This window comes from Pinus tabuliformis, chromosome X (assembly GCF_031772625.1).
Source record: "Pinus tabuliformis cultivar Carrire ecotype Pingquan chromosome X, CPIR1, whole genome shotgun sequence".
NCBI classification, from domain to species: Eukaryota; Viridiplantae; Streptophyta; class Pinopsida; order Pinales; family Pinaceae; genus Pinus; species Pinus tabuliformis.
The window spans coordinates 216,825,254-216,897,342 of record NC_142308.1 but is presented as its reverse complement, the minus strand read 5'-3'; the positions used below and the strand labels follow the sequence as shown (position 1 = coordinate 216,897,342).

Below are 72,089 nucleotides of genomic sequence, written 5' to 3'. Positions count from 1 at the left end.
CATTAGAAGTAATTATCAGTTTTCAGAAATTAGTGCTTGTATCTATTGCACTTGAAAATTCAACACAGGGAAACCCCAAGTCAATGTTTAAGGGGGGATTGTTAGGTAAAACTTGACTCGATGAAAGAGTTAAACTTGGTCAACAATTGTGGTTTTGGGCACATGTTTTTGGTTTCCCATGGTTTTATGTATGTGAATTGCATGTAATGAATCCTTTAAAAGGCTTGGAAATATTCCATTGTAAGTGGGCTAAGAAGGTGAGTAATGAAGGCTCACTTGGCCAGCTTGGTCGGATTTTGGCCAAGGGACTAGATTGGGGTTTTTCTAGGATAAACATTGTGTGTATTTTTATGTTTGTATATGTTTTTGTTGTTAGTAAATTTATCTCACTCAATTAATTTCTCTTGGTAATTTTAACATTGTTTTCTTAACGAGTGCCTGGCTTAAGAAGGTAGCCTCCCTCCTTATCCAAGCATTGTCATTAACTTTATAGTGTAGCCATAGTTTCATTTACAATTTTTTTACTTCAACAATTACTTTATTTCTTATCTTGTTGAAACTCTGATATTTAATATTGTTGCAACTCTCTTATTTATGTAGTGCTACAACTCTCTATTGTAAACATAGTTGCAACCTGTTAGTTAATATTATTATAAATCATGAACTGATTATTAGCGCAATTCATGTGTGATCATAGTTGTAACTCATGATTTAGATTATTTATACAACTCCACATTTATTATTATAATGCTCTATTTTACAGATTCAACTAATTACTTCGTTTTCGGATTGATTTCTACTTTACTTTGTCTTCCATAAATTGCAATTATTAATTCAGTTCATGGTGTAATTCTTTATATCACAATGTGGTTTGAATCTCTTACATCGTATGGTTTATTGCAGTTTGTTAGCCATTGCATTTCATGTGCATTCCCATTATAGAATTCAAGATCATCTAAAAAATTAAACAAGTCACTTTTTAATGCCAGTGAGATTTATTTTTTTCTTATGTGGTGTGTCTAAGTGTATTGGAGTTACAACACCAGTCTTCCTAAGCCCTCTATGTATATTGACATTTACTTTCCTGCAAATTAGATTAGTAATTCTACATATGCTAGGGGTTATAACATTAGTCTTCCTGAGCCCACTAGGTAGAGGAGTGACATTTACTTTCATGCAACTTAGATTATTAATTCTACCTATGCTAGAGGTTACATCATTAGTATTCCTAACCCCACTAGGTAGAAGTGTGCTCTTTACTATCCTGGAAGTGTGGTTTTGATTGCAAATGTGGCGTGATTTTCCTAGTGACTTGTGAAAGCATCTTAATATTTTTCCCCGTGAAATAAATTTAGAGTACAACAACTTGAATAAAAAATCACAGATTGTACTAACATATATGGTGTGCGACAGTTTTGCAAGTTCCATACAAACCTCAAATTAACAATTAAATGTACAACTCTTTAGTTGTCTACTAAGTAATTTGGAGGTAATTGGAAAGCCCATGAATAGCGACATTAGGTATAAATTTATAATATTCACTTTTGAATTATATTAATATAGATCTCTCTTCTTTATGATCTCACCAAATAATATTGTTATTTATTGGTATGTTACTATATTTGAATTATGGTATTGTTAAGGAATTAACTTACTTGGAGTTAGTTAGGGTTAATGCTTCTAAACTCATATTTTTCATTTGCAATGCTTGATTGGATATGAGAAAAGTCTTTCTTGGCTGAGTTATGTGCATATATCAAGGGGAATATAGTTCTAGGGGTTTGTTTGATCAATTGGTGATGAATATCAAGAACAACATTGCTTTGTGAGGTTTTCCCTTGATCTCTTGCATTTTATTTATAAAGCATTTTCCTTAAAAATAAAGACTGTGAATTTACCCTTTTCTTTCTTATTGAGATCCCAACCATCTTAGTGGGGAATTGTATTTGGGTTAGGTTAAAATATCTCTTACATAGATAGATTATGATTGTATTGTTTAAGGTAACTGATTAAGATCTTGTATCATATGTATTATAGTTGGAACGCATTAAGATATTATTCTAACTATTCACATCTGATGCTATATTTGTGTTAAGGTTGCGGGTTGTGTTTCTTATATCTCAAGTTAGTGTAGTGATTGACCTTTGTCTAGATTACGACATGCATTTGTATATGCTTATGGATTGTTTTTTATGCCAGTAAAAAATTTGATTATGTCTCACTATGGTCTAGGAAGGGCCCATAATACAAAAAACAAATACAAATATCAGTTTGAACCATATTTACCTCCACTTCTTTAATGTAATTTTCATTAATGGAACATTTTGTCTCACACTGCGTGATGACTCTACAACACTATATTAATATCTACTAATCCTTGTGGGTATGGTAGAGGATTGTCATTTGGTTATTTTTTAAGGATTCAAATATCATACTTAAGTATAGTAATCTAGGCAACTATTTTAGTCCAAAAAACATACATGTAGATCTGTATGTGAATAGTTAATTGGGGTTATCTTGGGTGGTTGGGAAAAATGGTTGTTATCTTCCCCACACAGGTTCAAATCCAAACTAATGACATGATAAGCTATAATTTGTTGATAAATATTATTGTAATGGCTTTGGCCTCTGAATATTGTTGTATTGGCTTCAAGCCTTCTAAACTCTTAATTAAACATATGTGTAGGCTAACATGGTACCAACAACCTCACTCTAGCCCTCAAGTTGAGAGGTAGGTTGATTTCTTTCCTCGAAAGAAGAAGAAGAAGAAGATATGTACGTGAATACTTTATTAGATATAGGTGGTTTACTATTAATACTTGTAACAGTTTAGTAAATATCACAAATCTAAACATATGCTAATTTTTGAGTGAAAATGATTAGTTGGTGAATATATATTTTTAGAAAAGACCAAAAACTAACCAATAGGTGAAAACTCACCACTAAATAAAATACCCGATGATCATTTACTTCCAAACCAAGCTTACTTACTAGGTCCTCTACTATGAAGTTGGCTTGTGAACCAAAGTCAAATAGAGCTTCCACCTTTGTTTTCTTGGATTAAATATTGACATGGAAGAGCTTACTCATCTTCTTCTCTTACCTATGATGGAGAGTGCTTATGTTCACTTCCCTTTGTATTATGGCATAAACAATATTTTCATCTATAGCGTTACTTTGTATTTATTTCCCTAAACCCATTCCTAGAATGTTCTTCTGTGTAGAGTATTCTTTCTTACAACTCTTTAGATTCAAATTAAGATGTATATTTCATCATTTTTTTATGTGCCCATTATATTGCATTGGTTACAATGGTTGTTTGGATTATTGCATTCATGCATAGTTGTAAAAGTCTTCTTCCATTTCCTCTTATTCTCCTTGGAAGAGCCCTACTAATCTAACTACTTTTAAACACTTAGTTGTGTGTTCTTCTTGTCCATATCTACATAGTGTGCTTGAACAAAACCTTCCTTAATGGAATTAAGCTCAAAGACCATCACTCATCCCCCTAAATGACTAGTGTGAAGACCACCTAGGTACTTGATGATTATGGTTTTCCACGAGAGATACCTAATTGAATGGCTTGTTTTCTAAACTTGGTACTATACTCTTGTACACTTTTCCCTTAACAAAGAATAATAAGGTTCTTGAAGACCTCCTACTTAGTCACTAGTTGGTCACTTTGTAACCTAAGTGTCTTTTGATATCCCACCAAATTTGAGCATGACCTTCTAGTTTTAGTTGTGATATTGTTATCTTTATCTCTTCTCCTACTTTATGCAGATTGAAATATAATTTCAATGTTATATCCAATGATTAAACTTAATAGCATCAACCTCACCTTTGTAGCGTTTGATGTACACTTTGGCTTCCACTTTGAACATAGGATGGGAAGATATGTTGTTGGAGCTTCACCTTTCCTTCTCTAGTTCTTTGTTTGGCACTTCTTTCTCTTCGTTCTTTTAATTAGAGTTAACATTCTCATTGTATTTGGCATGCTCTAAGACAACTTTGAACTTGTTATCTATGGCCACCATCAATACTACCTTACCCTTAGAAATATTGAAGACTTGCACTTCTAGTCCTGCAAGTATCTCCTTTGAGACATTCTTTCATATATTATTGTATGCATCCATCTGTTACAAATATATCAGAGCTATTCCATAGAAAACCAATGAAAACAATTTGATATCAATGCTATTTATAACCCTCTATGATATTCCATGATACAACACACCACAAGATATCTTAAAATGCCACTATAAATATAGTGAGGTTGTCCTCTAATATGCAATGATTACTCATGATAAACTTATAATACTAGAAACATATTACTTTTAATGTGGAAAATATCTAAGAAGAGAAAATACAAACTACAATAGTGAAAAGAACACACCATTAATTCATTAAACATAATATGTACCCTAGAGAACTATGAGGGGGAACACTTTGAACAAAAAAAATAAAAGTTTTTGCCTTCCTCTCTCATTCACATATTTGTAATGCAAAATAAAAAGAAAGATAAGCACTCATGATGGAATATATTAGTGTCATGGCATGAACTATGTTGTGACAATATCACCTTTTTTCTTTGTTTTGCTTTATTATCCCACTTCTTTCAATTGCTTGTCTTTGGAACATAAAATCATTACAATAGGAATGAGACCTTGTTCTTGGGCCTTGCAACTCAAGTTTTTAACATGTCTTGATAGCCATTAGGGTTAGAGTTAGGGTTTTTACACTCCTAAATTACTAAGTAGGCTTAGGGTTTGTGACCCTCTAGGCTATCCTTAGAAGACCCTACATGAATTATCCCATGTGTGAGATATGGAAGTTGATGTGCTTCCACTAGGCACTGTGGTGGATAAAGATATGGTCAACTTCCGAATGGCATAACTTTCTCATATGAACTTTATTTTTTAGCACTTGATACACCATTGAAAATATCTCAATGACAAGAAAGACTAGACATATTTGTTGTGCTCTGTTAGTGAGATTTTGGCCTAAAATATGTTGTTTAAGTCATTAAAAGTTGAATTTGTAGATTTTACCCTTGCCTAGTAGGATTCAAAGATGAAATCCATAAGAAGACACATCCTCAACTTAGGATACAAAGATAATTTCGAATTGAAAATAAAATGGAAACTAGCTAACCCTTAATAATGAGAAAAAAACATCTTGTGGAGGTTATAATGTCGATAAAAAATGTGAAATAAAGAAGAAGGTGAATGAATGGTTAATAATGTCATTTCTGGACTCATCACACATAATATTGTTGCACAAGTTGTAACTTTGATTCAATTCTATTCAAAAACCCCCTAGTTGATAACCGAGTCATATGGTACAAGTTTGATGGCCTTAAAGTTTGATAAAAAATTGACAATGAAAAATTTGGTAATAAAATTTGACATTAAGTTTGAATGGCAACATTTGACACCTCTAGCTAAGGTTTTGAATGGCAACATCAAAATATTAATAATTCCATTATGAAAGAGCACTTAACACTGTCATTAGGAAATTATAAGAGCTTAATAATCATAAATAAGAACCAAATAACAAAATGGATTATGTTATGAGGATTTCAAGAACATTAATTAACCTCAAAAGGGCCAACATGTTTTTAATAATCTTTTGATGGAGTTAGGAAAATTAATATGAGGCATTAGAGATTTTTACCATGAGAACAATCTTTCTTCCTATAGCAACAAGAAGTATCTTTAAGTAGGATGTTGATTAGATCAAACTACTTGTTGACATCTCAAATTATGAGATTCAATAATTTTGTCCCATGTTTTCATATCACCATAACTTCTTAACTTCATAGAACATTTGTAGCACCTTCCCAACTAGACGTGGGAGAAGATTTCAATTGATCAATGAAAAATCAAAATTTCCACATCTAATGTTTTTTTTTTTTTTTTTAACAGAATCGGTTACTTTTATATTGTAAAAACTCAGAAGCATAATTCTAGTACATAGATATCGGAGGTTTGGGCGAAGAGGATCAAAACCGGGTGCGCAGACCCATTTTCCTCGTTTCTGCCTCTATGATGACTGAAATTGAAGAGAAAACGGCTATATTGCCTTACAAAAGCGCCTCCTAACCAACAGAATTTACAGACCATAGATTTTTTTAAGGGAATTTTTGAGTGGCCGAATCATCCGGCATGGGATCTCTCCTTGCACTGGCTTTGGTGGAGGCTTCGGCTTGATAGCTCTGGGAAAGGGCTCTGATCTGTTCGATGGCTTCCTCCATATGGCTGCACCTTCCTTTCAGATTTTCAATCTCTTCCTTCTGCTTCTCCAATTTCTTTCTCTTCGACCTGCTGTCAGCTTCATAGTCGTCTTTCAGGTCATTAAAATGCTTGACGAATCTGTTAATCATGATTGTGTGGGTTCTGCACATGGTGCACTCATTGTTGAAAATCCTGTCTATTGGATTGATTGCTGGCTCCTGAGCGTTCGGCTGGTCTTGATCCGCCATGTAACTGGACTGATTGAGAGAATCTGAAGTGTAGGGAGAAAGGTGGAGATCGGGGAGAATGGGAATATCGGGAAGGGGAGCAGTATTACAGTGAATGTGGCTCAGAGATGGGAGGATCGAAGAGCGCTGGGGGAAGGGGTGGATGTATAGCGATGTAATACAAAGGCCTCTGCAACGATCAAAGAACAAGAAGTCAGCTTTAAATAAAACGACAGAGCGAAAACCAGCATTTACCAGGAGCGAGGGGCGAAGCTCTGGATCCCGATGAGAGTTGGAGACATCAGATTGTTGCCAACGCTTGATGAGATCACAGCGGAGATGCCTTGCATAGCCACGGACTGAAGAGTTACTGAGGATCACACTGCAATTTATAGATATAGAGGTGACCCTCAGATGCTTGATCCAGTTCTGTGAATATCTGTTCTTGGGAGAGGAGAGATCCTCTGTAATGATTTTACTGCGGTCGAGGAGCATGCCTACGGGATGGGCACGATCACGTTTCCTGAGAATGACTGCGCTGATCAGAGAGTGATTCATGATGAGACAGTACCTGCCTGTATGAACCGGATCCTGAGGGCGGCTTATTCTCCTTTGGTACCAGGGTGGGCAGTCGAGAAGATTTGAGGGTGAGGAGGGAGATTTGGGGAAGGACCAGATAAAGTGGAGATGATGCCTGAGGTGACCGATGTCCTGAGATGGGGGGGAGAAAGCCTGCTTAGGGTATATCTTTTTCATAAACCTTATCATTCTCCCTGACCTGGCCTGTGTGTCTGCCTGTAGCTTTATTAGCTTGCTCATCTGCCTCCATGTTGTTTCCTCTTAGAATGTGCTTGAAGGTTACTTCGCTGAAACACCTGATGTTTTCCATTATCCGGTCTTTGATTCTATTTAGAGCTATTTGCTTGAAATCTTTCCCTGAGTTCATGGCCGCTATTATGATAGCAGAATCGCCCATGACAAGAAGGTTTTGGAGGCCGAGTTTCCTAGCGATAGAGGTCCCCAGTAGGAGGCTATATGCCTCTGCCTTATTATTTGACATGGTGCCTAATCCCCATTCATAAGTGACTATGGTTTTCCCCTGAGAGTCTCTGATAATTCCACCAGCTCCAGCTTGGCCCGGATTATTTTTTGATGCTCCATCAAAGTGGAGGGTGGATCTCTTTTGTTTTTGTATCCAATTTTTGACTTCATCCTTGGTCCCTCTCAATTTCCAGTCCAGATGTCCTATTCCTGTGTTAGCATTTTTTTGGGCTCTTGTTTCATAATTGAATCTGCTCATCCACTCTTTTATACTGTCATCTGTTAATTCCGAATCTGCCTGGGGTATGCCATTTGCTTCAATGGTCTCTGAAATGAGTGCAATCGTTTTGGCCAGGATGCTAGAGATACTTGGCTTCTTGTTGTTGAATATGCACTTGTTTCTGGCGATCCAAATCTGCCAGCAGAGATTTGAGGGAATACTGTTCCACATCCTTTTAGCTAGGTTCTTGCTTTTGTTGGAATGAGGGAAACTTTTTCCCCAGCCTTTCTGAAGGAGAGTGATCTGGTTAGGGAGATCACCTATATTTAGGGGGCTGGTGATGAGTTTCCAACAAGACTTTGCAAAGGGGCATTCTGTAAAGAGATGGTTGCTGCTTTCCTCAGCCTCCTTGCACATGCAACACATTGAGGGGCCTTGTATGCCCTTCTTCCTGAGGTTTTCCGCAGTAAGAATTTTGCCATGAAGAAGGGTCCAGTTGAAAAGTTTTACCTTTGGCAGGCATTCAGTTCTCCAAGCTGCTTTATGGAGTGGCCAGTTGTTGATTGCTGATGAATTTTGGAGTGCTTTGTAGCCTTCTTTAACCGTATAGCTGCCTCCATTGGGGTCCCAAACAAACTTGTCATCTGACATTCTGTTTGTTGGAGCTGAGCCTATGAGAGAAAACTTAAGGTCGACCCAGAGGTTCTTGAGATCATTGGGGAGAGAGAAAGATTTCCAGCCTGTCCAGCAGTTCTGTTCCCAAATAGAGATATCATAAAGAGTTTTGAGATTTGCCTCTGTCATCCACTGTTGCAGGGGCCTGAATTTAGGGAACATTTCCCTAGTCTCCGTGCCCATTATTCTATCCTCCCATATGCTGATATGTCTGCCATTGCCCGGAGCTCTTGAAATACAGGATTTGAATTGGGGGAGAGTTTTTTTAATTAGTTTCCATACAGGTGTGCACTGTCTATCGATGATGGCTTCTGAGAGGATATTGCTGTTGACCCCGTTCAGATATTTCCTCTTGATGACCTCTGTCCACCAGGTCCCTTTCTCATTGAGAATTCTCCACGTCAATTTGAAGCCCATAGCCATATTTGCTAATCTTGGTATTCTAATTCCGAGCCCTCCTTTTTCTAAGGGAAGAATGACCTTGTCCCATTTTACCAGGCTGAACTTTTTTGTGTCTTGCTTTCCCCCCTTCCACAAAAAGCTTCTAATAATCAACTCCATGTGCTTATGGATGCTTGCCGGGGCGAGAGTAGTGGCAAATTGATAGATAGGGAGGGCTGAAAGGATGGCCTTGATAAGGATTGTTCTGCCCGCCAAGTTAAGCCAATACACCCCCCAGCTCTGAAGCTTCCCTCTCAATTTCTCAATTAGCTTGGCCCAAATCTCGGTTTTGATTGAATCCTTGGCTAATGGTAGCCCCAAGTACATAAAGTGGGACCAGTTCGATTGGGCAGGGATTTCCATGATCATAGAGATTCTTTGGGTTATGTATCTTGGGACATTCCAGGTGTAGACCATGCACTTGTTGTTGTTTAATTTACCTCCAGAGGCTTGGAGAAAGAGGTCCAAAGTTTTCTTGAACCTCCTGGCCATAAGGCTTGAGGCACCTCCGATTAACAGAGTATCATCAGCAAAAAGGGAGTGATTGATCCCCTTGGTTCCTCGGACAATATCTACTCCTGTTATTTCCTTTAACTTGCGCTTATTCTCCAGGTGCAAGCTTAGCGTTTCAGCCATGATAATATAGAGGAAGGGTGATAGCGGGCATCCTTGCCTCAGGCCTCTTGAACTTTTGAAGGCATTGCATGGCCTACCATTAATAAGGGGAGCTGTCCAGTTGAAGGAAATGCATTCCATGACCCTGCTGATGAAGTGCTCAGAGATACCAAATTTCTTTAGGACTGCCTGTAGGAATGAATGGTTAACCCGGTCAAAGGCGTTCGCCATGTCGAGCTTGATGATCATGCCCCTTTCATTTCTAGCTATGCTGCTGTGGATTGCCTCCTGTATGAGAATGACATTATCCGTTATATGCCTCCTAGGGACAAAGCCTCCTTGGTTCTCGGAGATGAGGGAAGGGAGGATTTTTTTTAGCCTGTTTGCCAGGATCTTAGTGATGATTTTGTAGGAGACATTACACAACGATATAGGTCTGAATCTATCAAATGTTTGGGGGTTGGGATCTTTAGGGATAAGAGCTAGGTGGGAGGATTTAATACTGCTGCCCATTTTGCATTTTGTGAAGAAGTTTTTTGCCATTCTGATGTAGTCCTTCTTGATGATTTCCCAATGGGTTCTGTAAAAGCCCACTGTGAAACCATCAGGGCCTGGAGCCTTGTCTAAGGGCATGCTGTGAATTGACCATTCAATCTCCTCCGTCGTGATCTCTTTGTCCAAATCTGCATTTTGGGCTTCTGAGATCTTGTTCTCAATTATATTGAGGAAATCCGGGTTTTCCAAGTATTGAGGATCAGCTGTGAGAAGAGTTTGAAAATGTCGGGACGCTGCTTCCTTGATTTCCCCTTGTTCTGTTAGCTCTCTTCCCTCCACTGTTATTCTTTCAATGTTGTTCCCTGCTCGCCTTAGTTTGAGGCTGTTATGAAAAAACGAGGTATTTTTGTCTCCTGATTTGAGCCAAAGGCATCTTGATTTCTGCCTTTGCTCTTCCTCTTCCTTTCGATTCTGTTTGTATAGCTCCTTATACAGTTCATTTTCTTTCATTTGATCTTCTTCTGTGTCTTGGCCTCCTTCCTTTTCTTGATTCCACTGCGCTATTTTCGTTTGGAGATCGATTTTTTTTTTCCCTTCCTCTATTGCGTATTTTCTTGCCCATTGCTTGATGGCTGTTCGGAGGAGCTTGAGCTTGGTTTCCCAGATGTAATGAGGGGAGCCCGAGATTTCAATTGCCCAGTGATCCTTTATCAAGTTTCTGAAGTCATCGCTGCTGTCCCAAGCTCTGTTATACTTAAAGGGAAGCGGGCCCATGTCTTTCCCTTTATCCAGATGCAATGCCACTGGTTTATGGTCTGATATATAGCCTTGAATAATTGTGCTTTGAATCCTTGAGAAGTTAGCCACGATTCTCTCCTGTGCCAAGATACGGTCCAGCCTCTCTTTTATATTATTTTTGCCTGTTCTCTTATTTGTCCAAGTGAAACGCCCATTTTGAGGTGGGATGTCAACTAGACTGTGAGCTTGGATGATTTCTTCTAATGCATCTCTTGAGGGATCTGCCAGGAAATTCCCTCCTATCTTCTCTTCCGCATTCCTTATTAAATTCAAATCTCCTCCCAGGAAGATGTTCCTTCCATGGGCAGTCATTAGATCTGAGGTAAGTGACTCCCAGCAGGAGGCTTTTTCTCTAAAGTGGGGGGGAGCATAGACATTATATATTGTGTATTCTTCTGTCATGGTTATGTTTTGCATATCTAGTCTTATCCACCATCTATTCTGCCTGCTGTCTTTGAGTTTCCATCTGTTTTTGTCCCAAATTGTCCCTATTCCTCCTGAGGCCCCTGCTGCGCTCAGTGCTATTCCTTCATAACTTCTGCTTCTTTTCATGCTGTTTTGAAATTCCTGTTCAGTGATTTTGGTCTCCTGGAGTAGGAGAAAGTCTGGATGTTCTGTTTTAATGAGATCTCGGACTGCATTAGCTTTTAGGGAGGAGCCCATCCCCCTACAATTCCAAGAGACCAAAATCATCATTTACTTTGTTTGTTGTGGGTCCCGCTTTTCTCCTTCATCTTCTCTCCACTTCCCTTGGTCTTGTCTAGATATGTATCCATTGGCTGTTGGGTCCCTGTGGCCATTTCTTTTGCAGCATTCTCATCCCTTATCTCTTTGTTTGATTTCCTTCCAACTTTTCTGGGGGGGTCCGAGGTGGTGTTGTTTTCCTTCGACTTGTTCCTAGTTAGGATTCTTTCCACTGTTGGGGGAGGGGAGGTCTGGAGGGGAGAGGAGGGGGTTGCCCTGGGGCCTTTCGGGGAAGGAGGAGGGGATGGGGGTTCCTCTGCAGACAGAGATTCGAAAGGATTGGAGGAAGAAGGGAAGGAAGGGCCAGATCCAGAGGGTTGAGATGAGGGGATGGGGGTTTCAGAGGAGGGCTTTGAAGATGCCCCTGGAGGGGGGTTTGATTTTTTCTTCTTGACTATTTCCCATGCTTCTTCAGGAGCTTCATCATTGTTATTAGAGTCTATTGATTTAGATTTACTACATCTATTAGCAAAATGCCCATATTCGTGACATACCTTGCACTTGAAAGGCAGTTGCTCGTAGTCCACTTGCTGTATGTGCGTCCACTGGTCGACTTTAAGTTTGATTGCCTCCGGTAACCCTTTCCCCAGATCAACTTCTACACATATCCGTGCACATGCGTGCATGTTCTCCTTTGGTTCCGATCTGTCAATATACTTCCCTACAGCGTTCCCAATGGCTTTCACCGATTCATCTCCCCAGCAGTGGAGAGGCAGATGGGGAAGGCGGACCCAAACAGGGACAGCGTTGGGAACATCCATCTCAGGATCAAAGTCAGGGGTCCATCGGTTAAGATAAAGGCCTCTGGTATCCATAAAGTAGGGACCATTTCTGAAGATGAGATTACGATCCTCCACTGATTCGAAGAGGAAGGTGAAGAACCCCCTCCCACAGAACCTTATTGCTATCTTTCCTTGGACCATCGCGTTCCAGTTCCTTTCTACCCAACGTTGGACCGTGCGGGGAGAAGGCCATAATCCCGTGAACTGGCCTACCAAGCCACGTTCAGCCAGGGCCACAGCAGCTCTCCTCGGAAGGGCAGGAGGGAGCGATACTTCCGGGATTTCATCGAGTTTTTTGATAAACTTTGAAGCTGAAGGGCGGATTCTCTCCGAGGTGTTCTCTGGGATGAGCGAAGCAAAAGATTTCTCCAGATCTTCCTGTTCCTGAATGGGTGGATCCATTGCCGGCTAGGTCAGCTGCGCAGAGGGCGCTCCAGCGGAAGACCAGAGGGAAGGGAGGGCAGAAGGCCCAGAGAAAAGAAAGGGCAGGAAGCCCCAGGCGTGAGGGGGATCAGCAGAGGGAGGATGCAGCCTAGCAGCAGCGCTGCCAGGCGCGGGCGCGCTCAGAGGGGTCAGATCAGAAGCGCAGCAGGGCGCGGGATGCAGAGCGCGCAGCCAGCCATCCTCTTTTTAGCCTATACATCTAATGTTAGCAATATGAAGATTCACAATAAATACATTTTTGAGCCTACTCCATACAAAGTAAAGTTGGAAAATAATTGATTGTTAATGTGAACTCTTCAACAACACAATCAACATCTTCAATGTGGTGTCCAACACTTATAAGGAACCAACTTTTTCATTAAGGCCAATTACTTAGCACATGCCCCCCCAACACACATATATGTATCATCTCTACAATGATGCTATGTCCACACACACATCATCTCTACAATCATTTTGGGAGCCATTTACTAGTTGTCCCATACAGTTTAGTAAATGTTTATGTTGTTGTGTATATTGTTAGATGGTTATCTTAATTTACATCATACTAATAAGAAAGCTATAGAAACAAGGAATGAATCACTATTATAACATGATGCTTTATAATTCAGCTAGGTTTAAATTTTATATTTTTTTTAAAACATTATGTCTATGTGAGACCCACAACCATGCTAAAGATCATTTGTAGGATAATAATATAATGTCTCACTAGATTATTTAAACATGTACATGTAATCTAAAATGAGATAAATCTTAGTATCTAAAATTACATAAAAACATTGAGAACCAAAATTATGTCATTAGACATATAACAATGCCAAATAATGCCAATAATTAAGGGGTGTAGTTCAAGCATACATTACCATTATCCTTAGGGGTGGGTCTCTATTATCATTAGTCAACTTTAAACTTAGAATGGTTAGTCCCCAACTCTCTTTGTCTCGTTCAAGTGGGTCAACTCTAAATTTAGAAGGTTAACTCTCAATTCTTTTTACTTGGTTCAAGTTTGTAAACAATTTCTTTGTATAGTCAGTCACATGGATGACCCATAGGAATATGTCATTTTAAGAGGCTGTTTAAACATGCCATGATTTAAATCTTTTATTGGCATATTTTTTGACAAATTTTGTCTAAAATTTGGCTAAAAGTTTAGAAAATTTGTTTGAATTGTAAATATCAATTGTCTAGATTACAAAAACTAGGTGCCAAAGAGTTTAAAGTTGGTGTAATAGGGGGTTTTTAGAGTGATGGATCCATTTATATATTTAAAATTGCAATTTTAGCAATGAAAATTTGCATTTTGTTCAAAAATTATATAATCAAATATTTGTAATAATTGTCAAAAAAAAGTTTAAATCATATAACATTTAAACTTATCTATCATTTTATTATGTAGTTAAAGAGAACTCGCAATAACACTACTCACATTTTTCATAAACAATTCCACAAACTCTAAGACAATGTCTTCTTTTAACTCCCATGACTATTTTGATAAGTTGATTAGGTTAGAATGTTCATAAATAATTCCCTAATCTATATTATATGGAGCATACCCTAATACTAAAGGAAATAGTACAAATACCTCACATCCAACATGACATTATACATTAAATTTTTTATTTATATTTACAAATTGACATTAAAAAATAAATTTTTTTATCATATCAATATCTTATTTTATAATATAAATATATATCTTCAACATAATATCTTCCTCTATTAATTTTTAATAAATTTTATCTTTTTTGTAAGTTTGGTAGGACTACATCTTTAGCATGTCCAATTTCTCATCCTGATCGTAGGATAGCATAAGATTTGAACCCAAAGCTTCTGGTTCGATGAGACTTCATGTCCACGGTCCAAACTCTACCTCCATAATAATTTATGAACAATGAAAATGACTTTCTAAAATATAAATGTAAAGACTTCTGAACAATACCATAAAAGATGTTTAAAGTATTCAAACTTATTGAAACTTCCCTGCCCCCAGATTGAGGAATCATGCAATAAAAATGCGCCTTTTGGCCAATGTCTTTCAAATGTCATAGAGTTAAAAGTGTGAAGTACACACTAGCCATCCATAGTCTTTATTTTTCTTTGAGGCCGTATCCATGTTGTTCCAAAATATCGTTTGGATTGGTAGCTGACCACATTTGATATTGAGTATTGATTAGGGTACTAAATTCAAGTTTTAATATCAAAAGTATTTTAATAATATTGAAGATTTTTAATATTATAATTAAATATTGTTTATTTTAGTTTTTTTAAATGCAATTAAATATGGATTATATAAAATTTGATCTTTAAATAATAAACCAAATTTGAAAATTTAACTTTTTAAAAGTGGTGGGATTTGAGCTCTTCACCTTAACCTGCACTAGAATGACGAATACACTACATTATTCTTCTAAGCCACTCAACCTTCTTTGAACTTAGAAGGGGATCGCTGGGATGAGGATCGTTAGGATTTTCGCAGGCATCACATCTCCCATGGTTGTCGTCAAGCTTCAGCTGGTCTGCGAGGCTCTTAACGATCATGTTCCTAGAGAGCCGCTGTTTCGGCATCAATTCAGTCATGGCAGTGGTTGCGTTGATTTCTCTTTGAAGCGTTTTTGGCCTCGTTCAAGATCTCTGATACCCAAGGTCCTTTTTAATGTGGGAAGGTAGGCAAGTTGTCTACGGATCACAAAGGAATAACAGCCTTAGCTTTTTTGTGCGGACTTGAGCGTGTTTTGGATTTGCCTCGTGAAGCGGTGAAGGTAGATATCCACTCAACTGATTTGGCTTTTGATGAACGAAGCTACTCTAGTCGTAGATATGCTCTATATTCCACATATGTGGTAGAGAAACACTATAAAACCACAGATCCGGAGGAATTTTTTCATTATCTCCACTAAAACTCTGAAGAATATATTTCTCGCCATCTTGGATCTACGACTATATGTTTGGGGTTGCGCACATCTGGCTTTTGACAGGGATGGAGGATTCGTAGAGTTTTCTATTCATGCTTTTGAATATCTAGATCCAGATCGTTGCATATCGCAGAAGTATTATGGACCTGGCTGAAGGAATATATCCTAGATCTGGACTATTCCCACTATTTTTTTTGGAGGCGTGTTCTTTAGAATACAATTTTGGATCTGGAGGAGTTTCTTCAATTTTTTTTGAAAAACCTATATAGGATTTTTTTTTTCTCGTAGGGGTTCAGACCTTGGATTTAATGAAAGATCTAAAAAAGGTCCAATATAATTTGGCTACACTGGAACGTAATTCCACTATTATCATAAATGTGAGGTTGTGGGGGTGGAGCTCTAGAAATGAGTAACCTAATTGGACCAGCTTTGTCTGCTGGAAATCTTAACGGTCCAACCTCGTGGACCTCGTTCAAGGATGTCTCGAAGGGGAAATTTGCCATACGAGATGGACATAACCCAAATTTATCAACTCTAGGTCCTTACATTGTTGAATAGATGGAAAAAGTATTAGATATGTCACTAAATTTTCTAGAGGTATGTGGTCCTTTCACAACCTTCCAAGCCAAATGGATTCAATGGTTTATGGCCTAAGTCAGATAATCTACATCAGTGTCTTTACCAATTGGATCAATAAGTGTCATATTTACTTGCGCTCAAAAGGGCTTTTGTGGTACAATTCGATAATCACAAAGATATGGAATTTGCTTTAAACGAGGGACCATGGTTTTGGGGTAAGGTGCGCATATTGGTAACTCCATGGTTTCCAGATTTTGATGATATAACAATTGTGGTTATGGAGATGTTAGTATGGGTGAGACTACACAATCTCCCTCTCCCTTTTTGGCACCACCACGTGTTAGAAGGTATTGGAAACACATTGGGGAGATTTATGAAGATGGATCAAGAAAGAATTGAAAAATGTATTTTTACTTTTGCCAGGATCTGTGTAGAGATAGATCTTAGTTGTTGAGGAACCATTAGGCTATCAAATTAGGGTTGATTTCTCTTTCATGATAATTACTTGTGAGTGTTTGTTGGCTTATTATTATTATTATGTTATGTTCTTCTTCATCAAGCAATTACCAAAATGTACATGAAGATCACAAAGAAACAAAGAACACAAGATGTAGGCTCTCCAAGCTAGGGCCAAAACCCCACAAGGGGGAAAACCCAGAAAATTTCCTCTTCTTATAGAATCAAATCAAAGTGAGATATCCAAGACCCAACATCAAGACCAAGGCTTCCACAAATGTTGAATTAGATTAAAGTGAGATATCCAAGACCCAACATCAAGACCAAGACTTCACAAATGCCTCAATTCAGCCCTCCATCAAATTTTCTTCTTGCTAGTCAAAGTCCACAAAATCAACATTGGTCAAACATTTGAATTCTAGCAAATCCCTGAATTTTTTGTCTCCCTAAAATACCAGCCTTATAATTTCGGGGCTGTAACACCACAAAAGCTACCTTAGAAACTCGCATGTGTGGACAAAAAAATTAGGGGAAAAAACAGATTTTTTCTCTTTCTCTCCTTTTACTTTGTTGAAATATTTCTTTTGCGCAAAAGTCGAAATGGATGATGGATGATAAAATGAGTTCAAAGTCTCTTGCATATATAGCTGTCCAAATGGATGAATGGGTGCTTCTTCTAAGCTGACATGTCTTGGAGGGCCGACTTGGTCTTGTGGGGACAAATTGACTCTTTTGACTCAATAAAAAAATTCTTTCTTACAAAGTGTCCAAATGGACTTTAACTCAATTACATTTTCTTCTTGACTCAATGACCTTAAGATCATGAAGAACCTGATTTGACTAGGAAATAGTAACAATTTTTCTTTTTCTTCTTTTTGCTTTTTCATGAAATACATAATGATACAAGTATAATGATAATTATGAAAATTGAAGCTAGTTACATTTTTCAACACTCCCTCTTAACTAGGGAGGTATTCATAATTACACAACAGGATACAAGGATACTCTCAAATTGAAATATTCTCATAAGAAGAGTTTGGATTGATAAGCATCATAATCATAACCAACATTGTTAATTACAAAATAGCAAGGCCTTGACTGACAAGCTCTAACTCTCCACTAGATTAGAGCACAATGTTGGGAGGCATACATTTGGACACCACCACAATCGCCTCTCAAGGCACATACCCCATCCAGATGTTCACTAGGTATGTCCTTACAAGACTATTCTTATCTTGGATTCCCAATCCTCAAAGAATATCGATCCTCCTCAAGACTACTCTTATCTTGGATACCCTGCATTATCTTCAAAATGTATCAGTACTCGGGACTACTCCTATCTTGGATTCCTAATCCTCAAGGAGTATCGGTCCTAGATACTTATCCAATCCTCCATTCTCCCTACCAGTGCCTTCACTAGACTTATGATTGTTAGTCTTAGCCTAGTGCATGACACATGGAGAATATAGTGTTCACCATCACTCCCTCTCAACCGGGGAGACAAAACGATAAGCTTCAGCGTGTCTCATGCTTCTACTAGATCTTAGTAGTAACTTACAAGGCTTATCGGCTCCTAACAACATCACATCATATCGAACTTCGACCTTCTTGGATCTTGACAATCTTCATGCAACTTTGTCATCAAATGGTTCATCTATCATCTTCAAGGAGCCAAACTTCCTTATAACTGATAGCACATGCCTTCTTCCTTACATAACAAAATTCTGCCCTCATGCTCTTCCAAGCCATCATCAGTGTTGTCCACTCAATCCATGTGCTCCCAAATCGAATTAAACAACTGCTGGTACAATATCATCAAACAAGTTATCTCAACTACTATCTTTCTAGCTTCTTCACATACTTCTGCAATATGTCCTTTTAGGAAGCCAAACCATATCCCATCATTATCAGAGTTTCCAAATCACAATAGCTTCTAGTCAAGGTGTGGGATTCTTCATGTCAAATTCTTGCTGCTTGCTCCCTCTGAGGTCAACATTCCTTTGCATGGTCTATCTTCATATTGCAACAGAGTTCTGCTTCATTCTCTTCAGCTTTCAATCATCAATCAATGTGTTCTTTGTTGGTACAACAATACCATAACTCTTCAACTTCTTTGCTTAAAGATATTTCCCTAGATCAAATGTCATCTCTTTTGGTCACAAGCTTCTCTGGGTTTTCTGCCAAGCTTCAATTAATATCATATCCATCAAGGTCTTTACAACTCCCTCTTTCCATTTGAGGTACATGAACTTCTCGCCTTCTACTCGACTTCTTTGATGCATGCTTCAAACTGCTCCCTTCTTCTTCATCTTCATGTTTTGTCATGTTCTTCCACTTCTTCCTTCTACTAGTCAAGCTTTAGATAAATCTTGTCTTGACTTGCAACCTTTATTAGAAGACCATGAAAGAACAAAAAGGACAAGGCACAAAGATAATAAACAAGGAGATATAAATTACTTATCTTTTGAGAAGGATTAGCTCCCTCTTAATCTTGGACCCCATGTTACTTGGGAGCGGGGAGCGGGAGCGAGAGCGGGAGCGACCATTTTCAGAAGCTCCCGGTTTGGAAGCAAATCCCGGAGCGATTTTTTAAAAATATATATATTTTTTATATTTTTTAATTTTTGATACATATATGTCAACAAAAACATGTAAAATGATGAATTAGATATAAAAAGCATAAAAAAGCATAGATTGAACCATATAACAACAATCATCTAGAAGTTATAATCTTCATCAACCACGTTCGCAAGTTAGTAACATACAACATATTGAGTCTCATGATTCATCAATCTTAAAGTTTCAAGCTTTCAAAATTCAATATATAACATTTATCATCATTGATCACCAAAGTTGTACTTGTAAGCTAAGTGTAACCATTACAACAAATAATATCTAACATGAAATGAAATGTTATAAAATGAAATGAAATGAAACAACTTTCAACTTTCATGAAGCATCATATTCATAATTCATTACTAATGAGTTATAATTGCCAACTTCAAACTTAAATTGTCATATATTGTTTAAAAAAATATCATAATAAATATGAAAGAGTCAATAGTTATAAAAGCTACTAGAAACTAGAAAAGAGAAGTAAATCTATTATCTATTTCTTATGCTTGGGCCTCTTGCCACCACGAGAAATGTCTAATTTTTTAGTCTTGTTGCAAAATCAGGATCTTTGTCATTAATATCACCCTCCAAGCATTAATATCCAGAGGTATCTTTGTCATTACCTTTGTCTCTGCATGGGGATCTTTGTCATTAATATCACCCTCTAAGCATTAACATAAGATAGAAAAAGCATAGCATGTCAAGTCAGGATTTTGTTTGAGTGATGCGTACATTTTTAGAAGGGTCATGATAGAGGAGTTCGACAACCAATGTCACTAACATCAAGGTACATAGAGGGATTGGTACTCTTGATTAAATACGAGTTCCATACCCTAATACATGACAAAATTCAATGGAAACATTGCAATCCCCCAATCCTGAAATCCTGAAAAACTGATAAGTCTGCTGGATTTTGAATGAAATCTAAAATTCTACTTTCTCCATATGAAATCCAATGAGGATGAAACCACTCTCAAACATCCTGAGTCATTTCATGGTAATGTTAAAAATTTAAGTAAAAGGATGAAAATGAAAATTAAAGAAAATGTCACTTTTACTTTAAGAATTTAATACTAGGGCCTAGACTTGATCATTAAGCTGCCCCACTCAAAACCTATTTGTTTCTTTCAAAAAAAATTGCATTTCGAACATTATTACAAAAAAAAAAAATGCAAAAAAGGCAAAACGCTCCCAAAAACGCTCCCGAAAAGGCAGGGAGCGAATTTTTTTTAGGGAGCGCGCTCCTGAAATCGCTCCCTTTTCGGGAGCGATTTCGGGAGCGTGCTCCCGACCCGCTCCCGAGTCGTTCCCGCCCGGAGCGCGGATTGGGAGCGGGTGCGAGAGTGGGGGGGGGCGCTCCCCCGCAACTATGCTTGGACCTGTTCACTAACCTTGTCCTCATATTAAACATCAAGGGTTAGATCTATTTTTAATAGTGATCATGATTAGATAGGGTTCTGCTCCTAGGATTCTTCTTGATCCAAACTATGCAAGAGTTCACAAACCCTAAAAGTCCTCACGAACTACTAGTTATACAAACTCTAGATTCTCAAGGTCTTCAAAGCATGCAAAAGGATCAATTGCAAAACCCTAGTGACACTATTTCATTTCTTGATCTCAAGACCTAACCTTCACATTCAACTAAATACTTGGAGTGCTACCATATCAACAATTATATGTCACTATCTCTGATCTATATCTATGCAAACCCTTTTACCATCTTTCAAATGACCATCAAGATCCAGTGAACTTGCACGCCAAAATTATACATACCTTTGCAACCTTACTTTGTCTCTTCTTTGCAAAGATCTGATTCTTCTTCAAGTGCCAACATTCTTCAACATATGTTTATCTTCAACACAGGTGCCTTAGTTCTTCGTCCTTCGTGCTAGGGTATGGTCCGCAAAGTTCTTTGTTTCTTACGAGATCTCAGCCTCCAGTGATGTTTTACATAGTTCTGGTCCTTCCTCAAGTTATATATCACCAAAAGGTGACTCAATTTTGTGTTGCTTGCGACTGCGTTTTATTCCTTTCATGTCAGCTTCAAGGCGAGATCCAATCTTCCACTATGTATGGGAGTTGAGATTGCTTCACGTGCCAATGCTACTCAAATATCTTGATACTGTCCTTGCTGTTACATGTATTGGTGTTTCAGAGATAAACTTCACAGTACTGAAACAAGTATCTTTGCCTTTGTCCAATGCTTCAAAAGTAACCTCGGACCTGCTTCAGGATGTACAATAGAATTCATCATATACTTAGAGATAACTGTCCATTCTTCTGTCCAGAATTACTTGAACAACCTTAACTCGTATTAGATTCCTTTGGTCTTTCAAAATGATGTAGGCTTTCCACATAAGACTATAGTGCTATAGAAAAGCTAGGATGTAGATGATTGACATCATTATGAATGCTTGTTTTGTAGCTTGTATTTGCATCAAATTATTTCTCCAAAGTGAATGTTGACACTATCATAGATGGTTCAAATGTCTCAAAGAGGGCTCAGATACTTCTTATGCACCACAGTGTCAACCTTCTTTGTTCATATTAACTCCTTCACTTGATGTATATTTACCTAGAGCTTGCTCTATTACGTCAATCATGATTTTTACAAAATATCAAACTGTTCATGCATATGTATCATTGTTGTAATGATCAGTGATGGCTTCGTTTTAACTCACGTAATATTAAGCCTTAGATATTATTGCATTGAATTATGCCACAGGAATTATGTGCCTTTGTTTAAAGCTTCAAAGTTTTCCTTTGCAACATAAAAACTTCGGTCCTTGAATCTTCAAAGTTCATTGCTATAGTGAGCTTCAGATACCTTTTAGAAGTGCCACAGCGTCTTTATATGAACAGTGCCTCAGAGTCTTATTTACATGCTTCAGGAGCTTCAGATGCTAGTGTCTCAGAAATTTGGAACTTTCTGAGCCTCAGAATTCAGATTTTATTATCCTCAGAACTCAGACTATAAAACTCAGATATGTGTGCTTCAGATCTCAGACATGTATGCTCCAAAACTCAGTTAGGTATAGTGTCAGTCGGATGCCAAGTTTAGAGAGAATTCAAATAGCCATTATAGCTTGTATTATCCTTGAACTTGGACTTTAAAAAAATGATAATAGCAAGTTTATGTAGTAACTTCCTTTGGGATTCTTAAAGTCTTTTTCTTTAGCTTTGAGATAGAGAGAATTCAAATCGCCATTATAGCTTGCATTATCCTTGAACTTGGACTTTAAAAAAATGATAATAACAAGTTTATGTAGTAACTTCCTTTGGGATTCTTAAAGTCTTTTTCTTTAGCTTTGAGATAGAGAGATACCTGCTGTAATAGTGCCCTCAAATGTAACTACTACAAAAGAGTTAACTGCTGTAGGAGAGTCTTCAAATATGCCAACATGTGATCTCCATACGATCTTCCTTCCACCTTAGTTCTGATATCATGTTGAGAAACTATTAGGCTAACAAATTAGGATTGATTTTTTTTTCATGATAATTACTTGTGACTCTGTGAGTGTGAGTGTTTGTTGGCTTATTATTAGTATGTTATGTTCTTCTTCATCAAGAAATTACCAAAATATACACGAAGATCACAAAGAAACAAGAAAACACAAGATGTAGGCTCTCAAAGCCAGGGCCAAAACCCACAAGGGGGGAAACCCATAAAATTTCTTCTTCTTACTAAATCAGATCAAAGTGACATATCCAAGACCCAACATCAAGACCAAGACTTCCACAAATGCCTTAATTCAGCCCTCCATCAAACTTTCTTCTTGCTCGTCAAAGTCAAAGTCAACGTTGGTTAAACATCTGAATTTTGGCCAATCCCTAAATTTTCAGTCTCCCTGAAATGTTGGCCTTGTAATTTTGGACCTATGACACCACAAAAGTTGCCTCAGAAACTCCAACATGTGAACATAAAACTAGGGCAGAAAAGTGAACTTTCTCTCTCCTTTAACTTCTCTCTTTCACTCCTTTTACTTCACTACAATTCTCCTTCCTCTGCACAAAAATTGAAATGGATAATGGATGATCAAATGAGGTTGAAGTCTCTTGTATATATAACTGTCCAGATGGCTGAATGGGTGCTTCTTCTATGCTGACATGTCCTGGAGGGTCGACTTCGTCTCATGGGGACAATTTGACTCTTTTGACTCAATAAAAAGTTTTCTTTCTTTTTCTTACAAAGCGTCCAAATGGAATTTAACTCAATTACATTTTCTTCTTGACTTAAATGACCCTAAGAGCATGAAGAACATGCTTTGACTAGGAAATAATATTGTTTTTTTTTGAAATACATAATGATACAACTACAATGATAATTATGAAGACTGAACCTAGTTACATTTTTCAACATTAGGAAAGGTCTACCAGATTGCATCCATCTGGCTCATAGAGATTTTAAGTGAACCCAAATATTAGACTTTGAAAACATGACATTCAAGTGCCGAATTTATCTTCAATCAGGGAATTCGTAGAATACTTTTACAGAAACAAAAAAATGACATAGAAAAGACCCCAAAAGTCAAAGGGGTGGCAATTTCTAGATCCGCATTCTTTAGAAGACGAAGACTAAGACGAAGAAATGGATGAGAATCATCAAAAAGTGGAAGAACAAAATCAATGAGGCTCTCAAGTGTAGGAGAGTGAAAAGACGCAGAATGATCCCGAAAGTCACACTAAGAAAGACATTGATTTAGCAATGATCTGGGTTCCAGAAAAGCAACATGAGGACATATGCAACAATCAAAGAGCAAGTAGAACAAAGAGAACACACACATTTGAGAGTTTTGACTCGGATAGAAAAGTGCCTCTGAAGATGGAAGGAGAAGAAATAGCAATAATAATTGCCAACTCAAATTCTGGGGGTTGGCAAAAAGCTCAGAAGAAGAAAAGTAAAAAAGAGAAGTTCAATTTTTTTTGGGTAATGTAAATCTGGTTTGGGATCTTTTTTTTGCATGTTATGAATGCAAGCAACTATGCAACTATGCATGCATTAAGCATATACAAAATGTAATTTTATTTTTCTTTAATGAAATTACAAGTTTTTTTCTTGGAGAAAAAAAGCTAGAATGACAATAATTAAAATCACTTAAAATTTCTTATTCAAGAGAGTTCTACAACAGGCTCAAATGCATCTTTAAGGTTTCATTTCAATTTTTTCAACACCCTAATAATCCATTTCACATGGAAAACCTAAGTCCTATATGCATCTTAATGATCTACATACCTTCCCAATTTATGGAATAACAAAGCAAGTTTTAGTGAACAAGATGGAAACTTGTGTCTCCATCTCTGTTAACCCAAAGAAAACTATAGAAAGCTTTCTCAAGATGGAAGTGTGCATTGTCAAAAGGTTCTTAATAACATGAATAATACAAATCTTGATTTTGAAAACAAACGTAATGGATTTTCAGTGCGCAGGTTTTCATAGTTACTCATCATCTTGTTCAACTTTTCAAAAAAATATTGTATGTGACTTTATGAAACATATTATGTTTTGAATAGACACTCTACCCATTGAAAAAAATATAAAAACATTGTAATACTAATTAAAAGAATGCTAGATCATAGATTTAAAAAGGTTTTTTTTTTTAAAGTCATTGGAAATTAATATTAAAAATGCATAAATAACCATTCACAAATAATCACTAATAATTTTTCTTTTTAAATTTTATATTCAACATTCTTTCAATTATTATCACAACTTTTACATTATTAACTATTAACTATGAACATTTTTTTTTCAACATTCTCTTAATTATTATTACAACTTACAACTTCTATATTTATCATTTTTAATGATACATAAAATTTACATTCAAAATATTAACAATTTCACAAACTCACATAAAATTTACTTATACAAAACTTAACAAAACATTATAAATTATATCAAAAATAAATGCTAAATAAAATTTACATTAAAATATTAAAAATTTCATAAACTCACACCGAATTTAACAAAACATCATAAAATTTACTTACACAAAACTTAACAAAGCATTATAGATTTTATCAATTATTTTAGAGTCTTCTACCACGTAATAAATAACCACATCCATAATATCCATAACCATAATGATTGGAACACTAGAATACTTATAAATTTAACATCCTAAGTTAAATATAAAAACAAAATCCTTATAAAAAATTAAAAAATAAATGTTACCTAACACTGAGTTTTAGCCTAGATCTTGCATAATTTAGCCCTGATTAAGAGCTTGGTACCATATAATAAAGTGATTGGAATACCTATAAATTTGACATCCTAAGTTAAATATTAAAAAAAAAATTTCTTTATAAAAAATTAAAAAACAGATGTTGTAAACCCTACATGTAACATTGAGTTTTAGCCTAAATCTTGCATAATTTAGCCATGATTAAGAGCTTGGAACCCTATAATAAAGTGGTGGGGCTAAATGGCAAAAATAAAGGACCACCGAACCTACCCCATGGTTTTTCAAAGCCGCTCAACTCTAAACCCTCGATGCTCCACTAAACCCTCGGTAGTCTGAGTGCACTTCTAAAACCTTTCGTTGCTCTTAGCGCACCCTAAAACCTACCTCTTTATAACAGGCATATGTAAAATGCCAGCCAGGAACTCTCTGATGCTGTAAGTAAGCGATAAAGCTTCTAACGAACAGACTTCGATTACGTTCGAGCTGTTTTCGTCAATTTTCAGTCGTAATGTTCGCTCAAAGCTGCTCGGTTGTCCGCAGAACTCAGCAATGCATGTCTTTTCTTCGGCGCATGAATATCTGTACAGGACAGAGGGAAATCGTGCTGTTGTCTTCAGAAAATAGGCAAAAACTTCCAGTGTTTTTGTCGGAAAATCTTCGGAGTATCAGCGGCAATGGCGTTGTTCCCAGAACACTTGTTCATTTGCATTTACAAACTGGTTTTAGGTGTTTCTCCGCCGATTCTCAATGTTCCCCAGATGATAATTTTTCAGAGCTCGATGCAAAGGAAATAAACGAAGACATGGCTTTCAAAGGGGGTTCCGAGGTCAACATTTCATCTGAGAGCGAGTCCAAAGAAGCCATCAGCCTGGAGGGAAGGTCGGAGAGTAAAATACAGAAGTTGGAGATTGAAGACCTGAGCTATCTCCCCCTAGAAGGACAGGTCGAAAAATTGAAGAATATGCTGGAATCTCAGTGGGAAATACTTAATACATTGACGGATAGTGTAGATGGTTTGGAGAATCAGATAAAGAAACTCAAAAGTAAGGTTGCGTCCCTTGAAAACACTAACAATCAGCTGACTCAAAATTTTGTCGAGTTCAAGAAGCGCTTGAGACAGTCTATCAATACAGTTACCGAGGAAAATGTGGAATCTAAGCAGGCCAATCCGAAGAAGGTGAAGATAAAGAAGAAAGTCGAGGGAGTTTCGGGTACTTTGGAGCATCCCTGGCCAGAGTGGGTTCGGTTTCTAGAGCATTTGAATGAAAGAGGGTACCTGAGCAGGGCATTGAATTTTCCATGGGGACAGTTAGATCTTAGAGATCTTAACACAGAGGTACTCTATCGTTTCATCAAGTTTGCAGCGGTCAGTTTTGCTAAGGACCATGTTGAAATTTCGAAGTACGTATGACTTTTCCATTACAGTTTAATTTTAAGCTGTTTGGCTTGTTTGTAGGCTTGCTGTTTTTGATATCGTATGCATCTATTCAACTTGATAGGAACTCTGATTTCCTTCATATATTCTGTTAATTTCCCATTCATTTGGATCTGTATGATACTTTGAACCTTTAGAGATTCTAATAGTTTTTACTTATCCAATGCACAATGATGAACGACTGCATAGACGGCATTTTTGGTACTTTTTCCAATCCTTTGCAACGTATATCGTTGTCCAGGTTCTCGAAGTTGTATCTCTGAATTTCGAGATATGTGTTTCCACTTGATGAAAGAATTTGTTTTGTTATTTCTTTTGAAATTGCTTATTTTAAAAGGCTATTACCCATTCATATCAAAACATTAGTTAGATTCCTAGCGATACCAATGTCATACGGCATCATCATGCAAAAGCCATTAGGCAACCCCAACAATCATGAAACATATATCTCCTAACAACATCATCATCTAATCCCTTTGGGGTCCAGAACCATCATCCCTATCCTATACATCATACCATAATGAAATAACATGCTCCACAATCATCAACTCTGCAATCAGTGGTTGATCAACAAGGCGAACACATGTGAGAAAACCACCAACCAGCCTGCATAATCACCATCCAACCAAGGAGAAGTGAGACTTCCCTAACCAAAGATCTCTATCAAATGATATCATGCCATGAGAAGAGGGGGCTCCATAAAGATGAATCCCTCCAAGTCAGTCTAACAGCTGTAAGGAAAAAAAATAAAATCTCCACCAATGTGATGAAAATCACAAGGTGGAATCTCATACAATATGAGGTGTAACAAGCCCTACCCACCCATTTCTTTTAACACTATAACATCTTGACATTTAATAAGCAGGATTCCTTTTTTCTGTGTCTTGGCCACAAAAATCTGAAAATAATTCATCTAATTTATAAAAAAACACCTTGGGAATGAATGCTAAAGATAACCAATACACTTGGATGGTTTCTAACTTAGATTTGACTAAGCTAAATCTCCCTCCCCAAGACGACCATCTATTACATCACATAGTCAACTTTTTTTCCACTTTTGCAATAAGCCAACCCTAATCATTTAGATCATAGTCATTAGGTTTGAGGTTATTTCCTCAATACCTCATTCCATCTTGTAACTCTATGTATTGAAAAGGAAACATTTGGGTAAAGACCCTAACATCATCCCCATGAAAGAAATAGAAGATTTAAATTTTAGACATATTGACCTTCATTTTTGTAGCAATTCAATGCAAATGTAAAATTTCTTTTAGCTTTAGAGCATCTTGTCTCAACCCATCATAAAATAATGGGATGTTGTCTACAATAAGGTGTGACAAAAACATAGATCTTATACCTTATAATGATCTAGTTCTTCTTGTCTCAAGGAGTACCCTATTCAAAAATTCTGCGACAATAAGGACCAATAGTGGTGATAAAGGATACGCTTGTCTCAGCGCCTTTCCTAGCCTAAAGAAACCTGAAGTATAATGATTGATGAGAATTGCAAATGACATAGTGGATATACAACTCATAACCCGATTAGCATGTTGAGAAATCCTTAGGGCAACAATTAGGGTTGATTTCTCTTTTACTTGATAATTGCTTGTGATTATGTGTTGGCTTCTTATTACTTTTATTATGTTCTGATCATCAAACAATTACCAAAACCATAAACTATGAAGATCACCAAAAGACAATGAACACAAAAGATAGGCTCCAAGCCAGGGCAAAACCCCTCCAAGGGGAAAACCCATAAAATCTCTTCTTATAGAATAGATCAAAGTGAGAATTCCAAGACCCAAACACCAAGACAAAGTCCTTCCACAAGCCCCAAGTCAACCCTCTTTCCAACCTTCCTTAACCAAGTCAAATTCAACAAAGTCAATGCTGGTCAACGGTCAACAAATTTGGTCAAACTGTGATTTTTGGACCTGCAATTCTTCTTGAAATTCTCGGCCTCTGCAGCAGACCTATACCTTCACACATGTGGCAGAAACTAGGGCAGAATTCGCATGTGTGACAAAAAATTCTCTCTCCTTAGACTCTCTCACTCTCTCTCCTTCGATTTCTTCTTTGTTGACTTTTTCGCTCATTTTCTCTCTCCTTGGCACAAAATCGAAGTGTGTGATGATGATGCAAATGAGGTTGAATTGCATTGTATTTATACCCTTCCAGGAGGTTGAATAGGTGCCTTTCTGGGCCGACTTGGTTTTGTGGAGGACAACTTGACTATTTTGACTCAAATAAAAAATCTTTTACATCTTTTTCAAAGAGTCCAAATAGGACTTTGACTCAAGTACATAGATTTGACTCAAGATAATATTTCTTTTGACTTGACAAACCCTAGAAGCATGATGATCCAAATCTTGGGGGGAGGCCCCCAAGATCTAAAAGATTGAAATGGATTTTGGGGGAGAGACCACCAAGATTTGAAAAATTGAAATGCCAGAAGAAAAAGAGGAGAATGCCCAATAAACAAACCACAAATTTTTTTTTTATTAAAATGGAGAATAACTGTAAAAGTTACATTGTGACAGACAAACTGTACTTTTACAAAATGCAACTTGTTACTTATAGTATTTTTCAGTTACAATATCACAGGTCAATTCCATGGGTGAATGAATACCATGGGTGGATGTCACAATACCATGGGCAAATACCATGGATGAATAAATACCATGGGTGGATGTCACTTACAATACCATGGGTGGATGCCACTTACAATACCATGGGTTGATGCCATTTTCCATTCGGATCATTCCTCCCTCCTTAAGAAGCAATGGTCCCCATTGTGTGAGGTTCCCTCCATGCGAAGCCTTTGTTGAATATGAAGAGCCACTGAAAAGAAGGGTTTTATGTGGTTAACCCATAACCATGATGAACGAAGATCCAAGGATAGAGATACCCTATAATGCTTGTGACCAACTGTGATACTGACAGTGTGCGGCCTAGTAAATGGACTTCGATGAAGTGTGAGTTTGTGGATGACCCATAACCATGACAAACGAAGACCTGATGATAGAGATACCCTGTAATGCTTGTGACCAATTGTGATACTAACAGTGTGCGACCTAGCAAATGGACTTCGATGACAAGGATTTTGTGTGATTGACCCATAACCGTGATGTTGGTTATTGATGAAATAGTAGGTGCCTACATAGCCTGGGGTGGGAGGGCATGTCTCCAAAGAACTCAAGCCGAATGCAACTATGTTGAAACTGATGAATGTGAAGTAGGTGCCTCCTAAAGCGTGGTGGGAGGGCACGTCTCCAAAGGGAACCCACTCTGAATGTTGCTCCATAGGTTTCAGGTGTTTATACAAGTGTAGATGCCGGTACCAAATATAGGTGTCCCTGCATTATCAGTACTCGCTGGTGATGATTCTTTTCCGGAATTAAAATGGACGTAATTCGGTCAATATAACTTAGAATATTTATTATAACTTGTTTTTGGAGATAGAAGGACCATTTTGCATCTTCCCATGTGTTGGAAATCCTTATCTGGACACTCTAGAATTTCATATTCGCACTGCAACATTTCCGCCGTCACAAAAGTTCTGAAAAATCGCTGATTTTAAATCAACGATATCTTCCACATTCGAACTCCGATTCAACCCATTTTTTTTTTTTGAAATTGAATGATTTTTTGAGAGGAGCTCAGATCTAGAATCACTTTTCTAAAATTCTGTACAAAAATTGCAAAAACAGATAGGAGAGTCGCCGTCCATGAATTTCTGTCAGAAACATTTCTGCAACATAGTTGATTTTAAATCAACGATATCTCCTTCATCTGGACTCTAATTCAGCCAATTTTTTTTTTTGAATTTGGGTATTTTTCACAAGGAATCTAGATCTGTTATTTGTTTTTGTAAATTTTGCACCAAAAGTTTCAGATCTTATCTGGAAACTCGCTACCCAAAAAGATTCCTGCAAGAAAATGAAAAGAGAAAAATTATTCTTGCTTGGCTCAAGAAAATGCTCTGTGGAGGACGTAGCACATCCTTGAAGTTTGTTGAATATTACTATAAAATTTGAAACTGAAATATGCATCAAACCCTCATTCCCAAGGAATCATAACTTGCTCCGGTACCACTGATCCAGATGTTGGGGGAGGCCCCCAAGATCTAAAAGATTGAAATGGATTTTGCGGGGAGGCCCCCAAGATATGAAAAATTGAAATGGCAGAAGAAAAAGAGGAGAATGCCCAATAAACAAACCACAAAGATTTTTTTTAATTAAAATGGAGAATAATTGTAAAAGCTACATTGTGGCGGACAAATTGTCCTTTTACAAAATGTGACTTGTTACTTATAATATTTTTCAGTTACAATACCATGGGTCAATTCCATGGGTGAATGAATCCCATGGGTGGATGTCACAATACCATGGACAAATGCCATGGGTGAATGAATACCATGGGTGGATGTCACTTACAATACCATGGGTGGATGCCATTTACAATACCATGGGTCGATGAATAACATGGGTGGATGAATACCATGGTTGATGCCATTTTCCATTCGGATCACACGAAGAACATGCTTGACCTAAATAATAATTTGACTTTGAGCATGAAACCTGTGCTTGAAAAATAATGATATTTTTTTTCATAAAATATATAATTGCTTAAGTACAATGACAATTATGAAGATCGAACCTAGTTATATTTTTCAACATAGCAAAGTGAACACAACGCCCCAAATGGAAAAGTAGTACTCTCAAATACAACTAGTTAGTAGCTCGATCACATGCCTTGGACAAATTCACTTTAACCACCATAGTGGACACTTCTTGGTTTTTATAGAATGAAGCCCCTCTCGAGCTACATCAATAGACTTATGAATTTGTTTACCTGACAAGAAGCCAAAATGTTCATTAAAAGTATATTTTGATAACAGCTTTTTCACCCTCAATCATGTATATGCAGTTGCATAATGAGTTTGGTCTGTATTCTTCAAATGCCCTAGGGTTATATGAGTTTGGAAATAGGGTAATAAGTATAATATTAAATGCAACTAACATCTTCACAAATGATCCTCAAGGAATTCATACAAATCCCAAAGGAAGTCAATAGTCCATGCATTTGGGCAAGGACTCTTCTCTACGTAGTACATCATGAAGCTCACCCTTTTTCCCCCATAGTGGGGTTTTTCCCTGGTCTTGGACCAAATCCCATGTCTTGTTGTTCATTGATTGTCTTCTATGGTTTATGATCTCAGAAATTAAATTTTAAATCTACAAAATTTAGCATGGTATTAGAGCCAGGTTAAGATAAGCTCAAGAACAATAAGCTTAAGACAATTATCTGTTGAAAGACCTTATTTGTTGCTCAAAATACAACAGTAGATCAGTTCATATGGCGACATCTTTCTTCAAGGACAACGAGAAATTGACCGGAATTATGCTGCTTGGAAACTCAGATTGGACACTAATTTGGATAAAGAAGATGTTCAAGAGTATGTCCAAGGAGGTGTACCCTAGCCTCCTGAAAATGCCCCTACTGCTGCTAAAGCAAAATACAAGAAAGGTGAGATCAAAACTTGCAAAATTATCATTGATTCTTTAAAAGACCATCTTCTTCCCTATATCTCCAAACTGAAGACATCTCAGGAAATGTATGACAAGATTGAATCACATCCTTGACCTAAAGAAACAACTCAAAGATATCAAATTGAATAAGGGAGAATCTATTCAGTCTTATTTTATAAGGATTATTGAACTCAAGGACCAAATTTTGTCTGCTGGCAAGCCCCTGTCTGATAGGGAATTGGTACACACAACCCTTGATGGACTTCCTGCAACTTGGGAAGTATTCATTACTACTATCAACAATAACAATGTTCTGCCAACTTTTAATGAATTGATCAGACGATGCAAGCAAGAAGAATCAAGGATGATTTCAAGGGGCAGAATTTAGAGACATGAAGAAGGAGAACCATCTACCTTTGCTGCACAAGCAAAGAAGAAGAAAGGAAAGGGAAAATCACCCAAGTTTTTCAAGAAGAACATGAAGAATGTTGAATGCTTTAACCATCACAGGCATGGGCACTATGCTCGAGATTGTCCAGAAAGAATATCCTCTTATAATCAAAGGAGTAGCAACAACTACAATAATCAGTCTCTTAATCGAAAAAGGAGGAATTATGGAGGAAGAAGATATGAAGGAAGAAGCAATGCTCACAATGATCGTGATCAAGAGCCTTGTCCTCAAAAGAGATACAAAAATACAAGGTATGAAAATAATGTTGCTGCTTCTCAATCTGAGTACTTTCTGATTTCAGCTTTGTCTAGTGCTTCTCCTTCAGATTCTTTAGATAGTTGGTTAGTGGATAGTGGTGCCTCTAGGCACTTCTCTGGTTATAAAGAAGTCCTCTCTAATTTGGTTGAGAGGGAGACTGGTTTAAACATTATCCTTGGAGATAACACTACATACCCTATAAAAGGGTTTGGTTCAGTTTCTTTTCATTTGGATCTTGGAGAAACTATTCATCTTCAAGATGTTTTATATGTACCTGGTCTAAAGAAAAATATTGTATCTATATCTGCTCTAGAAGATAAAGGAATGAAGGTGGCTTTTATGAAAGGAAAGGTGTTAACCTAGCCAAAGAAACAAACATGAAAAATGCTTTTACTCTTGGATTGAGAATCGAAGGGCTTTACAAGGTCAATGGGAGACCTATTAAAGCTATGGCTCAAGAATGAAATTTCAATCAGATCGAGTTATGGCACTGCAAATTTGCTCATCTTCATTATAAGGCACTACCCAAAGTAAAGAAGATGGTTTATGGAATGCCAGAAATCCAATCAAATAATGATGGTGTTTGCCTTGGTTGTGAAAGTGAAAAGAAAAGGAGAGGGCCTTTTACCTCTAGCTGTATCTCATGACATCCTGCAGCTAATTCATTCAAATTTGTGGACCTATGCCAGTGACATCCATAGGTGGATATTTGTATTATATCACCTTTATGGATGATTTCTCTAGAAAAACGTGGATATACTTTCTAAAGCACAAAGGTGAAGCCTTTGATATGTGTAAAAATTTCAAAGCATTGATTGAAAACCAAACTGGAAATAAAATCAAAGTCTTTAGATCAGATAATGGAGGAGAATTCATTTCAAATGAATTCATTGACTTTTGTAGAGAAGCCAGTATCAAGAAAGGGACCATTGTACCATATAATCTTGAACAGAATGGTGTGGCAAAAAGAAAGAATAGAACTATCATGGAGGCTGTGTTAGTTTTTGTAGCATCGGATGTGTTCTAGCCACAAAATTTGGTGGAGAGGCTAGAATACATGTATTCTCCTTAACCCATAATTTGTTTCTGGAAATTCCACCTAGAGACGACTTAATTAAAATAATTAATTGTTTTTTAATGTTTCCTAAGCCTAAGTCATGGTGAGAATCTTTTAGAAGAAGACATGGATCGAGTTCTAGTTAATATTAGCCATCGATTATGTTTAAATCTTGGTCATTGATGCCTCAACAAGAAATTATAAGAAGAAATTCGATGGGGGTTGGAGAACACACTGGAGACACCAACAGTTCAAATTCACTGGCAGATCGAACTCCAGAGTAGTAGCGCGGAGTTGTCAGAGAGAGAGCTAGTGAGCTCGAAGCAATGAGAGAGGGGCAGGGATAGTAATGTTAGACGAAGATTTTCTTGATCCGGTGAGTGTGTTGCAAAGAGGTAGTGAGTTCCATGCAGAGGCAGTGCAGAGCCACGCAGAGGTAGCGTAGTGCTTTAGAGGGGAATTTGTATTTTGCTGGGGAGTAGCAGTGATTCAGTGCCAGAAGCCGGAATGAGAGTTTGGAGGCCAAAAGGGTCCATCTTCCAGATAACAACTGATCAGATGGTGAGAGAGAAGTAGTTCCGAGTTGTGGGATGCAGTACTGCATAGGCTGACGCAAGGACTGCATAGAGGCCGCAGAGAGCAGCTCATCTTGAGCAAAGGTCAGTGTCGGATCGCCAGTGGGAGTGAGATTTTTCTCACTAGTCTTATTGTCAGTCATTTCTCTATATGGACTACTAGATTTGAGCATCCATAGTTTTGTACTTAGATTTACTACTACATAATAATAAAACCCTCAACTGTTGCATTGGTTTTTCCAAGTTGGGTTTTTCTGGGAACATTGGTCCAAAAATAACTGTGTATTTGTGTATGTGTGCATCTATTCTTCCAGTATTATTTTTCTCCTGCAATATTTTATTTGTGAAGTTTGCAGTGTATTATTTTTCTTCCAATAAATAATTTGTTTAGTTCATTTAACAAATAGAAGAAACTAAATCAATTGTTGCAGTAGGATTTGTGTTTTCCGAATTTTCACATGGTACTAAAGCACAGATAGAAGCCGGAGAGCTTAGTAGTAGAAGGGATGAGGAATTTCAAAACTCTGTGTAGGCAACAGTTCGAAACCCTCAGAGGCAACGCAGTTCCTTTGGCCAGGAGTGTTGAGTTTTTGAGGAAAGGTCTATTTCTTTGAGAGAGTCGATAGTGAAATTAGATTTTCCAGATCGAATAGTACCAGAGGTAGAGGGGGAAGCAATATTTTCCTTACAAAGCAGATCTTCAGCTGGGATGCAGTTATTTTGCAGCAGTTTGCTATTGCAAAATAGCGTCAGGAGGAAGGAAGAGCACACATTGAGGGAATTCTTTTCTCAAAGAACTTCTAGACCAAAAGTTTGATTTTTCCCAGCAGAGCAACAGTAGTTGTGAGCAAATTTGCCCACTCCAGCAGGGAGTGTGTAGAGCCAGTCAGCAGTTGCGCAAAGGCGAAGAGGAGGGATTCGACTTTTTTTGAGGAGATGGCATCAATGGGGCTGAGTGATCATGATTGGTTGGAGGGAGCCTCCAACTATGTGATCTGGAAGGCAATAATTTCTTGTTTTCTAGCTGAATATGAACTCAAAGCATAATAATGTGGTAATTGTACTCACACATGCAGATCCACTGAAGGTCTACAATAAGGAGATGGCGAAAGTAAAGAGGCTGATTCTTGATGGAGTTTGAGATCACGTGGTGTCTCACATAGCTAGCAAGGATACTGCCCGACAGATGTGGGAAGCTCTTGCTATGCTATATAATTGATCTTCCGAGCAGCGGAAGATGTATCTTGAGGAGAAGCTAAGATGCACAAGGATGCAGAAAGGGGAGTGCATAGACCCCTTCCTCACTAGGTTTCAGGATGTCCGAGACTAGTTGTCTGCAGGAGGCTCTTGCTACGCTATACAATTGATCTTCCGAGCAACGAAAGATGTATCTTGAGGAGAAGCTAAGATGCACAAAGATGCAGAAAGGGGAGTGCATAGATCCCTTCCTCACTAGGCTTAAGGATGTCCGAGACTAGCTGCCTGTAGTAGGCTCAACGCCCTAACCTACATAATTGGCACGGTTAGCTCTCAACAGTGTTTCCGAAGAATAGTAGGTCTTCGTCTAGAGTATTCTGGGCAGAGACAAGTTGCTTGATTGGGATCGAGTGTGGGCTGATCTGCAGCAGGAGGAGATGAGGTGAGATTTGGTGAAGGGCACCATCAGTGGCACCAGTAGTAGCAGTGGGATGAAGCAATTAAAGGAAGAAGAGAATGTGGTCCTCGCATCAAATGGGTAGCAGGAGCAGCGCTGGAGGAAGAAGGACATTTCCAAGGTCAAATGCTTCAGATGTGGTGAGCTTGGCCACTACAACACTCAATGTCCTCTCAGAAAGAAGGACAAAGAGGAGAAGCATGATCAACAGGCTGTATCTGCATAGATTGACAGACTGTCATCCAGATTGGAGGAAGAGTTTGCCATGATCACTGATATGCCTCCAGGAGTGAGGTGGGGTGATTTGGTTTTGTAGACCCAGGGAGCTACAGGTTGGGCAGGATTCTTGAGGAGGTCCACCTCATGAATCAATACCTCGCTACGGGAGCCCATAGCTTCCAATAGCAGGATGGATCAGTGGTAGATGGTGCAGTCAGATGCCAGAGTGATAGATGCAGTAGCTAGCAACGATCAGATGCTGAGCAGCATACAGAAGACTTGGCACAGAACAGAGTCAACAGAGGCTTCATTGACAGTGCAGATTCTAGCAACAGTCAGGACTCAGGTGACATATACATCATATTGATCACAGTTGATTCAGTATTTTGGATGCTTTTCAGTTGCAGATGTTGCAGTAGCAACAACAACAGATGGAGAGGGAGTTGTAGTGCAGATGCAGTGTTGGCAGCAGTTCAACAGCAGATGGAGAGAGAGTTGCAGTGCAGATGTAGTGTTGCCAACAATTCAGCAACAACACAGATACAACGTATATCAACGTTGCGCAGTAGTTGGTGGGTAGCAATAGCCAGACATCAACAGCATGACAGGAGGTGGTGCAGAGACAAGGTGTTGCTTCAGTGGGTTGCAACGCTAGAACACATTCCTCGCTAAGAGGGAGTGTTAGTTTTTGTAGCATCAGATGTGTTCTAGCCACAAAATTTGGTGGAGAGGCTAGAATACATGTATTCTCCAAAACCTAGAAATCGTTTTTGGAAATTCCACTAGAGACGACTTACTTAAAAATAATTAATTGTTTTTTAATGTTTCCTAAGTCTAAACTTAGGAAATCTGATTAATTAAAGGGTATTAATTAAGTCATGATGAGAATCTTTTAGAAGAAGACATGGATCGAGTTCTAGTTAATCTTAGCCATCGATTATGTTTTAGTCTTAGCCGTTGATGCCTCAATGAGAGATTATAGGAAGAAATTCGATTGGGGTTGGAGAACACACTAGAGACACCAACAGTTCGAATTCATTGGCAGATCGAACTCCAGAGTAGCAACGCTGAGTTGCCGGAGAGAGAGCTAGTGAGCTCGAAGCAGTGAGAGAGGGGCAGGGATAGTAAGGCCGGAGGAAGATTTTCTTGATCCAGTGAGTGCATTGCAGAGAGGCAGCACAATGCTTCAGAGGGGAATTTGTATTTTGTTGGGGAGTAACAGTGATTTAGTGCCAGAAGTCGAAGTGAGAGTCTGGAGGCCAGAAGGGTCCATCTTCTAGACAACAACTGATCAGATAGCGAGAGAGAAGCAGTTCCCAGTTGTGGGACCCTGTATTGTGTAGGCTGACGCAGGGACTGCGCAGAGGCAACAAAGAGAAGCTCATCTTGAGTTAAGGTAAGTGTTGGATCTCCAGTGGGAGTGAGATTTTTCTTTCTAGACTTATTGTCAGTCATTTCTTTGTATGGACTGCTAGATTTGAGCATCCATAGTTTTGTACTCAGATTTACTACTGTATAATAATAAAACCCTCAATTGTTGCACCGATTTTCCCAAGTTGGGTTTTTTCTGGGGATATTGGTCCAAAAATAACCGTGTATTTGTGTATGTGTGCATCTATTCTTCCATAATTATTTTTCTTCCGCAATATTTTATTTGTGGAGGCTGCAATGTATTAGTTTCGATATTTATCGTAGAATACAGTAAATAATTTGTTCAGTTCATTTAACAAATAGAAAAAACTAAATCAGTTGTTGCAGTAGGATTTGGGGTTTTTCGGATTTTCACAGGCTGCTCATGCCATGCTACATGATCAAAATGTGCCAAAGTTCCTATGGGAAGAAGCTGCCAACACTGTCATATATGTACAAAACAGACTCCTCATCGAGCGTTATATGACAAGGCTCCTGAAGAAGTATTCACAGGCAAGAAATCAGATGTCAGCGATTTAAGGATCTTTGGCTGTCCTGTTTATTTTCATGTACCAAAAGAAAAGAGGAACACGCTTGAGGTTTCAGGTAAGAAAGGTATGTTTGTGGGTCATTGTGAAGATTCTAAAGCATTTAGAATTTATGTACCTAGTCAAAGAACAATAGACTTCAACAGAGATGTAACATTTGATGAAGATGAAACTCTTGAAAAAGTAAGAATTAGTCCTTCTATCTTTTCTTAAGAAACAAATGATGATGTGGATCCCTCTACGCATGAACCTGATTATGAGGACCTAGATGAACCTATTAAGCCTATGGATCCATTGTGAAAATTTCTGAATCGAACAAGTCAGAAATCCTACTACAGTAAATTGATTTGCATTACCTACTTGTGTTCTTCATTTAACAAGTTATTTTCAGAAATATTCGGAAAATATTAATGTAAATACACTGCAACCTACACCAATATACATATCAAGTATTGAAAAATCAATGAGACAAACACACAAAGGACGCTTATTTTTGGACTAAACATCCCTGGAAAAACCCAATGCAGGAAAGCCAGTGTAGTAGCTCTGAGGGTTTCTATTATTAATCAGAAGTTTTGAATACAAGTGTTGGTTGGCCTCCCGGCAAATAAGTGACAGAGAAATATAGTGGTGGAAAACCTGAGTAAGTTTGACCTCACTTCACTTGGCAGATTTTGACTAATCCGGTAGCAAAACTGGTTGGCCTTGGCTACAACTGTGTTGTCCCTTCGGAGTAACTGTGTGGGCTTGCGTGGAGCTCCTTGAGGCTTTGCGTCAGCTCTTCTGCCCACTGCGTCAGCTTTCCCTGGTAGTTCTGACACTCTGCGTGGAAGGCAGCTCTCTCCCTCTGTGCTAGCCCTTCTGACTCTGCGTCAAGGCTGTGTGGGGCCAGACTGGCCCAACGTCAGCTCTCCTGGTTATTGCGTTGCCTCCACAAGCTTCTCTCTGCCTCTCTGTCTGTATTCCCGAACTATCACTGCCCCTAAGCTATAATATCTCCCCAATGATTTCCCTCCTGAGAACTTCTCACTTCAAAAAATCGATTTCCTCGATCTCTCTGTGTGTTCTCTACAACTGACCCCAAGCCTCCATTTATACTTTTCCTGTTGAGAAATCAACAATCGTGATCTAATATCTAATCAATGGCTAAGATTAAATTAGACTTGATCTTTGTCTCTTAGAAGCTTTGCACCCATATTTTCATTAATACCCATTAATATTTTAATTTTCCTAAGTTTAGACTTAGGAACCCTATTAAAAATATTAATTATTTTAATAAAATACAATCTGGGTGGAATTTCACCAAATGATTTCTGAGTCTTGGAGATCTCATGTGTTCTAGCCCCTCCACAAAATTTTGGAGCTAGAGCACATCTGATGCTACCTAAAAAAATCAACTCTCCCTCTTAGCGAGGAATGTGCTCTAGCAATACTTCCAGTAGAAGTATCACACTGATCTATGGCATCGGTCCTCTGCGCTGTTGATGCTTGACTTGCTGCCCTTCATCCATTGCGCTACTGTAATCTGTACTGCTGCCCATGACATTGCCACTGTCGCTGCTGCATCTATATTGCAGCTCCCTCTCAAAATGTTGCATCATGCTGCCCATAGCACTGCCACTACTAATTGTTGCACTGCGACTCAGTGATTGAGAAGTAAGAAACTAAAAAGCCACCCAAAAGTTGAAATGCTGGTCAATCTGGATACCCCATGTTGCTAATCAGTGTTGACCCTCTGATGCTACTGCGTTGCTGTTGTATCTACTCTGTGCCTCCTGCACTGCTACAACACTCCACTGCGCTGCTTCAGACTTTGAGGACTTTAGCTCTGCAACTGTTGCTCCATCATCACTTGCACTAATTGACTCCCGTCATTAAGGGCTCCCGTAGCTGTATGTGATCCAAGAGTTTGGGCACGTCAAGGATCTTGCCCCACATGTAGTCCTCTCGACTACAACTCAATGTCGCCCCATCTCTTCTCTAGAGGTGCATGAATTGTTGGAAATATTGAGAGGGGGGGTGAATCAGTATTTCTTACAATCTTTCTTTATATTACCAAAACATGTATATATGGAACACATAAATAGATAGTTGGAATAAATGCTTTTATTAACACAAACAGTGCAATGAAATAGATACAATATATAAATAGTTGCAATCAGTTGCCAAGCACCAACTTGGACTTTTGTGAGGCTCCAACCTCCAGAGCACCAACACTGTTTTGCCAAGGCAATAGTTCTGCACTTACTAGCACCAACTCCCAAGGATTCCAGTCCTTTTAGTTCTGAGGCTCCAACCCCGTGGGCTCCAACCCTAACCTGGTATAAACTGTTTTGTTGTAGTTCTCTGCTCCCAAACCTATTGAGCTTCTGCTTCACTCCTGTTCTCCTGCTTCTCCTGCCTCTGCTGCCTCTCACACTTATTATTCGCACCCACTTCCTTGTTTTTTCCTGTTTTTGTATTCCTGATGCCTCTGACTGTTCGTTTCTGCTTTCCACTGGCTCTTCAACTTCTTCAACGCTCGCTTCAGCTTCCTCTACGCTGGCTTGTCCTTTGGCTTCCCTCTTCTTCATTGCTTTGGCTTTTTGGTCGCTGTAGCTTCCTCTGCCTCTTCGTGCTCACTGTTGCGTGTTAAAACTGTAACAGAGCCCCTTTTTCTTTTAATGATAATAGGCATACACAGGACTTTATTGTTTAACGGAGAGACTGTACCAATCAGGATAGACCCACATGCCACGTCCCAATCGCAATCGCAATCAGCTTTCGTTCAGGCCTCCTGAACTATCAGAACCGTTATCATAAGCCTTTTGGCCTAAAAACCCTGCGCAATACAATTATTCTTATACCACAAGTGGTATTTCGGAAGGGGCATAAGTGGGAACTGGTATTCAGCGGATGGCTTCTGATTCCACTCAGCAAGCGACATGTAGCAGCGGGAAGGAAGAGGATACCGCTTTTCGAGCGGGTATTCCTCGAGCTACATGTCCACCTGAAATGTATGTAGATCGTTGGATCCACGAAGGGATGATCAATGGGGGAGGGTTAGATGCACTGGGAATGCGGACCCACCTTTTTATGGTCGCAAACGTAATACATAGGAATATATGACAAAATGACCAAAATGCTAAAAGGTCGAACTTCAAATTTATTTCGCCCACATTTATAACTTTATCGGGTCCGTTGTGTATATCGCAATCAACGCTTTTAAGGGTGCAAGGCCTTAAGCACTTGTGATGTGTCGGACGCGGTATAATAATAGACTAAACTGCAATGTTGCATCGGGTCCGCAACATTCATCGCAATTAGCGCTTGTAGGAGGACAGCCCTTTGGGTATTATTGCAATGGGCGGATGCAATATATCATTAAACCATTGCATAATGTTGCAGCGGGTCCGCACATATTGCAGTTATATGATATTCATATATATATTGCAAATTTGCATGTTTTTAATGCGCCAAGGCTTAGAGCTCGAAAATCTGAAATACACTAAAAAACATGCGTCGGAGCACTTTTGGCAGACTTCACTATTTATGCACCCGAACTTATATGTTTCGTTGGGTCCGCACATATATGTCGCTGTCAGGGGTTTGGGGTGATGGCACATAACCGAACTGCCGATTACAATATCGCCGATCTCTACATATTTTTCCGCTCCGATTGTGTATTTGCATATATATAAGTTTTTTTGGCCTCCGATAGTGTATATAGCTTATATATATGTGTTTGTGCCTCCAATAGTGTATTTGGCCTATATATATGTGTTTGCGCCTCCGGTAGTGTATTTGTATGCATATACACTATATTGTTCCTGATAGCTCCCGATAGTGTATTCTTTGGCATTCATTGCTCCGATAGCTCTGTTTGCTTCCTCCGATGGTTTTGTTTGCTCTTTGCTCCTCCGATAACTTTGTTTGCTCCTCTGATGGCTCTGTTTGCTCTTTGCTCCTCCGATAGCTTTGTTTGCTCCCTTCGATGGCTCTGTCTGCTCTTTGCTCCTCCGATAGCTCTGTTTGCTCCTCTGATGACTCTGTTTGCTCCTTTGATGGCTCTGTTTGCTCCTCCTGGCTACTTGAACATTGCCATATTGACATCAATGACAATCTATGTCAACAATCTCCCCCTTTGTTATTGATGGCAATATTCTTCTTCTCTCCCCCTTTGACATCAATGGCAAAGGAATGCATACAGACTCCCCTTGTCGAACTGCTCCCCCATAGAACTACTCCCCCTGTCCTGCAACATCTTTATGAATAAACTTGAGTGATGCTAAAGAAATAACCCCCATCTTTTGACAAAGATGTTCAAATGCTTCTCGAGGAAGAGGTTTTGTGAAAAGATCAGCTATCTGCTCCTTAGTATTGATATATTCCAAGATGATGTTTTGTTCAACTACTTGTTCACGAAGGAAATGATACTTGATTGGTATATGTTTGGTCTTTGAGTGCATCACTGCATTTTTGCTGAGACTGATAGCACTTGTGTTATCACAATAGATGGTAATTGGTTGATCTTTACCTATGTTGACATCTTTTAGAGCTTCCTTCATCCATAGTATTTGAGTACAACAGTCTGCTGCAGCTATATACTCGGCTTCGGCTGTGGATAAAGATATGGATGTCTGTTTTTTGCTAAGCCAAGATACGAAATAGTCTCCCAGGAAGAATGCATTTCCACGGGTACTTTTCCGATCATCTACACTTCTGGCCCAATCAACATCGGTGTATGCAGTTATAGTCAATGTTGGTCTCTTAGGGTACCAAAGACCGAAATCAGGAGTTCCTTTCAGATATCTAAGAATTATTTCTACATCTAACAATTGGGATTGTTTAGGAGCAGATTGAAATCTTCCCACCATTCCTACTACCTGCATTATGTTGGGTTTTGTAGTAGTTAAGTACATAAGGGCTCTAATTATTGACTTGTAATGAGTTGCATCTGCTAGAGGGGAGTCATCATCTTTGCTCAATTTGCAATTTGTGGTCATAGGTGTGCTCATGGGTGCACAGTCTTCCATTCCATATCTTTTAAGCATGTCTTTAAGATATTTGGCTTGAGATATAAACAATCTTGCCCTGGTTTGAGATACGTGTAGTCCAAGGAAGTGAGATAACTCTCCTATCATTGACATCTCGAATTCTCTTGACATGTTTTGAGAAAATTCATGGCTCATTTCATCATTATTGCTAGCAAAAATCAGATCATCAACATAAACAAGTGTGACTAGTAGCTTACCTTCATCCGTCTTTATGTAGAGATTACTTCCTGCCACTCCCTTCTTGAAGCCTTGTTGTTGTAGATGGTGATCCAATCTTGCATACCAAGCTCTAGGAGCTTGTTTCAACCCATATAATGCCTTTTTCAACTTACAGACTAAGTCTTTTACTTTCGTTAGATCAAACCCTTTTGGTTGCTCCATGTAGACTTCTTTCTTGAGTTCCCCATTCAGAAATGCTGACTTTACGTCCATTTGATAGATTTTGAATCCTTTTGAGCAAACAAATGCCAAGAACACCCTGATAGCTTCCATACGAGCCACTGGTGCAAATGTCTCTTCAAAGTCAATTCCTTCAATTTGTGAATAGCCTTTGCAAACAAGCCTTGCCTTGTTTCTGATAACTTGTCCATCTTCATTCATTTTATTTTTGAATACCCACTTGGTTCTTATTATGTTTTTGTTCTTTGGACAAGGTACCAGCGCCCATGTCTCGTTCTTCTCAATTTGGGACATTTCTTCTTCCATGGCTTTTACCCAATGAGGATCCTTGCTTGTGCAAATGTTTATGGTTCTATCATGGATAGAAGAGCAATAACGTTTCTTTTTGGTGTAATTATCATCCTTTTTCGGGTTTGCATCCCCTCATCTCTATTGCCAATAATCTGCTTTTCTGGATGATATTTCTGGAGAAACTTCATCTTTGAAGGGGTATGAGGTGGTTCTTTTCCTCTTCTTCTTCTTCCTAATCTATTTCTTCTTCTTTAGGTTCTTCTTCTTCAATGAGAGGATCATCTTCATGTTCTTCAATTTCTTTTTCTGGAAGGTCTTCATCAATCTTTACATCATTGCTTTCCACTGTTTTCTTTAGTCGAAAATTGTAGCACTTGTAGGCTTTGCTCCGTGTAGAGTATCCAAGGAATATCCTTTCATCAACCTGAGAATCAAACTTTCCTGGTGAGCCATCATTGATTTTTATGAAGCACTTGCTTCCAAAGATCTTGAAGTACTTTACTGAAGCAGGTCTTCCTTTCCATAATTCATAAGGAGTTTTTTCACAATTTGGTCTTAATTGAGTTTGATTCAAGGTATAGACAACTGTCCCGACTACTTCTCTCCAGAATTTTGGCTGCAAGTCTGCTGCTAATAACATTGTTCTTGCCATTTCTTGAAATGTTCAGTTTCTTCTTTCAACTACCCCATTTTGATGGGGTGTTCTGGCAGCAGAGAATTCTCCTTTAATTCCATGTATATTACAAAACTCATTAAATTCTTTTGATGTGAATTCTCCCCTCTATCTGTTCTGAGGCACTTAATTTTTGAGTCCTTTTCATTTTCTACAAGTGCTTTCAGATTCTTAAAACACTCAAATGTTTTAGATTTATATTTTATAAAATATATCCACATCATTCTAGTATAGTCATCAACAAATAAAACAAAGTACCTTTCTCCTTGGAGTGCCTGATTTCTAGTTGGTCCACATAAATCAGCATGGATGATCTCCAAGGGCTTTGACGTAGAGAGCTCCTTGATCTTGTGGTTGGTTCTGGTTTGCTTTCCATATTGACAGGGACCACATACTCCTTGATTTGGTTTGAATAGCCTTGGGATGTCTCGTACAGCTTTAATCTTGCTGATATTGATCAGATTTTCGAAGCTTGTATGTCCAAGTCACTTGTGCCATAACCAACTTTCATCTGTCTGACTCAGGTAGCATTTATTTTCTTGAATCTTGTTTAGAATATAAATGCTGTCTAGTGTTCTAACCCCTTTCACCACAAGTTCCCCTGAGGAAGAGTTCCTTATTTCACAGTCTTTGGTGCTAAAGACAACATTATGTCCTTGATCATAGATTTGGCTGACACTCAGGAGGTTGTGTTTGAGCCTGTCTACTAGCAGAGCATCTTGAGCTTTTCCTTTTCCATTGATGAGGGTAACAATTCCTTTTCCCGCAATTCTGCTAGGTCCACTTCCAAAGGACACATTTCCTTCCTTTTTGCTCAATGAGACAAACTTCCTTTTGTCCCCTCTCATGTGTCTGGAGCACCCATTATCCTTAAACCAATGATTTTCATTATTTTGAGCATATAGAGCCAGGCCACATTTATCCATGTTGGGATTCTCACTACCTGCTTTTCCTCTTTTGAGTGGGCAGTTTTGTTCATAGTGTCCATTATTGTAGCATAATGAGCAAATCAAATCAAATTTGGTCAAGGGATCAAACGAATTGAAGGTTTTGATTTGTCCCTACCTTTTGGGGCCATATGGTTTGATTATTTGATCCTTTAGCTTTGGTGTTTCACTCTTGCGAGCCATGCAATGTCTGGCTTGACGACCAAAGTTTTTACAATGAAAACAATGTCCAAGAAAGATAGTTTTGCACCTGTTGTAGTAGCCACGGTTTGAGTCAATTTCCTTCCTTGGAATTGCTCCTACTACATTCTTTGGATTTGAGATGGGCCTTTGATGGAACACTGGTTTGTATTTGTTGTGGTATCCATGATTCGAATCCACATTCTTTGGTGTTATTCTCTCTTCATTCTTCGGATCTGGGATGCGCCTTTGATGACATACTTTTTTTTCTTTTGGGTTGTTGGAAAGTGCATCGGCATAGCTTTTTGCACTATTCTTAGTGCTTGATGATTCTCCTTTAAAACCTATTCCAGACTTGTCATGTTGAGGTTTTTGACTTTTCAGGATAGTCTCAAGTATTTGAGAGCTTTTCCAACCCTTTTTAACTTGCTCGAATTCCTTCCTCAGAGATACTATTTCGGCTTCACGTTCTTCGCAAGTCTCTTCTTTTTCTTTTAGCTTTGTTTCCAAGAGATCTTCTCTTCTTCTTGTTTTCTCGTTTTCTACCTTGAGAGAAATGATTTTATTCCGTAATTTCTCATTTTCTTCAATGGCATTTATTAACAGTTCATCAACATTTCCTTCTAGCCCTGAGTCATCTTCATTTGTGAATGCCATGAATAATGTTTCTTGGCTTTCATCATGGTCACTTTCCTCATCTGATTTCTTTTTGACGACTACAAATTCATCCTCATCAGACTCATCTTGCTTAGCGAAGAAGATCTTCTTATTGACCCTTTCTTTTTGTATACCCTTCTTTTAGAATTTCCTTCATCATCACTATCATGTTTATGAGGACATTTTGCACCATAATGACCTATTTTTCCACATTTGAAACAGATAAGAGGGTACTTACCTTTTAGCTTAGATCCTTTCTTCAGCGTTCGTACAAATTGAGCCAATTCGGATTCCACACCGAAGTCATCACTACAATGATTCCTTTCTTTCCCCTTCTTTGATTTTGAGGCCTTGAATGCTGCATATTTGGAGCTAGGGCCACCTTTTCTCATCTCATAGGCAGTGAGGATTCCATGGAGTTCATCCATCTTGAGAGCATCTAGATCCTTTGCTTCTTCTATGGCGCTTATTTTGGAGTCAAATCTGTCTAGAAGAGATCTTAAGACCTTTTGAACAATGGTACTTTCTTCAATCTTTTCGTCCAATCCTTTAAGAGAGTTGACCACTTCAGCTACTCGGAGGAAGTATGATGAAATATCTTCTTCATCTTCCATCTTCAGACTTTCAAATTGCCTTCTATGAGTTTGAAGCTTTGCCTTCTTGACTTTTGAGTCTCCATCGTATAAGCCAACTAGCTTATCCCACATTTCTTTGGCAGAGTTACAATTCATGACTTTTGTAAACTCGGAATCAGTGATTCCACTAGTGATGGAGTTCAAGGCTTTTGCATTTGCAATGTAGGCTTTCCTCTCGTCTTGATCTGTTGGAAGAGTGGTAGGAATTTGGTACTCATTTAGAACGAAATGCCAGACTTCAAGTCCAAGGGACATTAAGTAGTAGGTCATTCTCTTTTTCTAGAAACCAAAGTTGGTGCCATCGAACAGAGGAGGTTTTCCTGACACTTCGTGATTTCTCATCATGACTACGAATCCTTCTTCAAGCTGTTAGGCTAATGTGAAGAAGCCCGCTTTGATACCAATTGTTGGAAATACTGGGGGGGGGGTGAATCAGTGTTTCTTACAACTTTTCTTTTTATCACCAAAACATGTATATATGGAACACAGAAATAGATAGCTGGAATAAATGCTTTAATTAACACAAACAATGCAATGAAATAGATACAATATATAAATAGCTGCAATCAGTTGCCAAGCACCAACTTGGACTTTTGTGAGGCTCCAACCTCCAAAGCACCAACTCTGTTTTGCCAAGGTAATAGTTTTGCACTTAGGAGCACCAACTCCCAAGGATTCCAGTCCTTTTAGTTCTGAGGCTCCAACCCCGTGGGCTCCAACCCTAACCTGGTATAAATTGATTTGCTGTAGTTCTCTGCTCCCAAACCTGCTGAACTTCTGCTTCACTCTTGTTCTCCTGCTTCTCCTGCCTCTGCTGCCACTCACACTTATTATTCGCACCCACTTGTTTTTTCCCGTTTTTGTATTCCCGATGCCTCTGATTGTTCATTTCCACTTTCCACTGGCTCTTCACCTTCTTCAACGCTTGCTTCAGATTCCTCTACGCTGGCTTGTCCTTTGGCTTCCCTCTTCTTCATTGCTTTGGCTTTTCGGTTTCCTCTGCACTGGCTTTTCGGTTGCTGTAGCTTCCTCTGCCTCTTCGTGCTCACTGCTGCGTGTTAAACTGTAATAGAGCCCCTTTTTCTTTTAATGATAATAAGCATACACATGACTTTATTGTTTAACAGAGAGATTGTACCAATCAGGACGGACCCACATGCCACGTCCCAATTGTAATCGCAATCGGCTTTCGTTCAGGCCTCCTGAACTATCAGAACCGTTATCATAAGCCTTTTGGCCTAAAAACCTCGCACAATACAATTATTCTTATACCACAAGTGGTATTTCGGAAGGGGCATAAGCGGGAACTGATATTCAGTAGATGGCTTCCGATTCCACTCGGCAAGCGACACGTAGCAGGGGGAGGAAGAGGATACCGCTTTTCGGGCAGGTATTCATCGAGCTACATGTCCACTCAAAATGTATGTAGACCGTTGGATCCACGAAGGGATGATCAACGGTGGAGGGTCAGATGCACCAGGAATGCAAACTCGCCTTTTTATGGTTGCAAACGTAATACACAGGAATATATGACAAAACGACCAAAACGCTAAAAGGGCGGACTTCAAATTTATTTCGCCCACATTTATAACTTCATTGGGTCCGTTATGTATATCGCAATCGATGCTTTCAGGGGTGCAAGGCCTTAAGCACTTGCGATGTGTCGGACGTGACATAATAATAGACTAAACTGTAATGTTGCATCGGGTCTGCAACATTCATCGCAATCGACGCTTGCAGGAGGACAACCCTTTGGGTATTATTGCGATGGGCGGATGCGACATATCATTAAACCATTGCATAATGTTGCAGCGGGTACGCACATATCGCAATTATATGATATTCATATATATATTGCAAATTTGCATGTTTTTAACACGCCAAGGCTTAAAGCCCAAAAATCTGAAATACACTAAAAAACATGATTTGGAGCACTTTTGGCGGACTTCATTGTTTATGCACCTGAACTTATATGTTCCATTGGGTCCGCAATATATGTCGCTGTCGGAGGTTTGGGGTGATGGCACATAGCCGAACCGCCGATTTCAATATCGCTGATCTTTACATATTTTTCCGCTGCGATAGTGTATTTGCATATATATAAGTTTTTCTGCCTCCGATAGTGTATTTCCACCTTCGATAGTGTATTGGCATATATATAAGTTTTTATGCCTCTATTAGTGTATATAGCTTATATATATGTGTTTGCGCCTCCGATAGTGTATTTGGCCTATATATGTGTTTGCGCCTCCGATAGTGTATTTGTATGCATATACACTATATTGTTCCCGATAGCTCCCGATAGTGTATTCTTTGGCATTCATTGCTCCGATAGCTCTGTTTGCTCTTTGCTCCTCTAATAGCTCTGTTTGCTCTTCTGATGGCTCTGTGTCTTTCTCAGCAATATGTGGTATCACATGATCTTCGACCCTATCCAAAATCATGCACTTTGCTTTAGCCTGAGCCTCCTCGTACTTCTTGAGACGATCAACATCAACCAGAACTCCAATTGTCTTTAAGGCGTAATCCTTGATGCCATTTTAATCCAAAACTGCTAGGATCCTGGCCTTCCAAATGACAAAGTTGGATGCTCCATCCAACCTGTCCTGATCCCTTAGTCCATTAACTGCCATCTTTGCTCAAAAGAATGTTGAACTGGTTCTCTTCTCCCTCTTTCGTTGCTACCCCAGCAAAACTCAGCCCTGGATTTCTTTGGCGCTAGAAATCCTCTAAGGAACAAGCTCCCTTTGAAGTTCGATTTCCTTCATGAAAATCCTTATGCCAACCACTGTCGAACCACTCCTCTCTGATCTCTCTTTGTTGCTGCTCAGCACTGGATCTAGATTTCTTGGCAAGAAATCTTTTGAGGAACTAGTTCCCTCTACTTTGCTTCTGCCCCACTACGTAGTGTTTTGCACCAACAAAATCAACACTCCACCAACAACTCCAGATGAAGTATGCGCTACGCCTCTAGCCCCAACAACCGGAAAAATGAGACTCAATAGTCTCTGCGCTGGCCCAGTAATCACTACGCTGCCCTCTGCAGCAACAACGTCACCCAATCAGGCTAACACAGGGTCTGCATGAGCCTCCCTTGGTGACTGCGTGGGCCTCCCTTGGTGATTGCGTCACCCCTCCTCTGCACTCTCAGCTAGAAATTGCGCTGTCTATCGGGACAATTGTCTTCAGCACAGAGTTTCCTTTATTCTTTCGCTGACGGCTTCAGTCCTCCTTGATCTGCAATTGCTTTGATACCATGTGAAAATTTCTGAATCGAACAAGTTAGAAATCCTACTGCAGTAAACTAATTTGCATTACCTACTTGTGTTCTTCATTTAACAAGTTATTTTCAGAAATATTCGGAAAATATTAACGTAAATACACTGTTGCCTACACCCATATACGGGTCAAGTCCTGAAAAATAAATGAGACAAAGACACAAAGGACACACTTATTTTTGGACCAAACGTCCCTAAAAAAACCAATGCGGGAAAACCGGTGCAACAACTTTGAGGGTTTTTTTTTATTAAGCTGAAGTTCTTAATACAAATGTTGGTTGCCTTCCCGATAAACAAGTGACAGATAAATATAGTGGCGGAAAACTTGAGTGAGTTTTACCTCACTTCACTCGACAGATTTTGGTTGATCTGGCAGCAAAACTGGCTGGCCTCGACTACAACTGCACTGCGCCTTTGCAGTAATTGTGTGGGCCTGCGTGGAGCTCTTTGAGGCTCTGTGTCAGCTCTTCTGCCCACTACGTTAGCTTTCCCCGGCAGGTCCGACACTCTGCGTGGAAGGCAACTCTCTCCCTCTGCGTTGGCCCTTCTGGCTCTGCATCAAGGCTGCGTGGGCCCAGACTGGCCCAACGTTAGCTCTCTTGGCTACTGCGCTACCCCCACAAGCTTCTCTCTACCTCTCTGTCTGTATTCCTAAATTGTCACTGGCCCTCAGCTGCAAGATCTCCCCAATCGATTTCCCTGCTGAGAACTTCTCACCTCATAAAATCGATTTCCTCAATCTCTTTGTGTGTTCTCTCCAACTAACCCCAAGCCTCCCTTTATACTTTTCCTATTGAGAAATCAACGGCTAAGATTAAATTAGATTTGATCTTGGTTTCTTAAAAGCTTCTCACCCATATTTTCATTAATACCCATTAATATTTTAACTTTCGTAAGTTTAGACTTAGGAACCCCATTAAAAATGTTAATTATTTTAATAAAATACAATCTGGGTGGAATTTCACCAAACGATTTCTGGGTCTTGGAGATCTCATGTGTTCTAGCCCCTCCACAAAATTACGGAGCTAGAGCACATCCAATGCTACTCAAAAAAATCAACATCCATTAGATCCTCTGCCATATAGGAAAAGGCGTTTATGGCCTTGTGATACTCTATAAGATGCTGAAAGACATATTGCTCCTAGGGGCACTTTTAGAGAAAGAAAGAAGCCTAGTCAATATCAAAACTATGTTGTTGCTATGAGTTCTATCATACAGAGTGAACCTCAATCATTTGAAGAAGCAAAAAAACACCAAGTATGGAATGATGCCATGACAAAAGAATATGAATCCATTATGCAAAATGATGTATGGGAAGTTGCCCCTAGACCTCAAGGAAAATTAGTTGTGACTTCAAAGTGGTTGTTCAAAATAAAACATGGCATGGATGGCAGTATTGAAAAATATAAAGCAAGGTTTGTGGCTCGAGGATTCTCTCAAAAAGAGGGAATTGATTATGAAGACATCTTTGCTCCTGTTGCTCGCTATACCACCATTCGCTCTATTATTGCTTTAGCTGCTAGTCAAGGGTGGACTCTCCATCAGATGGATGTCAAGACAACTTTTCTCCATGGTGCTCTTCAGAAGGAAGTATATGTTGAACAATCTCAAGGCTTTGAGGTACATAACAAAAGAACTCATGTATGCAGATTGAAGAAATCGCTTTATGGCTTAAAGCAAGCCCCTAGGGCTTAGTATTCTCGCATTGACAACTACTTAGTAATGTTGGGATTCACGAGGAGCGGTATTTATCCAAACCTCCACTTCAAAGTTGTACAAGGTATGCCTTTGATTTTGGTATTATATGTTGATGATCTGTTTTTGACAAGTAATGAACTTCTGATGATTCGGTGTAAGAGGGAGCTTGCCTCTGAATTTGAAATGAAATACCTTTGGATGATGCACTTCTTTTTGGGCCTGGAGGTCTAGCAGAGACCTGGCGAAATTATTCTCTCCCAAGGGAAGTATGTTGTAAAGCTATTGGAAAGGTTTGGAATGGTAGAGTGCAAATCCATGAGCACTCCCATGGAGATGAACTTCAAGAAACTCTGTGGTGATGAAGCTAGACTTGATTTATCTGATCCATATGAGTATTGTCAGTTGCTTGGAGCATTGATGTTCCTAGTGAATACTCGTCCTGATATTTGCTATGCTGTAAACACCTTGAGTCAATTCATGACCAAGCCTTTACATAATCACTGGGTTGTTGCTAAGCACGTGCTTAGATATTTGCATGGGACAATTAATTTCGGTCTTCGATATATTGTTGGCAACATAAAGTTGCATGGTTATTGTGATGCTGATTGGGTAGGCAACATCGTGGATAGAAAAAACACTTCAGGATGTTGTTTCAGTTTGGGATCTGCCATGATCTCTTGGATGAGCAGGAAACAAAAATCAATTGCTCTCAGTTCTGCAAAAGCTGAGTATATTGCTACTAGCTTAGCTAGTTGTGAAGCTGTCTGGTTAAGAAAACTATTTGGAGAGTTATTTGAGCAAGTCCTAGATACTACAATGATATTCTGTGATAATTTGAGTGGAATCCGATTATCTGAGAATCCCGTATTTCATGATAGATCCAAGCACATTGTAATCAGATATCATTTCATTTGAGACACGATACAGAGAGGAGCAATGAGGCTCCAACATATTCAGACCGATGAGCAGATTGCTGATACACTTACCAAAGCACTACCAAAGAAGAAATTTCTTGTCTTCAGAGATGTGCTTGGATTAAGGGATGTACCTCTTCTAGGTTCGAGACTCGGTTGATCAAGAACACTGGGATGTGTGCTCTTCCCCCTGGTTGAGCTCCCAAGGATGAGGAATTGAGCTAGTGAGCTCATGGGTATGAGGAACCTCCAATCAAGAGTATGCTCCAGCCATGCATCTTGTTTCCCACCCATCTAGCCAATGGGTGCTGGCTACTTGAGATCGAATTTCCAGTCATGGTAAGTTGTATCTCGCTCAAGTTTGAAGATGTTGGTGTTCTTGAACAACATGGATTCTTAGCCTTTGAGCTGAGCTATTGTGTATTCTTAGCCTTTGAGCTGAGCTATTGTGGATTCTTGGCCTATGTGCTAAGCTATTATGGTTTCTTAGTCTTATTGACTGAGCAATATTCATTCCTGGTGGTAGCATGAGTCTCCCCGATGTTATTTGTTCTAGGTTGTAGCATGTGACTTCTTGATGCCGGCTGGAAGCATTTGGCTCCCTGATCATTATTTGGACCAGGTTGAAGCTTGAGACTCCCAGGTAGAGGATTCTTAGCCTTGATTTGGCCGAACTTGGATTTAGGGTGGTAGCAGTAACTCCCCTGCCATGAGTATTCTTCTTTAGATTCGAGAATGTTCAGCATGAGTCATGATGATTTGACAGGTACAACAATTTTGGCTTTATTGATGGAAATTCCTCCCTAGTTGAGAGGGAGTGTTGAATTTTTGAGCAACTAGGGAGAAATTTCCCTAGAAATCACTTTATGTGGTTAACCCCTTTCACCCTTGAAGCGAATTATTTCTCAAGAGCAAATTATTTTTCATAAGAGCAAAAGTTATTTCAAAAATATTTTATAAAGCAATTAGACATGTGCAAAATAAAATCACTTAAGTTATCTAATTCGAATGGATCACTCTAGGAGCTTCCAAAACACTTAATTCGAGGAAGGGATTTTGCCTCAAAGATTTCTATATATTGAAGAGAAGCCTTCATTTGCAACACATTGAGTTCTCTCTCTCTCTCGCTTTGGTGATCTAGCTCTCGCATTGATGATTAAGCCCTTGCATCAATAATTTATCTCTCTTATTATAAGTAGCAGATCTATTGCATATTTGCAGATCCCTTATCATCATTGGCAGATCCTTTATTATCAGTAGTAGATCTCTTATTATCAGTAACAGATCTATTGCAGATTTGCAGATCTCTTATCAGTAGCAGTTTTATTGCATATTTGCAAATCTCTTATTATCAGTAGCAGATCTATTACAGATTTGCAGATCCATGATCATCATTGGCAAATCTATTGTTTGGTAGACCTATTATCTGGCAGATGTATTGATAGATCTCAGAACTCTCGTTCAGCTCTCGCACTAGTGGTTTACTATGTCACATGGTTCGTTGAACTTTAATCTTGAGGTTCGAATTTTGGCGAACATTAATTTCTCATAGCCATTGACCAAGTCTATAGATCAAAACTCATAACTTCATGTCACAACTCAAGCTTGTAATTTATGCTCGCAGTTTCCATTTCTGTGATATTTTTGATGTATACTGATGTCGATTTTTTACTATTTTATCCTATAACTCATTTTAAATTAATATATATATATATATAGACGAACCTAATGGCAAACCTCATTCGAACCTCATCAAAAATTCGAATTCAAACCGAACCTACTCATTGTCGAACCTGAACTTGAACCTGAACCATGTGACATTGGTGGTTTCTGCTTTTGTTATTTGCTGTTGTTAATGCTCTTGCTCCAAAGAAGTATTATTGCAGTTGGTATTTCTCTCACACTAGAAGTATTTAGCTCTTGTATTGATCTTGCTCCAGAGATATTCTATTCTTGATATTGCTTTCGCACCAGAGTTTGATTGCTGGTATATTGCCCTTGCTTCAGTAGCATTCTGATCTTGCATTTGGAGAATATTGCTCTCAGTATTTAGCTCTCGTACTTGTGCACTTTGTTCATGCACTTGTGTCTACTGCTCTTGTTTTGGAAGCCTTTGGAGGCTTGCAGTGGTATTTTGTAGCTGTCATATTAAAAAGGGTTGTTACTGCTGTTATTTGTAAAAGGGGTTTTGTATTCTGATTATGTATCTCTGCTAAATATTTGAAGACGATCTAATAGAAGAACATTTTAAAAAGGGTTTTCTCCCATAGTGGGGTTTTCCCCTAGTCTTGGACCAAATCCTGTGTCTTGCTGTTCATTGACTGTCTTCTATGGTTTATGATCTCAGAAATTAAATTTTAAATCTGCAAAATTTAACACCTATTATATAGAATCTCTAACCACTTTCCACGGAGATGAGTTCCTGTTCATCTCTTATCCTCTTTTGATGAGCTCAATCTGCAACAAACTGCTTGACCTTCTTCAAATTTGCCTCAAACTGGATACCAGCTGATTCTCTTTATAAGGAAGCCGCCTTTCTTTCACTAGATTGATAAACCCTTCAACAAAGATGAGTTCTTGTTCATCCCTTACCCTCTCTTGATGAGCCCAATCTGCAACAAATTGTACAAGCTGATTCTTTTTGTGAACCATTCTAAGGGACCCACTTTTCTTTCACCAGATTGATAAACTCTTTCAACTCCAGCAAGGCGGAGTTGAATTTAAAAGGACTGGGGGCCTTTCTCCCTGCCTGTACCATCTCCAAAAAGAGTAGCAAATGAATAGAATCTTACCCCACACCTATTCATTACACAATCCTAGTCTGATCATCAACTATAGACACTCAGAAGAAACTGATCTATTCTCTTTGGCAATTCTTCCATCCCCTACTTTCACATTTCTACAGGCAGGAGATAATTTATTATTTAACAGGTTCCACATCTATTAGACCCACATCTTCCATCATCTTCAAAAATTACTCTGATAAGGGATCTGGGTGTGTAGCATAACCCCATATCTCAGTTCTGCTCAATAAAAATTTTAGGTCCCCTCCGAGTATGAAATTTCTTTGTTTTGTTAGGTCCACTGCAAAAATTCTTTCCCAATATACCACTCTTTGATCGCATGGCTCATAAATATTCAACACAGGAAACTCCTTTCATGTTCTGTGAATATAAAACAACACCTAAACCTGAATCAAAAGGTATAATATTAAAACAGTTCATAACATTATTTTCTATCCAGTATCTGGCCCCCAAGAACCACCCACAGAATCAATAGAGATAAATTCCCAATCCTCAACAATTTTCTTAAATCCCCAATCAATTTAGGATCCCCCAATAGTTTCTTGAAACAAAAGGAGGCTTGTGGAATTCCACAAGTCCTTTTAGGGTTTGTTTTTAGGAGGCACTAACCAGCCCTTGGATATTCAAGGGCACACAGATCATATCCACCCTTCTCGAGGGTTTGTTCTGCTCTAAGGACCCCCTTAAGAGATTTCTGCTTTTCTGACTTGATTTCCTTTCTAGACTTTGCTTGTGCAATGGACAAGTGAGATTTTTTTGCTCTCCAGGCCTTAAAATCTCTCTACAGTCTCCCTTCCCCAAGTTACCTTTAGTCCCAGGCTCTAAGGACCCTGAAAAATCCAATGATCATTAATTAATAGTACAACTTTTAAATTGCTAGTACAACTATCATTCAATGTGCATGGTACAATTATTATCAATGTATAGCACAACTGTTATTCAGTGTCTAACACAGCGATTGATTAATGCTTTGCGTTGCTGTTTAATGAGAAAAATAACTATTACTATTTCATTCTATGTTTAATGTTGTCGTTATCTTACATTGAACTCTTCTGTAAGATTGAAATTTGTCTTGACCACTGGGAGGCTTGTTTTCTCAAATCAGCCTTGATTCTCTTGCAAGGGATCATAATTTATAATTAAATTCTTTTATTTTGTATTTTCCTTCTTACTGAAATAAAGTGAGATTTGATTGTACCCTTTCCCCTAAGTTTGAAAGGTCTTTTGAATTTTGATGCATTCGAAACTCGAATTTTCAATTGCTAACGCTGCCCAAATCTATGGTTTCGAACTTTGAAAATACTGGAACTTTTAAATCCTTTTTAATTGTTTATATTTTGATTCATTAATATAAAATTTTGACTCATGAAATGACTGTTGATTGAATTGTCTTACGACATCAGTAATCACAATATTTTATGTTTTAATATTTTATAGTTTCTCAATTTTGTTTATGAAATTTCTACATATATTTTATGTTTTAATATTTAATAGTTTCTCAATTTTGTTTATCATATATATATATATATATATATCAATATATATATATATATATATATCACACCCTGTACCCCAATGAATGTTGATTTGAAAAAATCATACCTGCATGTTAACCTTGGCAATAGCCAAACATTTATCTCAATTCAGTTTATTACATTCATCCTGTAACCTTTTCTTTCTCCGATAGCATAACTAAAAAAGACTGCTAGCTCATAAGTTCTAACTCTGTTTCTAAGCTTACAATTTTATTTATACATGCCGATAGTTTGCCTTGGTTGGCTTTTGAAGGGTTCCTTGCGCCTGGACCTGGAAACATCTGATATTCTCTCATTTCTGTTGGGATTCAGTATTTGGTGTGGACTTACATTTACAAATACAAAATTTTAAGGTTAAGGTGTTGCACATAAATCCTAGATGAGTCTTCATATACCTGCTCATTCTTCTTCCTTTTAGACATGATACTCGCAACATCTTGACATGGAAACATTTTGCCTGCTTATCCTTCTCTTTTAGACATGGTGCTCACAACATCTTGACATACAAACAATTTGCTACTTGCAGTTTACTTTAGTTCTATTGGGCCTTTATGACCTCACAAATTCTTACTTCCAGATGACACATCTGGAAAATGAAACTGCATCAATGTTGTCAAATAAGCTAAAACTGTGACTCTTAGCAATGTACATATGTGTAAGGTATCTCCAGCTTGAGCCTGAAGGCCATCTCCACCAATAGTATTGAAAGCTGAGTATCCTAGCACTGAGTGGGTTCTCTAGTCCTGGAATCTCCGGCCACAGTCTATTATTTTCACAGGCTAGCTTGTAAATCTAAGAAACGAGGACCTGTTTGTTGTTCTGTGGCCCAAGTCCTGGCTTTAAAGCAATTCAATTGCTAAAGTGTGAAGTATGTGTGTGTGCTATTGATAGTATTTTATGTTCTGGCTATTTGTATTATATGATATTTTCCATGCATTTAAAAGAGAATTAACTATCACATGAAACTAGCCTTTCGGCCTAGTCCATAACCTTATGTTTGAGTTTGTCTGTCAACGCATGTTATCTTTTCTACCTCCTCCATGTAAAAGAGAAGATTGCACATAATAATTGCTGTACTCTTTCTTTTTTAGGTTTTTCAAATGCCGATCTTTGCATAAAAGCTTCTGAGTTGTGTTTGGCAATGTTTCTGACAAGCTGTGCTGCGAGTTTAATATATTTCTATTCAACAGATTTAAGTGTATTGCTCTTTTGCAGGTTGCCTGAAAATGATCTGAGAAAAGTTGCACTTCATTGTGTTCCAAGTGTTGAAAAGAAGGTTGTCGATGCTGCAAACATTTTACGCTCTTTCTACAGTACAGAAGACATTGTAAGTTAGTTCTGTACTATATTTTTTCGCTGAGTATCTGTCTCGTTTTGTATTTGTAATATTATTGCTCGAATTACTCTTTTTTGATACTTTATCACATTATTTTTTTAATTTACTTGAATGGTTTCTTTTTGTTTGTGCACCTGATTATGCTAGTGTACTGTCACATCAAATTTTCATCATTGATTCTGATTCTGCATTTGAATATGTTTAGGCTTCTCGCCCTAGTGACGTGGAGGATACAAGGGAATTGACATCGGAAGATGTTGTCAGATTGCTCTGTGCATATGGTTTGAATGCTGAGAAAAGTGAGCCACCCATTCCAGATGAGATAAAACAATCTGTTGTTAGATTGCTGAAGGAATTTGTTGATGTCAGTGCCAGCTCTGTGAATGATGGTTAGGGTCCTTTACTGCAAAGTAAACAGTCTAGGGTTGAAATCTTTATGTAAAGTGTAATCGTTACTGAAGTATTCAGCAAGAGGTTACAGAAAACAAGTTATAGTTGAATTATTTTTTATTTGAACTCAATTGGCTTTTTAATGCAAGAGAAAATGACACGTGACTTTTAAAGAAATTGGAGGCTTTAACAAAAATGGTTTGTTAAGGTTGGCATGGTGCTTACGGGAACATGTTCTTTTATAAAGAAAGATTTATAAATTTCATGTTGCAACATTACTGCCGATGTATTGCAGCATGTTATTTGCAAAGGGTAAAGCTAGGAAAGTTAAAACTGCTCTCTATAGCCCTGTTTGTGTTTAGATGAATGTTACAAGTATAGATATGGTGTCAGGGACTGCCAAAGTTTCCTTTGAAGTGACAGAGGGCACAACATCAGCTTTATTATGGACTATGTTGTCATATGGACAAGGTTGGTAGTATCAGATTTTGTACCTGTTGCTCAGGTAGTGATTCTCTCAGTAAGGTGCAGCAGAGAAAATGGTGGAGATGGGTGCCTTAAGCCTTTCCTTACAGCAGTGATGAACAGGTTCAATGATGGCCCAGGTGCCAATGATATAGATGGCTGTTTGGTAGAGGGTGCATGCATGTTGAAGCAATTCATTACCTTCAGTTAAATCATGTTTAGACGTTTTATATTTGGTTAGAGTTTTCCTATTTTTTGAATTTGCTTTTGTTACTCTTAGCATGCATGATTTATTGTAAGTAGAGGGTCAGATCCCTAGACTGTGGGGGTGCTCCTGCATAATAAGACTCTAGTTTAGGTAGATGGCACAAATCTTGAGGGGATGCATTCTTGCATATCATAGCTCATCTTACAGTGCAAGGGCACCTCACTTGGCACACTTATCCATGTGAGGGGAGGGTGCACTAGATGATGTGACTAGGGTCAGGGTTTCACCAAGTGACATTGGGTGCTTTATGTCTATGACCAGATACGTTGGATCTTCTCTCTTCTTCCTATACTAGAAAGGAGATGTAGGGCACAACATTGGTTTGGTTGGCAAGTTTTTGGTTTTCAGCTGCTGCAGTGTGTTTCTTTTTTTAGTATTCAATAGAACATAGATGTGATTGAAAGTTCAGATCTGTGTATTGATGTTTGAATTACTGACAGTATGTGTTTGTAGATTAATGTACTCTAACAGTAGCTATTTTGATTGAAGCTTTCAATTTATAAGCTACCTATGTTTAGGGAAATCTTATTGACTGCAAATCTGCTTAGCATTTTTTGAAGTTAACATGGTATCAGAACACATTTATGGAAATCTTCAAGATTTCGTGTATGGAGAGATTAGTTGCCTATGAGAGGGATTTGTTGGAGGGTTTCAGCGGGTGCGGTACCTGAGCTTTAGTGATTGAAGTAGATTTGTGATAGTGATTGGCACTTGGACTTGTGAAGAGTTGTTGGATGTGATGCCCTAGTTGGTTCAAGGATGGAGTGTTGTTTTTGTGCCTAAAAAGGTGATCCTACATTTCTAAGAGGTTCCATATTTGATTTAGTGTTGGCGGATATAATTTTTGAGTTTTGTTTGTAGAGCTACAATGATGACTAGTCACAACCTATATTAGTGTCAAATGTTAGAGGGTGCTTCGAACTTTGTAGCATGGAGCTACAGACTTGAAAGTTGAGATGCTATTATAGGAAGTAGATACATGGAGTTTTATGGAGACGACTTGATCCCTCACATCATCAAGAAGACAATAAAATATATGTATTAAATGTGAACATCTCCTATAGCATGCTTTTGAAAAACAAGCTCACCATCACTTGCATGAACAATATTGATACCGTGATGAGCTGCATGATGAAGATCACTAAGTTGAAACTTAAGATCACAACCATAGAGGCGAGGTTGAGAAGGGTGAGTTAGTTTGGTAGCTCTAAATGGATTCTCGTAATCTTGGAAACCATTTGTTTGGGGTGTATGTGCTTGTGACAAGTTGCTTGCTTTTGAGAAAACATGAGATGACATTGTCCAAGAGGAGACAATGTTAGAGATAGTGGTAGTTTGAGGCAAGGAAGCTTGACACCTAGTCCTCATTAGCAAGGTGAGGAGAGGAAGCAAGAAAAGAGGATTTAGGAAGGGTCACTATAACAAAAAGGAAGACCAAGACTTTTTGAACTAGGGGAAGAAAGATTTAACCCATATAAAGTGCTTCAAGTGTAATAAGAATGGCCATTATAGTTCTTAGTGTCCCAAGAAGAAGGGGAAGAGTAAGCAATGGCAATGGAAGTAGTTTGTTGGCAGTGTAGAAGCTTGAATATGAGTAAATGAGCACGCATATAGATTGGAGACAACCTTCTCCATGGTATCATGCCTTTCCATGAACACCATTTTCGGTGTTAGATAGTTTGTGCATATGGAGCTTCTAGACACTCGACAACTAATGGATCAACCTTATTTCAACTAGAAGAATGAGATTCCAACATGTAGGTGGAGCTTGGTGATGATGCCAATGTAACACACCCAACCCCCTAAAGTTGTATTCGGGTTGTGAGGCATAGCTAGACTTGACCTTCAAGGTTTATTATGAAGATGGGGTTATCAAATCTCCTCTTTCTTTTGTCACCTCAAATCACATTTCTGATACTGCCATCATTTTCTTCCTGTCACGAGCTTTCCGATGATATAAATTTCATTTCATTTTGAGCTCTGACCACAAAGTTACGCCCATTTGAACATTTATCCCCTAAGGGCCACATCAACACTCATATAGGCCACATGGTTGACACGTGGCAGCCCTCGACCATGTGCTACTCTTGCACTAGTCCATGTTTGTTGATAGTTTGTTATACCGGAGCCCTGCCAGATCGATATTTTTATAAAAAGTGCATTTCCAACTCTCCGGTGTTTTGGTATCCTGATATATTTCAAGATTATTTGATAACTAACATCGTTTTATATATGGTAATAGATAGATATTGAGATATTGAGATATGGAAGATTTTCTATAGTTACAATCTTCACGAAACCTCGATATCTCAATATGTTGGTATGACAGCTCAACATGCTACCTCATTCTTTGATGCCTAATCATTATCTAACATGTAGCAGATGCTGACATGTCTTATGACACGTGACAATTGTTGATGTGTTTTCTGCTACGTGTCACTCATATTTAGATACTTGGCATGCCAAAAATGTTGAACACCACACCATCCCTTGTGACATCATTCTTCAAAATTTTCAGTGCTCCACATTTTCATGGCCATACATAATTACATGGGCTGATACAGAACATTCAGGAAGAGGTAAGGCAGCTGAAGTTGAAGGCAAAGCAAGATTCAGAATTCAGATCCACATTCTGAAACTCCAAGATCTATCAAAGTGAGGGATCTACAATCATGTTACCTCAGTCAAACAACAGGTCCTCAAGGATAAGGCAAGCAGATCTCAGGTTCCCTAGCAGTCAAGTGTAATCAAGCTTCCTCAAGCTACTTCAAGGCAGCAATCTACTATCAAACTTCAAGGATCACTACATCAGGTAAGTATCTTATTGATTTGAGCAAGTCTAATCTTGAAAAGGATGTCTTCTTGCAACGAAAGCAATAAGTTAGTTGGGGTTGCCAACTTCCTTGCTTGGAAGAAGAGGACTGATCTCTCTTTGAAAGAACAAGAAGTTATTGACTATGTACAAAAGAAAATTGTTGCTCCTTCTGACAGTCAAGAACTAGCCGAGCATAACAAGAATGAAGTAAGAGCTCAAAAGATTCTCATAGAATCTATCAAGGACCCTCTGATTCCTTATGTAGCCAAACTTGAAACAGCCAAAGAGATCTATGACAAACTGATAGATTTATTCTCCATCAGCACCGCAGGAGAAGGGATCTCTCTGAGGAACAAATTATACAAAATGAAGATCAGCAAAGAAGAAGGTATAACTTCATATTTCATGAGGGTCTCTGAAATAAGAGATCAGTTGTAGGAACGAGGAGAAATCATGTTTGATCAAGAGATGACCACGATAGTGTTGAATGCATTACCTGAGGAGTGGGGAAACTTTACAGCAAGCATATTGGCCAAGAAGGAAGCATCCTCGTTCAATCATCTATGGGCAATATGCAAAGTGGAAGAAGCACGATTAAAGGTCAAGGAAGATATTGCAGTTGGATCCAAAGAGCAAGCATTCGCTGCCAGGTTTAAAAGAAAAGGGAAGTTCAGAAAGTTTGAAAGATCTAGCCACCAACAACATCCCAAGAAAGACATGTCAAAGATCCAATGCTTTGAATGTCACAAATATGGACACTACCGAAGAGATTGTCCCAAGTGAAAGAAGACTGGCAAGAGGAAGTATGAAGCAGCTCATGTGGCTCAGGAAACAAAAGACAATGAAAAGAAGCCGAAGAAGGAGCCTGAGGATCTTTACTATGATTAAAAAGATCACCTCGTGCTTTTTCTTTCATAGGTCTTAGTTAGCATAACATGTTGTGAGTCATGAACATTCTTATGTGTTGTTTAAATATCTCTTTTAGAGAATGAACTAATTATGGATTTGGTAACATCCATTGATGAACTATTGATGAATGAGGATATGTTGAATCCTCTGGAAATATTGTTAATGGTTATGATTAATGTACATTGTATTTCTTTATGTAAGGATTCTAGGTAGAAATGAAATTGTTATGTGTAGGAAATTCTAAGATGAGAACATCTTGGTTCTCCGAATCTTTGAAGAATTTCTACAAGCAAATATCCTCTGTAAAGAATCCAGGTCAATGGTACTTATCAACTACACTGCAGGTCAAAGATCCCTCAAGAAGTCTGCTGCAAGAATCATGATATGATTCAAGACAAATGAGGTATGTATATTTTGTTTGATATTATAATATCATGTCACATGGTTGCAAGTAGCATGATCAAGATCTCCTCCTATGAAAGGTTTAAAGATGAAATCAACATAATATGTCTTCATAATAAGGCATGAGGTAGTTGGTGATCATTGAAGAACTATGAGAGTTCCTGGGAATGAAAGGCACGAGGATGAAAGAGATCATGAGACATGCAACCATGACGAAGGCAGTCAACATCTAGAGGATCAGGAATACTTGACCAAGAAATCTCCCGGAATGATGTGAAGACTTTGATGGAACTCTGAAAAGATGAGGACCCTTGATGACAGATATCATCGGGAGATGTGTCAGCATGAATGCAGGATGATTGATGCCTACCAAAAGATGTCACTGGAAGAAGGCCATCACCAAAAGGTAATTTGTGATTTGTTTTTGGTGTCTGACCTCTTGGAAAAGTCTAGATATGTGTGCAAGATCAAGGAAAGGGGAGTTGTAAAAGATGTCACAACTATGTACCTTGTGATCCAGAGCAATCACTGTCGAAGAAAAGTGAACACAACTGAGCTTATGAAGGAAGCCCCAGATGTAAAGTCAAGGATGATACTTTTCGGGAAATGACATGACGAAGGAAAGTGACAGATGGTTGAGCCCCACATATGAAGGAATTGATGACATCGAAGTCTTAAATCGTCAATCAACTAGAAGACCCTATAAAGCACCGATGATAGAGTCCTTGGATAAGAGGGAGCTGTGGGAAGTTCCTATGAGCAAAGGACCTCGAGCAAGTTTCTAAGTAAAGAGAAACTTGGAATTCGTCCCTGATTAAGAGGGAGAGTTAGACATTACATTCTTGTCTTCAGTCTGGAAGAAAGAATGGAGGATTGTGTAATCATTTGGCATACGACACTTTTTGAGGATGTGGTACGGCATCCAAGACAAGAGTGGGCAAGAGGATCGATATTCTTGAGGGCTGGAAACCCAAGATGAGAATAGTCCTAGTAGGGCATACTCGAAGAACACCTAGGTGGGTATGACCCTAAGAGAGACAATGATGATGTGTGTCTATCAGTCATTGTTCTCACCAACATTGTGTGCTCTGATCTAAGTGAGAGATAAAGCTGTTAGTCAAGGCCTTGCTAAATGGAAACAATGTTGGTTGAAATTATGCTATAACAGATGGATTGCGAATCCGATCTTCTTATGAGAATTCTTCTGTGAACTTGAAAAATTGTCCAAGGTCCATGTATGTATGACTACCTCCTTAGTTAAGAGGGAGTGTTGAAGAAAGTGTAACTAGGATCGGTCTTCATAATGACACAAACCAATGTAAATGATGTAATTTATATCTAGCAAATTTTTGTGTATTTGAATCATGGGTTTCATGATCAAAATATTTGTTTTAGTAGCTCTCATTATGAGCTATAGGCTAGGTGTTAGGTTGTGTCATTTATGTAAATGTATACACTTCAAAAATTTACAAGCATGACTCCAAGATCAAGGGCAAAATCGTATGGCAAAACTCCTTCAAAGGCAAGATCAAAAGAGCTACGAAATAATCCCTCCAAACGAATGCAAAAAATTAATGTATTTTCGGGAGATATATATATATTTATATATGAATGTTCACATCAGATTTATACCATGTTCACGTCGGCTTAAAGTGATGACATGTCGGCTTAATGAACAACCCTCATACGTTATAAATGTAGCCCTCTCCTCTCCATTCGAATACACCATCTCATCACTTTTTTTGGGTCTCATTCCATGCGAAGGTTACTGTTCGTAGATGCGAGGATAAGGAGAAGAGAGGAGCCATAGTCATGACTGTCCATAGTCGTAGTCAAAGCCACAGAAGTCTGCCACATGTACGAAGTTAGGGGCATCATCGAATCTACCCTTATCACCAAGGAAATATCTCGCTTTGGGTCTATTTTGAAAGCGAATTTGTGAGAAGTTTGGCTAGTGGAGCGAAGTTTTCGAGGAGCTAGAAGAGCCCTATATCCTACACATGCGAAGAAGCAGGTCGTATTTAACGCTGCATTACAGTCCTCAAGTATCTTCATGTAAAGGGTCTGCGTAAAGCATAAAAGAGCTCGGTCATACATCAAGGAGAAGATAAGAAGATATCAAGGTTAAGGAGGACGATATAAGTGATGGTAGCCCTCTCACACGTGCTTCAGATTAGCAGCTAGGGCTGCAGTGATCAGTTTATTGAATCATCTCATGAAGGTCTCAAGTTCTCATGATTTGACAAGGATGCCACCCTATGTAAGTGAAGGCTAGGAGAAAGCAAGAAGAAAGAAGGAAGCTAATCTTATCATCTAAAGGTTGCATATTTGATCTATGGTGCAGCAAGTCAGAGGCAACAACAACATAAGATTCTAGCCTTGATCTTGGAGTCACTTGGTCTCAAGGGTCTTTGTATTGGTCCTGGAAATTTTTATCAAGAGAAGAAACTATAAGAAGAATTACCGTGGGTTTTCCTCTCAGGTTTGGAGAGGTTTTGCCCTGGCTGTTGCCTATATCTTCAAGGGCTCCAGTATTTTCAGTGATGATCTTTGTGGTGCAGTGAAGATAATGATCTCAACATTGACATGAAGAGGATTGATGGCTTGGTCTTGGAGATGCAGATTGTGTCAAGGGTCATGGTCTTGGTATTCGTCAATGGAATCTCTATAAGAAGAATTTACGCATGGGTTTTCCTCTCCAAGAGGGAGAGGTTTTGGCCCTGGCAGAAAGCCAATCACTTGTGTTCTTGTCTCTTGTTTTTTTTATAGCAGTTTTGATGAAGTTAACAAACACATGCTAATAATGAAGTAAAGATAAATTGTTTAAATACTTCACAAATTGTTATCATGTAACGAAGAATCACATTGATATGCATGCCCTAAGATTCTTCAACAAGCTCAACATGCTACCTCATTCTTTGATGCCTAATCATTATCTAACATGTGGCAGACGCTGACATGTCTTATGACAAGTGGTTGATGTGTTTTCTGCTACGTGTCACTCATATTTAGATACCTGGCATGCCAAAAATGTTGAACACCATGCCATCCTTTGTGACATCATTCTTCAAAATTTTCAGTGCTCCAGTGTCTAGTACCATTAACATGCTCGATAAACAGAGACATTACCATCAAGTAAAGTTCGTCAACCTGAACATAACCATACCAGAGTTTTGTTGTAACAATCTTTCGATATGTTGACTACTCGGTATTCCAGTGTGTTGACTCTCTTGTGGTGTCAAGTAACGGCTCCCTTGTGGTGTCAAGTAACAAAGATTTATCCATCAAGTGAAGTCCGTCACAATGGGATGGAAAATAAAGTGTGTTTTATTGAAACTTAGGTGTTTCGATATTTTGGTAAGCCCCCTTCTGATTGGCTCTTGGTCATGGCTCTTGTCGAGCCATGTGACCAGGGGTTGAGTCTAAGATTTCCAAACTCCAATTTTGAAGGAGTAAATCCTTGATTTTTTACCAAATCCTCAGAGTTCTAAACCGCCTCTAGAGGACCGAAACTAGCTCTTCAAGTCAACAATCCTACCCAAGCACTTTTGAAGCCTTCTCACCTTCTCACCTACATGAGAGGGATATACCCACATGTTGGCTTATCTTTGGAGACATAAGGAGCCTTAAGCTCATACCAACATACAAGTCTCCCTTCACTGTTTCAGTTCTTGAACTACTACTATGACATTCAGTCTCTACAACCATGACCAACATCTTAGTTCACACATTCATAACACATCCAGACCACACATAACCTTTGGGAAGGCTACCTTTGCATACAACAAATCATTCATAAAATGTGAAACTAATCAACATTTAAGAAAGCTATGCAAGGCACTTAGCTCATTGCTCATACATATTTAACAAAGTGATACCATAGCTTTAACCTTATCATTACATTTGCACATAGTAATCTAGCACATCAATAAGCATGGTATTTTAAGAAGTAGTTGCATTTCATTGACGTAAAGGTAAATTAAACTTATCTGGTTCAATTAAACTTGTTGGAAGTTGAAGAAGGGACATCCACTCTCCACCCGACCGTAGGCACAACTACAACTGCATATTTCTTGCAACTAGTCACTAGATTGGATGTCTAAAGGTTGCTTCATTCAGGGAATTTCGACAAGGGTTCAACTTAGGGTATAGAGTATGAAGATCATTCTCTTTCACTTGTAGGAAACATGAATGCTACCTCTCAATCACTGAGTCTGGGCTAATCACACAACAAAATATGGCTATTGAAGGCTTTCACAACATAAGGAAATCCTTTCACCACTTCCTATAATCCTTTAATGATTCTCCTTCTCTTCAGTGCTTCACGTGCATAATATAATCGTGCAGGCAAGTTCCTCTTGGTCTACCCAACTCGATTTGAGTGCTTCCTCACTGGTTTCCTCAACTAACATAATTCAAGCATGGATCCTCTCATAGGGCTGTCCTGATTCAGGGGATTGTTTTGTCTCCCTTCGTCCAAGTCACTCTCTCATAGTCCCTGTTGTCAAATTTCCAAACACGACTTCACAAGTTGCCTCCCACGCAATAGGTTGTAGTTCACTTTCAAGCGGTGCTCCCTCAGATGGCAATTTGTGACACTTTTTTTTTGTCTCCATGTCTCCCATGGCTAACCTCCTCTCTTCTTCTCATGAGCGTTGCCTCTCGTATGAGAGTTCTAGGGTCTCTCCTAGGGACATAGAATCAACTATGACTTGCCATATGGTATGTAGCCCATGCTTGGGGTAGGTCGGTACCTCCTCACCCCATCTCTCTCACAATGGCTTGGCAATTAAGTAGTTCTACTAGAACATCAAGGGTCAGAACATTAATTTTAGTAAGGATAGGAAACTTTCGAATGCCCCTTACAAGCTTCCTCAAGTAAGCTATATTTTTAGACATTGGGATTTGTATTGGCTTCACTCTTCTTCAATACTTGCCAATAAATTTAATAAAAATGCATATTACGTTTGTTCCAGGTCCTTTTTGACCCATTTACATTTACTTGCTCCTATGGCTATTATTAGCATAATTAATGGCAATTACAATATCTATGGGGGATTAAAGATTGGGGTTGTTACAACCATTAGCTCAATGATTAGGATGGGTTCTATCTCATTTTGCATGCTAGTAGGGAAGGTTCTTGAGTTACATGAGGGATTGCATGTTATAAGTTTCACCAGGAATCTTATTTCAGTTTCTTTTCTAACATTTCTTAAGTGTATAGATGAGTTTGATAATCAACAAGTAATCATCAAAAAATGTTCCCCTGATCCTAGTTAAGTTTTGGCTAGAGGAGTGTGTGAAGGAAACCTTTACAAGTTGCTACTAGATCCAATGAAGAATGGAGTTTTGTTGCATAATAGTGGTGATTTGTGTGAGCTTTGACATAGAGGATTAGGTCACTTGCACCATGAAGCTTTGCCTCCTTTTGTAGAACATGGTGTTGGCACTACTACATTTGAAGGTAGAGAGGACATGATTGTGCAAGGGATGTGTCCATGACAAGCATTCCAGACAACTTTCCCAAGCATTGATCACATATTGAAAGGGATTCTTGATTGAGTATTGTCGCTGCAAAATCTAGTAGGCCTTGTGAGGGGATTTATAAGGCAAGGGCTAGACCCTGCAATAACAACAAGGGAGATTGCCACTATCACCCCAAAAACATTCCTCCTGCTTTTTAGTGGAATTTCAAAAGGGAGGCTTCCCAATATTCACCTATAAGGTTATTCTAAGTTTAGAGCTCAAAATAATGAAATTGTAGACTAGGCGAAGACACTCTGTTATGGACAAGGCTCAATTTTTCTTGTTAAGGGAGTAATGTATCATACACCTAGATAAGACAAATGTCTTTATAAGCTAGATGTTGACTCATGAATGACTCACCCCTAAAAAAAATGTGCAAGCCATTGCAATCTTACACTTTTAAAAATTTGATATAATAAAAAACTTTCAAGTAGGTGGGGTTCCTGTAGGAAATAAGGAGGTGTCAACGCTAAGATTTGTTTAAATTTCATAACTGCATAATCGTTGTGGTTATTATGACGTGCTATGACTTATGACATCCATGACAAAGAATTGACAAGAAATCAGATTTGATATATTAATCTCTTTGTTGGTCTCCTCTGAAAGAATATTGTTGTAAATATGTGGAAACAATTGTCTTGGGAATTTTCATCAAGGCTCAAATTCACACAAGTAATTTATTTCCATATCACCAACACATAGTAAATCTTGGTTTGACATGATATTTCTTTTGATGGCATATGTTATGAAGCATGACATTTGAAAAGGTTTGTTGAACATGGGTGAAATACTTTTCATTTGGTTAGATGTTCAGGGTACATATTAATGTTGTTGGCCTTGCGTTATCATAGCACACTCCATTGATGAGACACAACAATATGTTTTGGGCTTTATGATGCAAATAGAGTTTGGCATTATTTTAAGTGTTTGGGTGGCATGTGATCAACATTGTCTTGTCATATAATACTCATGGCGCATAAGAAAATAGTTATGGTTTGGGTTCATGAATTAATGGGAAACTAATGTGATATTGTGGATATTTGTTATGGTCAATGAGGCACATCCCAAGGCCTCAAGATGCATGCCTCGTGTATATAGGGTGGCAAGCCTTGAAGGTAGGCCGCCAACTCACTCCTACATTCATTTGGTATTGTTGTTCGAGCTCACCTATTGACCCTTCTCTTTGCTCATACCCTAGCAATTCAAGGAAAAACTATGCAAGTTTGTGGTTGGCTGTTGCGAGGTAATAGTTTTTGGGGTCATTGGCAACAATATAAGAGCTTAGTAGCTCAGGTATGCACAATTTAAGCCCACTGGAAGAAAAATTCACTTGAATGACTCGTTGATTGAATAATTTACTTGTTATGGCTTTTTCTATGTGATATGTTTGGGATAATCCCCTCATTCGATGTTTGTTCCTTCTCCATTTTGCTTCCTTGTGTTTAGTTTGACATCGTTTTGTAATTGACATCCATGCAAAAATAAATTTAAGCACATCCCCCAAGATGGCAAGCTTGTAATGTTTCATGGGTTCTCTCTATTGAAATAGATATGGGATAGCTCCATGTAAGAGCATAACACACTTACTAGTGGTTTTTATGTGTCGTTACTATGTCTTGTCGAACCCCTAGCTCTCGAACCTAAACTATGCATTGACTTTAATATTGGTTGTTTTCCCACTGCATGAAACCCCAATAACAATGTTAATACCTCTACCCATGTTTCATTAAAAGAACAAACACATCAATGTATTAATATGGATAATGACAATAGATATTTCTCTTGTTGGCTTGGGCCAAATTTCTTGTCTCAGTCACAAGCTACAAGATTTTGTCATGCAAGTTTCAAGTGGATAAATCCCATACATTTGACCCCATGGTGCCATTACAACCGTTTCATTACTGAAAAAATTGTAATGCTATTCTCATAGGTCCCATTTGATGTCCTCAAATGTATCGTGATTGAGTTATTTCATGAGTTAAATGCCATGGTTCTATGAGTTGATGATGTGTTTGTCTAGGATTAAGGTTCCATGCTGGTAAATTAAGGGGCTTTCTCATTTTTTTGGCAATTTTGATGGGTTGTTTCAGTCATCCCTTGGCTCCCCATTACCATGCATTGTTGTAATTGTTGAGTTTTGTTGTTATTGCCATTCATATTTTCACAATGTGGATTTTCAACATTGAGGTTGGGTTGATGAGGTTGTTTGGGCAAAAGGCTAAGCTTGTGGACTATGTTGTGCCCATTTTCTATGCAACCCTTGTATAAATATATCAGTTGTTTTATGAGATATATAAAAAATAACTTAAATGTAGGTCTCATATCAA

The 72,089-nt window shown here is 38.5% G+C and overlaps 1 protein-coding gene across 1 annotated transcript; it reads left to right on the top strand.

Moving 5' to 3' along the window:
- Positions 1-25,736: 25,736 nt before the first annotated feature.
- On the top strand, positions 25,737-59,655 carry LOC149139115 (uncharacterized). The gene is made up of 3 exons (XM_089447695.1): positions 25,737-26,867; positions 58,867-58,978; positions 59,193-59,655. The coding sequence occupies exons 1-3, from the start codon at positions 25,975-25,977 to the stop codon at positions 59,379-59,381; spliced, it is 1,194 nt and encodes a 397-aa protein (XP_089303821.1). The 5' UTR covers positions 25,737-25,974; the 3' UTR covers positions 59,382-59,655.
- Positions 59,656-72,089: the final 12,434 nt, after the last annotated feature.

Bases quoted from the DNA above. Each gene is read 5' to 3' on its own strand.
- LOC149139115 (XM_089447695.1), top strand. From the start codon at position 25,975: ATGTTCGCTCAAAGCTGCTCGGTTGTCCGCAGAACTCAGCAATGCATG. The intron at 26,868-58,866 runs GTACGTATGACT...GCTCTTTTGCAG, and splicing joins GACCATGTTGAAATTTCGAA to GTTGCCTGAAAATGATCTGA. The intron at 58,979-59,192 runs GTAAGTTAGTTC...GAATATGTTTAG, and splicing joins TCTACAGTACAGAAGACATT to GCTTCTCGCCCTAGTGACGT.